Consider the following 60,948-nt stretch of genomic DNA (forward strand, 5'->3'; position numbering starts at 1 on the left):
TCCATCTGCCCAGGAAAGGTGTCTGGGGTCCTAAGTCTCCGTTTTGCAGACGGGGAAAACCCAAGGCCCAGAGAAGTCACAGATATCCGGGGAGGCAAGCGGCCTAGTCGATAATGACAGCGATGGCGGTGGTAATTAAGAGACTGTATTTAGCACTTGCCGGGCTAACCGGGCATTAGTTCACCAACTTCTTTGGGGCCTGTTCTCCACATGGCAGCAAGAGTGATCCTAACAGAATCCCAGTTGGCCGGGCCTTCGGGGGGTCGCGGCCTCCTGCCTCCGCGAGCCTCCCTTGGAGTAAAACCTCCCACCGCCCCCAAGGCCCTGCACCATCTGTCATGCCGCTGGCCCGGTTACAGAATTCACACGGCCCAGTGCAGGACAAAATTGTGGGACCCTGGGGCAGCCCCTGTGGCGCAGCGGTTTAGCGCGGCCTGCAGCCCGGGGTGTGATCTTAGAGTCCCGGGATGGACTCTGACGCCGTAGGGCTCCCTGCATGGAGCCTGCTTCTCCTTCTGCCTGTGACTCTGCCTCTCTCTCTCTCTCTCTCTGAATAAATAAAAAATAAAATCTTTTTTTTTTTAACAGAATCAAACTTTTATTTATTTATGATAGTCAGAGAGAGAGAGAGAGAGACGGAGACATAGGCAGAGGGAGAGGGAGAAGCAGGCTCCATGCACTGGGAGCCCGACGTGGGATTCGATCCCGGGTCTCCAGGATCGCGCCCTGGGCCAAAGGCAGGTGCTAAACCGCTGCGCCACCCAGGGATCCCCTAAAAAATAAAATCTTAAAAAAAAAATTGTGGGACCCCTTGTTGGAAAACTATTAGGAATTTGCAGAGCAGTGCAGCAGGCCGTGAAGCCGGCACAGGCCCTTCAGAGCGCAGGCCTCCAGTGGGAACCGAGGTGTGAAGCTGCTGGGCCTGCCTCCCTGCGCGGGCCCCAGTGCTAGGCTGGGCCTGCCTCAGGGCCCTTGCACTTGCTACTCCTGCCTCCCGTCCCCCCCACCAGGGCTGTGTCTCACTTTCAGGTCCTCTGCGGTTGAGGAGGCCTCTCTGACCTTCCTCTGTTTCAAATGGCACTTTCCTGGCCCTCCCCGCTGGCTCATTTGCCCCCTAGCTGGGGGTTCGGTCTGTGTCCTGCCATCTCCACCGGCCGCCGGGATTTTGCACACGCGCGCGCACACACGCACACGCCCCCCCGCCCCCCCAGCAGGGCCCGCACACAGTAGGCGCCGTGCGCGCGGGTGGGGGCGGCGGGGTCGGCGCGGCCTCCCCGCACAGCAGCCGGCCCGCGGGCCAAGGTTACGAGCACGTCCCTGGCACGCGTCCAGGTCGCGCCATGACGGCGCCGGCGGTGTAGACGCGGGCGGGGGCCCTCCTCGGCCGCGCGGGGACACCGAGGCCCGCGGCCCGCGCCCCCCGCCGGGAGGGGCCGTGGCGGGGCGGGGCGGGGCGCGCCGAGCCCAAGGTCACCGCGCCGGCCGGCGGGAGGCGGGCTGGGTGGGGATCCGCAGGCCTCCCCGGGCGCGCGCCCCCCTCGGCGGCGCGCACGGGGCCCGGGAAGCAGCAGCGGCGGCGGCGGCGGCGGCAGCAGGTGGAGCCGGAGCCTCCGCGAGCCGAGGCCGCGGCCAGTGCCGGCGCCGCCGCCATTAGACAATAGGAGCGGCGGCCGGGCGTGCGGGAGGCGGGCGGCGGGGAGGGGCGGGGAGGGGCGCCGGGCGCGCAGGAAGCGGGGCCCGGGGCGCGCCGGGGCCGGGCGCGCGGGGAGGGGGCGCAGGAAGCGGGCGAGGCCGGGCGCGGGAGGCGGCGGCGGCGGCCCCGGGAGCTGCCGATCGGCGCCGGGACAAAGGCGCGGCCGCCCGGCGCCCCGAGCCGCCCGAGCCGCCCGAGCCGGGGCGCACAACCGGGGCGCAGCCCGCGCCCCCCGCCGCGACTGACATGATGTTTCCACAAAGCAGGCATTCGGTAAGCGGGGCCCGCCGGCCCGGCGCCCCCCCCGGTCGGGGCCCCGCGCCCCGCATCCCCGCGCCCGCGCCCCCCGCCCGGGCCGGCGCCCTCCCCGCTCCCCGCTCCCCGCTCCCGGCACCCGCGTCCCGGCCTGGCCGGCGCCCTCCCCGCTCCCGGCCGCGCCGCCCCCCATCCCCAGCTCCGCGCTCGGCGCCTCCCCCGACTCCGGCGCGGGGCCCAGCGCTGCTCCCCGCCCCCACCGCCCGGGCCCCCCGGCCCCCGCAGGTCCCGGTCGCTCCCCCGCGCCCGGCGCGGACCCCCCCGAGTTCCCAGGCCCGCTCCCCCCCGGCTCCCGGCCCGGATTCCCCCTCCCCCGGCCCCCGGGGCAGCCCCCCCCCGGCCAGGCCGGGCCTCGGGCGGCCTTGGCCTCGGGCCTGGGGCACCCCAGGAGCCCCGCCGGGCCCCGCGAGCTCCGGGGCTGGTCTGGAGGCCTGGGGTGAGGGGGGGTCCGAGGCGCGCCCCTCCCGGAAGAACGCGGAGGACCCCGGGTGATGTCGGGCGCCCCCGCCAACTTGGGGGGGGCCCTCCAGGACGCCGGCCCCCTCCCGCAGAGGCACTGGGGGCCCTGGGGTGCACCCCCCTCCGGCGCTGCCGAGGGGCGGTAGAGGGCGCGCGCCGCCCCCCGCCGAGGGCGGACCTGCTGAGGCGCCCCCACAGCCCGGGGGTGGCGGGGAGCGCGGCGGCCCGGGCGCACCCACCCCCTCGCCTTCCCCCGGGAGAGGCGGGGGCAGGAAGCGAGGGCGGGGGCCGCGCCAGGGGCTGTAAACACGGGCCCGGGAAGCGGGGCGAGGGGGGGGCGCTGCAGCTGCGCCTGCCCCGGGGGTCACCCCGCCCCGCGGGGCCCTGACCCGGCCGCCCCCTCCCCGCAGGGCTCCTCTCACCTACCCCAACAACTCAAATTCACCACCTCGGACTCCTGCGACCGCATCAAAGACGAGTTTCAGCTGCTGCAGGCTCAGTACCACAGGTGAGCTGGGGGCCAGAGGCCCGGGCAGTGGGGGGGGAGGCCCCCCAGGCCTGGGGGGTGGTTACTGCTTTATACACCTATTTGAAGAAATGGAGGCCGAGAGCCTCCTGGTACGGGGTAGGCCCTGTCCTGAGCACTTTCCGGATATTAGACTCGTAGACTTCAAGACAACCCATTTCACTGGTAAGAAGCCTGAGGCACAGAAAGTTAAATTATTTGTCCAGAGACTGGGGCTGTGTGGCTTCAGAGCCGTCTCCCCACCCCCACCCCAATCCCCCGTGGATAAAAGACCTCCCAAGGAGCGGGTGGAGGATGGACCCCCCACCCCGGAAAGAAAACATTCCCCAGAATTTAACGTTCTGGCGCCGTAAAGGGCTTGCCCAGTGCAGCATGGGGGCGGGGGGGGGGGTGGGGGGGGGCGGTCGGTGCTGTCTTTGTCTCCTGCTTTAAGAGCGTCAAGCCCAGAGAGGGCAGAGATTTCCTGGGGATGCACAGCACGGAGACCAGGTCGAGATGTGCCCGTAGTCTCTGGGTTGGGGAACGCAGATTCTCAAGGCTGTTGGGGGGCGGGGGGCTTTGCCTGGGAATCGGGCCGGAGTCCTCAGTCACGGTCGCAGACCCCAGCAGCTCTCTAGGCCTGTTGGCCTGCGCAGACAGGTTCCAAGACAGATTCTGGGTTTTAAGAAAGAAAAATAGCGAGATCCAGATCTTTAGATAGATTTTTTTAAAAAAATCTCACCTTTCAGGGCGACTATCCTCACTCCCCATGTGCTAGATGCTGAACCAATGTCCTCTTGTAGCATTTCCCCGCTGTGGGCCTCTTAACTTTACCCATTTCTCAGACAAGGAAACTGAGGCACTGGCAGTTGAAGGCAGGCCCCAGGAACTTTGTTTGTGGTCCCTGATGTGGAGCATTTAGGGCCTGGGCTGGGCAGGCCTGGGTTCTCGGAGCCCCTCCAGAGCGCCCCCCGCTTCATAGTGAGTCCTGGGGCCCGACAACCCCAGAGCCAGGGGTCAGAGGACCGTCACAGGGCTGTGTGTCCTCAGCTAAGCCCGACCCCCTCTCTGAACCTTGGGGTCTGCACCCGGTGGACCTGGGCTTTTCTCTGGACTGTGAGGGGTCCTCCCATGGGGTGGGTACACACAGGAGTTGCCAGACCCTCAAACAGGGCCAGAAATTCAGAGTTTGGCATGAAATTGCCTGATTGTTTTTTTCTCCCCCCCAATGGTATTCGCAAATAACGTTTTTTAAGGAAAGGGGGAGAAAAAACACGTGGGGCCCATAGCCACATGCACAGTGGCAGACCCGTCGTAAGCACTTTGGTGGAGCAAAGACGCCAGGCCCCTGGGATGACTGACCAGAAGGTCAAGCACGTATCAGGTGCTTCCTGTATACCAGGCGCTGTTCTAGAAGCTTCTCTGGTCTTCATCCACTTCCTTTTCTCAGCACCCCCACCCTGGGAGGTCGGTCCCTACAGATGCAGACACAAGGCCCAGAGAGGTAGAGGGGTTTGCCTAGAGCCACACAGCAGCGAGGTGGCGGGCCTGAACCCCGAAGCCACCGCATGTAGCTGGGGTCTGTGCCCACAGCTTTCTAGGTCTCTCTCTGCCCGCCCCCTTGGGGTGGGCAGGGGGGCTTTGGGAGGTGCCCGGAGCCCGTCCCCGCAGCCGGGGCCTGAGAGAGGCCAGCGGCTCGCCATCTGTTACCCAACAGTGGACTCTTCCCCGCTAGTGAAATCAAGGCCGGGCCCCCTCGGATACCCCTCGGTGAGCCGGGCCCAGGGCCCCGCCAGCCCGCCCTCCGCCCTCCCCCCTCCGCCCTCTCCCCTCCGCCCTCTCCGGCCGCTGTGGCTTCTGGTCCTTCGTCCCTGGCTGGATAGTTTTCCCCAGTGGCTCCGACTGTGGCCTCTGAAGCCAGCTTTCCGGGGCTGTGTGACCTTGAGCCGGTTACTCAACCTCTCTGGGCATCCGTTGCATCATCTGTGAAACGAGGATGACGCTGGTATCTCTGATCTCATCGAGCGTCTGGAGCGCAGAGAAGTTTCTCGGAGTCCCCGGCTGACCCGGAGTGTTTGCTCGACTCTGCTTATCTGTGTTATTCCCGTTACTCTCTCCGCCACCAGAGCCACAAGGCTGATTGCAGGATCCCCGGTTTACACTTAGGGAGCCTGAGGGCACACACGTCCCCTCCCCTCCCCTCCCCTCTTCACAGAGGGGGACATGGCCTTCTCCCCGCACAACAGGGGGCTCAGTCCACCCCCCCCCCCCATCTTGTTCTTTTCCAGCCTGAAGCTCGAATGTGACAAGCTGGCCAGCGAGAAGTCCGAGATGCAGCGTCATTATGTGATGGTGAGTAAGCTGGCCCTGGGCAGTGGGCAGGGCAGGGGGGCGCGGGGTGACCCTGGACCCTCCTCCACCCGCCCTGGCAGCTGCCTGCACCCTGGCCACCTCCTTGGGATGGACGAGGATCGGGGTCCGCGCTCCATTCAGCCGGCCCTGGGGCCTGGCCCAGGCCGCCTCGCTGGCCTGGCCGCCCGCCCAGCCAGTGGCCCAGGTGCCAAACCACCGGGTTGCAGCCCGGGCCTGCCAGGTCCCCCGGCTGTCCTTGGCAGCAGAGGAGGCCGCTGCTGTGGAAGCCAAAGCCAGGAACTGACTGGGGGAGCGGCCGGATCCCTCCCTGCCCCCACAGGCCGGAGGTTAACCCCTCCCTGCCCGAGCTTCAGCAGGAGGACTGGGGGTGGGGGGGCAGCCAGGCAGGAAGCTGACATCCTGGGAGGGGGAGGGAAGGGGTGACACCACATTCTTTGCCTGACATTTGAGATCCTGCCTGGATCCATCCCCGCCAGGTGGCAGTCCCTACATCTAAAAGCCCCACTCCTTGGCCCAGCCCAGAGCCCAGCTCTCCCAGAGTTGGCTGGGCACTGACCCTCCTGGCCCTAGAGGGATAGGGAGGGGGTGAAAGAGAGCCGCGGGGGACTGGGGGATTCCCGAGGGGGGGCTCACTGCCCCAAGCGGGGGCACTGCAGCTCGGGTCTTGAAGAATGAGTAGGAGCTTGCTGGACAGAGAAGAAGAAACCACGAAAGTCCTGGGGATGAACTTGGCTGCCCCTGCCCCACCCCCAGGGATGATGGGGAGCCACGAGGGGGTTTAGAGGAGGGGAGGAGGCAGGGTCAGATCTGGGGCGTGAGGGGGGTGCTGCTGACCCCAGAGTCAGACCCAGCAGGCTTTGTTTATCCTGGTTATTTATACCCAGGAAGGCCAACTTCCCTGGAGTCTGGGGCCACCCGCAGACAAGACACATAAAGATAAAAGATTAGGCGCCCTGGAATGTATGTGTGCTGGAGAGGGGGCTGGGTAATTACTCCAGAAGCCAGGGGAGCCCGGCCAGGCTGGGGCCAGGCTGGGGCCCTGACGCTTCCCCAGATCCCCGCAAGTGGCCCCATGAGGGGCCAAGACCCTGCTCCCGCATGTGCGCCCCACCTGCCCTCCTCCTCCCCTGCTGTGCGTCCCATCCTTGGCCCACCCCGTTTCTCTCTCTGTCTCCCCACCACGCAGTACTACGAGATGTCCTACGGCTTGAACATCGAGATGCACAAGCAGGTAGGCCACCACCCCAGGCAGGTGGGCCCGCCCCTTGGTGACCCCCAGGTCTACCCCCCTATCCTGTTACCTTCCACACCCCTCTCCCTGTTCTTTCTCCGGCCTCCCCCAAACTACCACCCCCACCCGGCTGACTCCTGTGGGAGGGGGTGCCATGCCAGCACACTGAGAACCCCCAGACTGCCCCTCGCCCTCCGGCCCCCTGAGGTCGGCCAATATCAGGGATGTCCTAAGAACTGTGCTGTGGGCCACCCTCTCCCCCATGCTGGGTGGCATCTTCCCAGGGCCACCCAGTCCCCGAGCCTGGACTCCCGGTTGGCCCCAGAGCCCACCTTTGCCGCCGACTGGGTGCCCATAGGCTTGAGGTGCTGATGCGACCCGGGGCCCAGTTGGGCTCCTCTCAGCCGGAACCCCGCCGGCTACTGGGGCTGGTCTGCACCTGCCCCTGCCGCCTCCCCGCCGCCTCCCCTGCACTGAAGCCTCTGTGTGTTGCAGGCCGAGATCGTCAAGAGGCTGAATGGGATTTGTGCCCAGGTCCTACCCTACCTTTCCCAAGAGGTGAGTGGCACCCCCGGGGCTGAAGGGAGGAGGAGGTGGTTGGGCCATGAACTTGCCCGGGCCTCCCCCCACCCCGACCCCCGCCCACGGCCCTCTGGGGCAGCAGCTGCTGGGTGCCCAGGGCACACGCCTCCCCTCTCTGGACCTCCCAGACACAGAAGATCCGCAGATCGGAGGAACCCCAGGGGCACAGGGCAGTACAGGGAGGGGCCTCACCCTGCTGTGGAATTCCCAGCCTGAGTGAGTCATTTCGTGGGTGAAGACGTCAGATATGCCAAAGGCTGCACCAAGGATTTTTTTTTCCCTTTCTTGCTTCTGCCTTTTTCCCTCCTGAGATCTGTGTGCCAGGCCCCTGGGGGCCGCCTCAGGCCAGAAACCAGGGCCACATGTTCGGGGAGGGCACTTGCACACACACGTGCACACAGAGGCAGGAGTGCACGGGCGCAACACAGATAGTGAGGCTCGCACGTGCACCTGCAGACTCTGCACGCACATGAACGCAGGGACGTGTGGACACGCACCCCGGGGAACCACGCACTGACCTCTTGCTTTGGCTTTTTGTTTTTTGTTTTTTAAGATTTTATTTATTTATTCCTGAGAGACACAGGCAGAGGGAAAAGCAGGCTCCCTGCAGGGAGCCCAATGTGGGACTCGACCCTGGGACCCCAGGGTCACCACCTGAGCCGATGGCAGATGCTCAACCATTGAGCCAGCCAGGCATCCCGGCTTTTTGGGGTTTTAAGACTGTTGGTGTGAGGCCCATTCCATTACCAGAGCCATTCCTGCCCTCTGCCAGGCTTCCTGTCCATAATTTATCATTTCCTCTTGAATTCCTGACCATGTCTTGGGGCCCTTTGGGTAACCTGCTTGGCCAGAGACAATTCTAGAAGGATACTATGAAAACCCTAGAGAAGGGGATTCTTGGGGCTCTGATAGACCTAGACTTGTGCTTTCCTTTCATGACAGGAGCTTCTTGGTAGGAAAGGCAAAAAGGGAAACTGATGGATTCTAGCATTGGATGGCGGGAGAGACAGACTTTCAGGGAGTGCTCAGGTGTGGGAGGGATTGCCCTGAACCCAGAATCCACTGGGCCTTCCCCAGTTGTACAAGGAGAGGATCTTGAATTAGCAGATCTCAGAGGCACAGGCTGCAGGCTCTTAGGATCAGGACTTCTCTGTATGGTTGGCCAGGTTGTGCACTGTTCATTAACTCCTTTGCACATGGCATTGAATAGGTCATGGTCCGGGGTTTTTCTCAGACTCCCCTAATGGCATTTTCTTCAGTATCTGGCACCAATCCCCTTGGGTCTTCTTGAATCTGTCATTTGTCCCCATTTTCCAGAGGAAGAGACTGGGGCTTGGTGAACAGAAGCGGCTGGAGGGAAGGGTATTTCGGGGGCAGGGAGGGTGGCTCCTCTTGGGCTCTGTGCCCCAAACCAGCACAGAGATCGGGGCACAGCACCTGGCTCCTCTGTCTCTACCCCATCCCCCTTCCAGCACCAGCAGCAAGTCTTGGGAGCCATCGAGAGGGCTAAGCAGGTCACTGCTCCCGAGCTGAACTCCATCATCCGAGTACGTCTGGGCCTTGGGTGGGCCTTGGGTGGGCCTTGGGTGGGCCTTGGGTGGGCAGGGGCCCCAGGCAGCTAATGCTTCCCTCCGTCTGCCCTGCAGCAGCAGCTCCAAGCCCATCAGCTGTCCCAGCTGCAGGCCCTGGCCCTGCCCCTGACCCCACTGCCCGTGGGGCTGCAGCCGCCCTCGCTGCCCGCCGTCAGCGCCGGCACCGGCCTCCTCTCGCTGTCTGCGCTGGGCTCCCAGGCCCATCTCTCCAAGGAAGACAAGAACGGGCACGACGGTGACACCCACCAGGAGGATGACGGCGAGAAGTCGGATTAGCGGGTGGCGGGGTGGGGAGGGTGGGGGGGCGAGGGGACACAGACACGGAGAGAGAGGAACATGTAGCGCAAGACACAGTGTAGCTCGGGATTGGCTGAACTCGGTAGTATTTATGGTAGCCGCCTGCTGGGGTCCTAGCCCTGCCTGTGTGCCGCCCCTAGCTTCTCACACCCCCGGCTCCAGCCTCCCTCCTCCTCCTCCCTCTCCCCTCCTCCCCACTCTCCCTGCAGCCGGAGTGGGCCCAATACCTGCCCATTCCACCCGGGAGGTAAGCTGAGGCCTGGAGGCGCACAGGGGAGGCCAGGCCCGAAGACAGCAGAGCCTCCAGAAGCCCAGCACCCCCCGCACCTCCCCGCCCGCGCCCGCCGGGCCCCTCAGGGCGCGCCCCCAGCCTCCCACCCTGGCACTGCATGCAAACACCACGCTAGCTGCCCCTTCCCGCCCTGGGCACCCCGCATCCCTCCCCCCTCACTCCCCTCCTCCGCGAGGCTAGTTCCAGAGCCCACGCCCACCGGTCCTCTCCCCTGCCCGCAGGAGAGGGGGCGGAGAGAGGGAGCCTAGCCAGGCGCAGGGGTGGGGGCGGGCGGGCGTCCCAGAATTCCCTTTCTCCCCTTCCCCAATAAAGATGAGGGTACTCAAGTTGTCTTGGTTTTTATTTTATTTTTTTCCTTTTTCCAGTACACTAGCTTGTCTTTTAAGAAAAGGGATATTTAAAAAAAAAAAAAAGAAAAAAAGGACAGAAAAATGTTTTAAAAAAACAAGCAACACCCACACCTGTGTCTGTATATAGCCTTTTAGACTTGTCAGCTTTTGTTGTGTAGAGTCGTTTGATCGCTGCGGAGAGAAGGGAGACTGCTGTACCGAGGGTGGGCTTAGCTGTGCCTTTCAAATAAAGATGTGAGAAGGTTGGTTGCCTTGTTCCTGCCTCTGTGTTGTGGGCTGCCGCGGTGCCCCCCTTCCCAGGGGAGGAGGGGGCTTCCCTCGTGTCTGAGCTGGGGTGGGGGGTCTGGCCTGTCCCTGTAGTCTGTCTCCCGAACTGATGCCCAGACCGGAGGGGCAGCTGGAGGCTCCGGGTCACACAGCCCGGCCCAGGGGCCTGAAGCGGAGCAGACCCGGCTTCCCATCCCCAGGCCACAGGGCTCCTCGGTGCCGTTCTTTTCCCTTAGAGACCAGACTGAGCCCGCAGGACCCACGCCCACTGCATCCCCACGCTGCCCGTTTGGCCAGATCAGAGAACACACAGTGCCCCCCCCAGCTGAACCGGACCCTCCGAGGACCTGTCCAAGGCGTCCCTGCCACGCCCCAGCTGGACCACCCAGGGGAACCCCGAGGGAAGGCTATCAAGAGGCCTCCGGCTGCCCACCCAGGGAACGGGGCAAGGCTGAGGATGAGGCAGGGCGGGCAGTGTAGAATGCAGACCCTAAGGGACCCGGGCACCCAGGGGACTTCTGGACTCTGAGAAACTCCCACCTGCCCCCAATCCAGTGGGTTCCCAGGTTGGACCACGGGCACAGGGAGGGTGGTTGGGGTGGACTGCTTACCTCTGGGGAAGTGGCTCAGGTCCCCGAGGAAAGAGAGGCCGAGGGGGGCGTGTGACCCGGTGGTCCCACCAGCCGCCTGCTGTGCCCCAGCCGTCCACCACCGCAGCGAGAGCACCTCCAGAAATGCCAGCGTGCTGGGGTCCCTCCCTGCCTACCAGTCATCCTTGTGCCGAAAGCCCAAACTCACCCAGGACACTGGGAGAGCGTAAACCCTTTGCAGCGCCAGTTGTCACAGCTACTTGGAAGGCTACCTGGGCCCCACCTCACGATTCCCCTGCTCCTGGATCTGTGTCCCGGCAGACTGGCCACCACCGCCGGGCCACTGGCCCCACAAAGACACAAACCAGGGCATTCAGAGCTGCTGTCCCCAGTCACCGCTTCCCTGGACTGGAAACCACAGCAGAACAGATGAGCCGTGACCGAATCGTGCCTGGAACACGATGCAGCCGCGAAGAAGAGCGAGGCCTGGCTCCACCGACACCGCCCACGGCATCTTGCGCACCTTTTAACAAGGCAAGAGGGGGACAAACGCCTAAATACTGAACGTCCCATTTCTACCAAGAACAAAGTCAAGGGATCCCTGGGTGGCTCAGCGGTGGAGCGTCTGCCTTGGGCCCCGGGATCGAGTCCCGCATCGGGCTCCCCGCAGGGAGCCTGCTTCTCCCTCTGCCTGGGTCTCTGCCTTTCTCTGTGTGTCTCTCATGAATAAATAAAATATTAAAAAAAAAAAAAAGAACAAAGTCAAGCCCAGGTGACCTACAGTAGCAGGTGTCATGGGGTTACCCTTGGCAGGGGGATGGGCCACAGGGGGACTTCTAACGGGGCTGCCCATGTTTCATTTCTTAACTGGGGGGCTCAGGACACGAGTGTGCGCTTTGTAATCATCAACTTGTTCGCTTACAATCTGCGCTCTTTTGTGTGTTACAATTCACGATTAAAAAAAAATGCTGAAAAATAGGTTTTGGGGGCCTCCATGGCAGCTGGTCCTGCTACCGAGCCTCCCAGTTATCCCTCTTCAGCAGGCTGCAGCCAGACTGCAGCATCTTGCTGTTCCTTTGCCTAGAGGCCTTTGCACATGCTGTTCCCTCTGTCTGGAACCTTGTTCTTTATTCCCCCTCCTCCCCAGGGTTGTAATCCTCCGAGACTTCCAGATGTCCCTTTTGTCCCCTGACCCTCCCCCAAAGCAGGACTCTGGGGCCCCTCCACCCGGGTCCCGCACAGACAACATATTAATATGTCACATGATGTCACATGATGTCATACGATGTCACATGATGGTTCCAGGAAGATGGTTAGTCTCCAGCCTCGATTTATTTATTTGTTTGTTTGTTTGTTTATTTATTTATTTATTTATTTTATTTTTTTTTTCCAGCCTCGATTTAAATCCCGGCTCTTGCTCTCATGGCTGGAGAGTGTAGACGAGCAGCTCCACCCCCGTGGATCCTGGATCCCCCATCTGTAAAATGGGTAGGATCTCAGAACAAACCTTGTTATGAAGATCATATTATTTAATTGGCGGAAATGCTTATGGCTCTGGGCACATTCATTCATTCATCTATTGAGACCTCCAAGCCCCCCGGGGCCCCGAAGACGTAAATCCCTGCCCTCTGGCTGGAAAAGACAGATAACCAGGAAAATAGAGAGTGTGTCAGCACGTGGTGTGGATAGGGAGCGAGGCCCGGCCGGGATGGAGGGTTGGTGGCAGGATTTTTCTTTTTTTTTCTTTCTTAATTGGCTCATAGGAGCAACTTAATAAATGTTAGCACATTCACTGAGGGCCGACCTGGGTTGCCACCGTCTCAGACCCTAACGGGGAGATTTGAGGCAAGTGAAGTCACTTGTCTGATGTCACTTTCTGGGAAATCGGTGGGAGAATTAGCAGGGAGCCTGCGAGGGCCCGAGCTGTCAGCGGATGCTGTGATCCCTGATGCTGCTGGCAGATGACGGGCGCCGTGGGAGGGGGGTCACGACCCGACACCCCCAAGCCAGGGGGCTCCTCCGGAGACGGGGCGCCCTGCGCAGCCACGGGGGTGGGCTCTGCGCCCTCGGGGTCTCCCTCTGGGGCTCGGGCCCCCAGCCCCGCTGCAGGGCTGGTTCCCCCCACCTGGGGAGGGCCCAGGAGCCCCTCCGGCGGGGGGGCGGGGCGGGGTGCCGGGCGGCCCCGGGGGTGGCGACCGCGGCCGCGGAGCCGGGCGGGCGCAGGGACGGCCTCCGGAGCCCCCTCCCCGCCGCGGCCTCCCGCGCTTAACGACCGCGCCGCCGGCGACCTCGGCTAATTGATCCGCTAATGGGCCCCGCGCCGCGGCCGCGCCTAATGAGGCGGGAGGAGGGGGCGGGGGCGGCGGGAGGGCGCAGGGGGGCCCCGGAGAGCCGCGCGGAGAGGGGGAGGGGGCGCGGGAGGGGAGGGGGAGGGGGAGCGCGAGGAGGAAGCCCAGGGGGTGGAAGGAGGGGGGAGGAGGGCGGAGATGGAGGGAGGGGGCGGGAGCGGAGGGGGAGGGGCGACGCCCCGGGACGTGAGGACGGGGAGCGGCGGGGTGCCGCCCCCATCTGACCACCCGACCCCCTCTCAGACAGCATCCCTGCAGGGGAGCCCCCTGCGCCCTCTCCCAAGGCCCCCCCTTCCCCTGCCACTCCCCTTTCACGCACAGGCTTCTCAGCTGGGGGATCTGCGAGCATCAGGGGTGTGCGCCCCCCACACACCCTGCACCTCGATTTCCTGTCCCTACAATGGTCCTAATGTCCTCCGTGTTGGAGAATCCCGCCGCCCCTGTCCCCCTAGGCCCCTCCACCTCCGGGGACTCCTAGGTCTGGGAGCCCCCAGCCCCAGAGAGCCAACCCTCCTCCCCCGGGGGGAGCTGGAACTCCAGGCCTGACACAGGAGGTGGCCACCGTCCAGCGGGGCCCGGTACACCCGCGGTTCAGTCTTGGGGGGGAACAGAAAGAGGCCCTGCTGCCAGGGCTGGTGGAGCCTGGGACCTGGAAATGCTGTCACGGGCCCATTCTGCAGACAGCAAAACTGCAGCACGTTGTTGGGGCCACAGAAGAGGCAGGTGGGTCCCCTGCACTGCGGTAAAGGGGTTCACAGCCCCACAAGGAGCCACCGGAAATAATCAGGAAGGCCAAGCAAGTCACAAGGGTGACAAATCAACAGCCACGATGTGAACATCTGTCACAGCCCCAGCCTTGGCCAAGGGTTTGGACTAGTCTAATTCATTAAAAAAAATATATATATATATTCATTTTTATTATTATGTTTATTCATTTTTACCCCCAGTGTGGGGCTCGAACCCCCTCCTCCCAGAGGTCAAGAGTCACGTGCTCTTTGGACTGAGCCAGCCAGGCACCTCATCTCTGTTACTTCTTGAAAATACCTGTGAAGGGAGGACCATTTTGCAGATAAACTGAGGCTCAGGACAGGTAGTGACTTGCCCAAGAGCTTCACAGCTGGGAACCTGGATCCTGAGGCAGGGAGGTCCCATCCACAGGGTCCAGGATCCTCGCCATTGTGTCTAAGAGAAAGAGAGAGCTTCTGGGAGCCAGTGCTGGGGGGGGGGGCTTCAAGGATGGGGTGGCCAGCAGGTCAGGGGCCAGCAGGAGGGGCTGGGCTGAGGAGGGTGGGGGGGCGGCGAGGGTGCTCCTTGAGGCCCCCCTTCCCGTGGAGGCCTCCATCCCAACAGTTCTTGGCCTCTTCCCCGTGCCTGGGGGGGGGTGAGCAACCCTGATGCCACCTCGGGGCCTTTGCCTCTGCCTGGAACATGCTGTCCCCAGAGCTGGGCACTCGCTGCCATCACGGCCATCAACACCCCCTCTCCCGCTTTATCTTCGCGGCATCAATCACTGCTCACAACTTAAGTCCACAGATATTCCCTTGTTCTCCTTCTCCCCTCACTCTGAGCTCCCTCCCGGACAAAAGGGATGGGGTCTGAGGCGGTGGTGGCCGAGGCCCCAGGCGGAGAGGGTGCCGGCACGCAGTAGGCGGGCAGGGGAGGCTCCGGGAGCCTCGGGCAGCGGCAGAGAAGGTGGCCCGGAGCCAGCCCCCCGGAGCCCCGGCAGGTGTTGGTGCAGAGGAGGGGCTCAGGGGGCGCCTGGCCTTCCCATTTAGATGCTGCTGGACGTTGGGAACTGCAGGAGGGGCCCATGAGCCCAACCCGCCCACCCGCCAGGGACACCTCCCCCCCCCCCAGGGTCCCTCCCAGTATCCTAGCATTTCCCTGTGTCTCCACCCTTGGCTCTGGATGTCCCAGAGTCTCTCTCTCTCTCTCTCTCTCTCTCTGCAGCCCCACCCCCCACCATCCTTCGAGGGCTTTCTAGATCTCTCCTCCCTTTCTATCTCTCCCTCCTACTCTCCCCATGTGTCCCCCACTCTGTGCACCCCTCCCTGCCATCGGAGCCTCCCCTTGCAGCCGCCCCCACCCTCCATCCCCCTCCACCTCCCCCGCACAGGCCTCTCCCACCCACCCGGGCCCCTGGGCCAAGTTGCTGGGCGCCAGCCAGGCCTGGAAGCCGCCCCTCCCCCGCCCTTGACCCTCCGCCCCCTCCCACCCCCTCTCTCCTCGCCTGCGCTCCTTCCTCCTCCACCCCCTTCGCCCTCCCCCTCCTCCCCCTTCTCCCCCTCCTCCCCATCCCCAGCCCTGCCTCCTCCCCACACCCCCCTCCCCTTCACCCCTCCTCTTTCCCCGGCCTGGGGGAGAGGCGGGGCCGCTCCCGGTGCCCTGCTGGGCCTGATCGGGCCTGTTGGGTAAGGGCTGACCCGCCCCCGCGGGGAATGGTGGGTTTCCCCGCCCTGGCGGCGGGTGGCCTGGCACTTGGTCTGCCCACCTGAGCGGCGGGGAGGGGGTGGCCCGGGGCCCTGAACAGGGCTAGCCCACCCCAAGCCCTGGGGCTGTGTGACCTTGGGCAGGTCCTTAGGCGTCTCTAGACTTGGCCGCCTCCACTCCACTCCACGGCTCCCAAGCCAGATGGACTGGCTGCAGGCATTTATTGGACGCCTGCTGTGTACTGGGCTCTGGGGTGGGTGCCCAGGGACCCAGGACAGAGCACTTCTTGACCCTCATGGAGCCCACAGCATCCAGGGAAGACAGATAACAAATAAACTAGCAAATAAGATAATTTCAGAGAACAGTCAAAGGCTACAAAGAAATCCAACAGGGGCAGGAGACAGAGAATGACAAGGGGCCTCTCTCCGTGGAGGTGACATCTGAGCTAAGACCTGGATGACAGGAGCCTTCCAGGGAAGATGGCTAAGGGGAGGGGGGCGCTGCAGGCAGAAGCCCAGACAGAGGCAGCACCGCCTGTTCTGGGCAGGTTCTCATCCCAGGCTTTGCAGGCCTGTTGTGAGCATCAAAGGCAAGGTGGGGGGAATGGGGGGAGGGAATAAGGGGGGCAGCACTCAGGGCAGCGGGAGGGAGCATTGTCAGGGCAGCTCAGCCCCTTTGTCGGATGAGCAGACTAAGGCCCAGACAGAGTAAGAGGTCTCACAGCAAACCAGAGGCCAATGGGGCCACATGGTCTTTTCCACACACATCTGTGCCCCACCCCCTGGGGACGCTGAATCGGGGGTCCAGCAAGGAGCACCCCAAGAGTAGGGATGGAGGCAGGGTTCACAGGGATCCGGCACGTGGCAGCCGCAGCGTAGAGGTGAGGCCCAGACTCAGGGTGGAGGGGGTGTGTGTGGTATGGGGTCTGGGATATGGGCAATGACCAGGGGGCTCCCCAAATCGAGGCTGCCTTCCTGTGCCTGCTCCTGCCGGCCGGGCTGCCCCCTGCACACACCGGCACAGTAGTGATGGGCAAAGCCGGTTTGCCTGAGCCCCTGTTGGATCCTGTGACGATAGGAGGAAGTTCCTACCTCTCCTTTCACAGAATCACGGGGACACCGCAGCAAGGTAGGATCTGAACCCAGGCCTTCAAGGGAAGTGTGACCTCAGGTGGCCCCTGATCCCCGCAAGCTAGGTTAGCAACGGGCAGGCAGTCAGGGGCTCCGGGGCCCTGCCCCAAGTCCTGGGTGACCTGGGATGGGCTCTGTCCCTCCCTAGGCTTGCCTCTTTATCCTCCCAACAAATACATGGAGCAGACTCTGTGTTGGGCCTGGGCGGACCGTAAAATCCTCAGTAAGTGCTCAGAGATGAGTGTTCAAATGAGGGCGGCTGACCAAGTAGGAGGGTTGAGGGCCCCCCTAGGCCGGCTGGCCGGAGCAGGCCTCACTAGCATGTGATGCTCCATCCAAGACTGGAAGGGGAGAAGAGTCAGCCGTGGTCCAGGCAAAGGAAACAGCCTATACAAAGGTCCGGGGGCAGGACCTTGCCTGGTACATTAGAGGAACAACCAAGAGGCCTGAGAGGGGAGGGAGGGAGAGGGAGAAGGAGATGAGGACAAGGAGAGGACAGGGGTTGGATCATGTAGACAAAGGGGGGAGTTTGGATTTCATTCTGAGGGTGATGGGGACCTCTGGAAGATTCTTGAGCAGAGGAAAGGATGGGGTCTGATCATACGCATATATAGACAGATAAATATTTTTTTTAAGTAAATATCCATGTCCAACATGGGGCTTGAACTCAAGACCCGGAGATTAAGAGTTGCATGCTCTATGGACTGAGCCATTTTATTTGATTTTATTATTATTATTTTTAAAGATTTTATTTTTTTATTAGAGACAGAGAAGCAGAGACACAGGCAGAGGGAGAAGCAGGCCCCATGCAGGGAGACATGGGACTCGATCCCCGGTCTCCAGGATCAGGCCCTGGGCTAAAGGCGGCACTAAACTGCTGAGCCATCAGGGGTGCCCCAGACTGAGCCATTTTAATGGGTACACAGGTGGGGGTAAGGGAGGGTGCATGCAGAGACCCCTGTGAAGCAGGAGGCCAGGGAGAGAAGGCCTTTGGGCCACAATGGCCGGACAGTGGCTTCCCAACATGGACCATTTACTAGGAGTTATTTTAAAATACCTGATTGGCCTTCACCTCCTGGAAGATTCTGTCCTCAACCTCAGTTTCCAGGTGGGGAGCCCCGTGGAGCGGAGCAGAGGCCATCCAGGACTCCCTGTGGCCCCTTCTTTTCTCTTTTGCACCTGCAGGGGCCGGTATTGGGAGCCTTCAGCCAATCCTAGTGCCTCCTTCCTGCCCCTGGCTGCCCAGTCCCTGACTCCCACCGTCAGAGCCCATCGCGCCTTTGCAGGCCCTCGTGAAAGTAGTAGCTGGGGCCTTTCACCCCATGGGGCCTGACCATGTCCCCCGCCCCCCAACCCGCAACTTCACAGCGTGGGCCTGGCCAGAGGCGAGCCCTGCAAGGTGAGGCGTCAGAGCCCATGACTCCTCAATCCCAGGGGAAGACTTTACACTGTCCCAGCTTTCCTCTATGAGGCAGCTCCTATGCACTCTGCGGAACCCCAGCTTCAACACCCCCTCTGACATCTAGGAAGCCTTCCCAACTTCCCAAGCAGGGACCTTGCTCCGGCTCATCTCTGCTCCCACCAGTCCCGGTCCCTGCACCTCAGCCCTGACTACAGGGGGCTGAGAGGGTCTTCTGCTTGGTCTCCCCCTTGCTGTCCCCCACTTGGGAGCCCCTCCCTGAATCCCCAGCATGGCCTAGCCTGGCTGCTCACCCTGGGGACAGCAGAGAGCACTGGTTTCTCCAACAAGTCGCTTCCAACCATCTCACTGTACAAGTGAGTAAACTGAGGCCCAGAGAGAGGCCCGCGAGCGTCTTAAGGTCACGGTGGGGGGCGCCAGCAGCCCGGGCAGGGCTCCCACGTTCCCAGGTGGAGGGCGACGTGTGAGTGACTCTTCTGGGGGGGCTCCGCGCCAACCTTGGCAGGAACAGAGGCTCAGAGGTCACCTGAGAGCCCTGGCCGGCAGGAGGGGACCGGCTTGGCTGGTGGCCCAGCAGCTCGGCTGGGGGCGGGGGGGCGGGGGGGCGGGAGGCAGAGGTTGGCGAAGTCGGAAGCCAAAGGCTTGGCCTCCCCGAGGGAGCCGCTTTCCCGGCCCGGGTCGGATCAATGGGCTGTAATTATACCGCGCCGGGCCCGGAGCCGGCGGGGAGGGAGCGGGAGCTGGCAGGAGCGAGGCGGCGGGCGGGGGAGCGCGGCCCGAGAGGGACCCACGTTACTTTGATTGACAGCCCAGGCGGGCGCCGCGCAACGCCTTCTGGGGATCGTAGTCTTTCCGAGAGGCCCGCTCCCGCCTCCTCTCGCGTTTGCGCTCGGGGAAACCGAGGCACGGGACTCCCGCACCTCCCTCCCCTCCGCCTCCACGTCGGCTTATCCCTCCCCTCATCTGGCCTGGGGGCAAAAACTGACGCGGGCTAGCGAGCTTCCAGCCCCGGGCGAGATCTCGGCTCTTCCCGGGGGTGGGGGGTGGGAAGGGGCCTTCTACCTCAGTTTACCTATCTGTGAAATAGGGCGAGAGGCGCCCCGTGGGGCGCCAGCTGGCCGGGCTTGTGCAGGGCAGGGTGTTGGGCGAGGGGCTCTGGCATTTGAGGAGGGGCCCGCCGGGCTGGGGGTGGCTCCCTACCCCGGGTTTCGGAGCCTGACGGCACCGGATCGCCCACCCCCAGCCCCGGCACCACCGAGGCCGGGCGTCCACGAGGCTCTCCGCGTCTGGCGGGGGCGGGGGGAGCCACACGCTCCTACCCCGCTGGCAGCCCTCTGATTGGCCCAGCCCGTCCCAGTGCCTCCTACCATTGGCTGCAGGCTCCTCGATCGCCATTGGCCGACGCCCATTGTGACGTCACGGACCCATGTGGGAGCGCCGCGAGGCGATTGGCTGGCTCGCGCAGCCAACCACCGCGGAGAGAGGAATTTCCACAGTAGCCGAGGCGGAGAGGCTGATTTAAGGTGGTCCGAGCAATCCGGGGTCCCAGCGCTGCTTCTCGGCTTTTTCCTTTAAAAAAAAAATAAAAAATAAAAAACCCACCTCATAAAAACCCAGGCAGGGACTGGGGCTGAGCCGTTCCGTACGGCGGGAGGAGGGGGATCAGAAGTGAAGTCCCTTCCCCCATTTTGCAGCTTCTTGCCCGGTTCTGCAGGTGGGGCGTGCAGCCCCGGCGGGCGGGGGCGGGGGCGGGGGCGGGCGAGTTCGCGGGGCGCAGGCTTCTGGGGTAACCAGAGGGTCATGCTAGACTGTCCAGCCCGGAACCCACCGCGGCGGTCCTAGCCCGGCCCGGCCTGCCCCGGCCGCGTGTGCATTTCAGCGAGGTGCGGTGGGTCCCCCATTTCACCGCTCCCAGCTGAGCCCCCCAAATTCTCAAAGCTGCCCCCAAAGCCGAGCTCACAGCAAACGGTCTCCTACCTCCTGGGGGATCACGTACATGATCCTGTGTGTGTATGTGTGTGTGTGTGTGGTCTTGTGGCTTCTGGGCAATCCACAAATCTGTATTTACCCTCCCCTGCGGAGTGTGCCTGGTAGAAATGTCTAAAGCCTGTTGCCTCAAGGTCCCCTCCTCCAGGAAGCCTCTCTGGCTTCACCAGGCAGAGGCCCTGTCTGTCCGGTCTGCAGGCGCTCACTCCATGCGTGACCCAGGAGTCAGTGCCTAACTCTGTCCACCCCCCACTTCCCTATCCTGGGCCAGGGGTCTCTAGGAGCCCCAGGGCCTTCCAGCATGAGGGTGGGTTGTAGAATAAATACCCACCTGAACAGCCTGTGCTCACTGTGTGGAGGGGGAAGGTACCTTCCGGAGGAGAGGATGCCTGCAGGAGATGCTTTGGGGCTGGGCCTTGAAAAAATGGATTTTCTCCAGGCTGAGAAGGAGCAGTAGGGAATTCCAGGAAGAGGTAACCACACAAGCAAAAGCCCGGAGGTGGGAGAGAACGCAGAGTAGGTAATGTGACTGGCGTGGGCTGGAGCAGAGGGAGTAGGTGAAGGGGTGGAGGGAGGTGAAGCCAGGCCGGGCCAGGTGCTGCAGGACATCTGAGGCCAGCCTGAGGATCTGGGGTTTGTCCTGAGGAAGTTTGCCATAGGAAGCCATGGGAAGGGTTTTGTTTGTTTGTTTTTTAAAGTTTTTATTTATTAATGAGAGACACACAGAGAGGCAGAGACACAGGCAGAGGGAGAAGCAGGCTCCCTGTGAGGAGCCCGATGTGGGACTCGATCCCAGGACCCTAGGGTCATAGCCTGAGCAGAAGGCAGACGCCCAACCGCTGAGCCACCCAGGTGTCCCCATGGGAAGCTTTTATGTGGGAGGGCCAGGCCCAAAAATGATGGTGAGAGTTAAAGCTGCTGGGGCTGGAGCTCAGAGGGGGGAGGATGAAGAGCTGGCTCAGGCCGAGGGGGGCGCTATGTGGATAGGGAGCACGATTGAGGGGGCAGGTGCAGGGGAGGGAAGGGGCTAGGTCTAGGCCAATGCTCTGTCTTGGGGGAGCAGGACCAGGGCCCAGGTCTGGGGGAAGGTGCTACACCTAGTGACATGGCGCTTCCTGGAAAGGTTTTGGAATTAGGACTTCACAGACCCCCACCCCAGAACCGGGGATTCCTGGCGTTGTAGAAAGGTGGAACTCCGGTCTTAGCCCTTCCCAGCAGGAGTGCGGCCACTGACTTCTGGCTTGAGCTGATCAGCTGCTTCTTCTCCCCAGCTCCTCTGCCCATCCGTTTATTGAGCACTTGCTGTGTGCCAGGCTCTGCAAGAAACGGCTCTGTCCCCACACGGCCTAGTGAGGGAGACAAATGCCGAATAGAACAACCCGCAGGGAAATGTGGTGTTGGGGAAACAAAACCCACTCTGGCGGGACCTCGACAAAACCCACTCTGGCGGGACCTCGAAGGAGGGAGAACGGGATACAGGATTTGGGAATAACCAGGTGGGATGAGTGAATGACCGTATAAATGGGTGGCCTCAGAGGTGACCTCTGAGCTGAGACTTGAATGACCCAAAGCAAGGGAACAGCATTTCAGGCAGAGGGAACAGTAAATGCAAAAGCCCTGAGGCAGGCCCCTATCTGGTGGGTTAGGAAAAGAGTGGAGAGGCCAGAGTGTCGGAAGCAGAGGGGATGAGGGTGAAGATGAAGGCAGTTGGGTCCAGGGAGGGAAGGGCAGAGATGAGGTTTGTGCAGGGCCTTGTGGGAAAAGAGAAGAGTTTGGATTTTATTTTGATGACAATAGGGAGCCATTGAACACTCTAGTACACACACACACACACACACACACGCATCTTTGTCCTCAGGATCTCTTTCTCCCCTGCGCTCCCATCCTGGGTAGGTCGCATGTCTCTCAGGCACCCCAGATAAGTAGGTTCCCTCTTGTCTCCACCACTGCTCCCCAAAGTCTTTCTCTGTACACACAAATAGTTCCCCAATCGCCAAGCTGTGATCGTGCCTTGTCCGCAGAGCTCGGAGAGGGCCAGAATCGCTTCCCCTTCGGTCACCCTCATGTTCCTGGCACCTGGAAGGATACCTGGCACCTAATAGATGCTCAATAAATTATGTGTTGGCCGGAAGGCGGTGCTGCTCCGCTCAGGAGGGCTTCGTCTACTTTGGCTCCCCCGCCTCCAACACAGGGGCAGGCATCACCGCGAGGCAGGGGTTTCTCTCTATTTTGCGTCCGCTGCTTCTCGGTGCCTAGAGCTGTGTCTGGTCCGCAGGAGGTGCTCCAGGCATGCTTGTTGACCGACTTAACAAACTTTGAGGTTTTTCCTACGCAAGATGGGAGCAAGGAGGTGCGATGTCCCAGGTGAGTGTGGGGGATGCTCCCAGGCTGGCTGCGGTCTGTGCCCGGAGTGGAGCGCCTGCCCCCAGCGACCTGGGTCTGGTGGCAGGGATTGGGCTGCCCTTCTCAGGGCCTGCTCCGCCCTCTAGGAGCTCGCAGTCTGCTGCTGGTGGCAGGGGGAGTCCGAGTCCCACCTGCGGGAGTTTGCTCGTGCAGGGCCAGGCTGGGGGCTGTTCAGGCCCCATCTCATTAAAGGACAGCTGCAGCCTCTGCCATTTTACAGATGCGAATACTGAGGCCGAGGGGGTGAGCGGGGTCTGCCCTCCTCGGGGCAGGTTCCCGGCCTCCTCCAGAGCCTGTCTCAGCCCTCTCCTCGGGAGGGCGCCTTCCCCCCAACCGCCCCCTCCCCAGCACGCTGCCCCCCACCCGCCGAGGTGTCTCTGGCTTCCCCGCTCGTCTCTCCAGGGAGGGAGCGGGCGGCGTCGGCGGGGGACTGGGCGCGGGCCTCAGTTTCCCCACGGGGCCCGGCCGGGGGCGGGGTCCCGGGGCGCGGGCCCGAGGCGCGGGGGCGCGGCGGGCGGGTGGGCGGGCCGGGGGGCGGCGGCGCCACCTTAAGGCGGCTCTGCCCGCGGCTCCCGGCCGAGCCCCGCCGGAGGGAGGCGGCTCCGCGCGGGGCCCGCCGCCCGCGCCTCCGCCGACACCGGCCGCGGCTCGCGCGACCTTCCGCGCCCGCCCCGCGCCCCGCGCCCCCGCCCCGCCCCCGCCCCGCGCGCTCGGGGGGGCGCGGGCGCTCCGGGTCCCGGCCCCGCGCCGCCGCGCCCCTCCTGCTGCCTCCGGGCGCCCCGGCCCCGCCGCCGCCCCCCCTCCCCGGGATTTCGGGCTCCGGCGGCGCGGGGGCCTCCGCCTCGCCAGGATGTACCCCCAGGGCAGGCACCCGGTGAGTGGGCGCCCGGGCCGCGCGGGGGCGGGGGCGGGCGCGGGGGCGGGGTGGGGGCGGGCGCCCGGAGCTCAGCCCCGCGCCCCCCGCAGACCCCGCTGCAGTCGGGCCAGCCCTTCAAGTTCTCGATCTTGGAGATCTGCGACCGCATCAAAGAGGAATTCCAGTTTCTTCAGGCTCAGTACCACAGGTGAGGGGGGCGGGGGCGCCGCGCCCCGGGGGAGCCGCGAGCTCACCTGGGAGCTCACCTGGGAGCTCACCTGGGAGCCCCCGGGGGGCCCCCGGGCGCAGCCAGGCGGGGGCGGGGCCTCCAGGGTGCCGGGAGGAGGGAGCCCCCCTGCAGGGCCGAGGGAGGGCTTCCAGGTGGAAGCGCAGGTGAGGTGGCTGGGGACGCTCAGCACTGGGGCGCTTGGAGCCTGAGAAGGGGCGGGAAGGGACTGGACGGGAGGTGGGGCGGCGAGCAGGAAGTGGGGACAGGGGACTGAGCCAAAGCCATCACTTTGGAAACTGGCCCAGACCGGGTATCTCTGCGTCCTGTGCCTGCGCCGGGTGGGGCGCAGGGTGGGATCCCCATGCCCCTCTCCTTCCCAGCCTCAAGCTGGAATGCGAGAAGCTGGCCAGTGAGAAGACAGAAATGCAACGACATTATGTCATGGTGAGGGGCTTCGGGTGCCAGGAGCTGCGGGCGGTGGGGAGGGGGCTCCGCTGTGACTGAAAGCGCTGGGGGTTTGGCTCCCCGCTCACCCTGCCCCTCGGGGCCTCATTTTCCCTGTCTTGTAAACGGGGCTGGTTGGGATTCCTGGCCATCCTACAAACAATGAGGCAAGGATGTCCCCTCTCCCGATGGGCATCTCCGAGGGGCCAAGGTCTCTGGGCACCTCCTCCTGCCGCCCTCCCTGCTTGCTCCTCTGGTCTTCCCCTCTGGGCTTGGGGGGAGGCTCTGTGCCCTGCTGTGATTCCCCCAGCCTGGGGGCTCCCCGGAAGCCCCAGCATCACCCAGCTCAGGGCTGGGCACCAACTGGCACAGTAGACATTCCCAACTGGCTCTTCCTTTGCAGTATTATGAGATGTCCTACGGGCTCAACATCGAAATGCATAAACAGGTAACTTTTGGGGCTCAGGGGGTGTTCAGGAGGAAGGGTGAGGGTCTGGAAGCTGTGAGAGAGACCCAGCGCTCAGGCAGTCCAGGTCTTATCCTGAAATCTCTGGGACCAGGGGGCCAGATTTCAGCCTCACAGAAGGAAAACAGTTCTGAACTTCTGGAGACAGGGTCCAGCAGAGGTGAGAAGTGGGCAGGAGCCAGGTGTCCCCGTCAAGGAGGGCTTGCAGCAGAGGCTGGCAGCCAGGTCGGGCAGGCAGTGGAGGTGACTTCCGGCCCAGGGAGGTCCCTTTCAGCCCAGAGAGTCTCATGTTTGGAGGATGGATCCTGATGATCTGAGCTGGACCCCAAGCTGCTGTTGATGCTTTAAAGGATGTAAGATTGGCCCTAGTGCCCTGAGGGTCCGAGACTCTCATCAGCTTCTGAGTGTGATGCAAGGTTCTCAGACCAGAAGGGTCTCAAATGGACTCCAGTTGTTCAAGATTAACCCCGAGACGGGGCACCCAGGTGGCTCAGTCGGTTAAGCATCCGACTCTTGATCTCAGCTCAGGTCTCGATCTCAGAGGCGTGAGTTCAAGCCCCGTCTGTGTTGGGTTCCACGCTGGGTACCGAGCCTACTTTAAAAAACAAAAAGAAATGAACCCCAAGAACCTGACACTGACCTCAAGGTTCTCCGATAGATGAGGGACCCTGAAAGATTATGAGGTTGATGGGGTCTTAGGTTCTGTCCCTGAGACTATCAGAACAGGGTAGGGGTGGGGGGTGGAGCCTAAAACAACACTCCTTCCGGGTGGGTGGGAAGAGGAGGGGGAGTGGGCTGAGAGTGTGGGCTGCCTCAGGGTGCCCGCCCTGGTGTGCTTTTCTGGGTATGCGTGGGCTCTGCTGGCTCTGGTGTGGGCCGTGGCGGGGGGCTGACCTGCCTGGAGTAGGGCGTGGTCCTGGGGGTGCACAAAATAGACCATCTTACAGGGTGGGAGGGGGCAGGCAGGTGCTAGGGCCCGGCCCCCACCCTCCCAGTGGGAACTCAAGCCCCGTCCAGATGCACGAGGCACACAGCACCCCTCTAATCCTGGCAGAGGCAAAGCATAGCCTGACCCTGCACACACCTGGATATGCCATACCTGCCCCTCTCCCCGGCCCCCACGCAGCAGCTTTCACTCTGTTCAGCCTCTCGGGGCTCCCCTGGCTCAGATCCTGTCCCCGAAGACACCCGCTTGTAAAGCCACAGCCTCCCCCCCACTCCCTGTACTTCTGTGCCCAAACGTGTGGGCTTCCCCGCATACCAGCCGATTCTCCAGCTCCGACACCAGCAGATGTCCTGCGATTCAGCTTGATTCTGACACTGTCTGCCTGGAATTAGCTCAGACCTCACAGGTGCGGGGCTCGGCCCCACCGGCTGCCCCTGTAGCAGATGCCAAGCAAAAGTCTGGGTCTCTGGCCCAAGCGTCTGACCGTTGAGCTATATATAAATTGAGGGTTCCCGTAATCCCCACCTCAGGTTCAATAATTTGCCCAAACAGTCCCCAGAACTCAGGGAAACAGTTGGCTTGTTAGATTACCCGCTTATCCTATAGGATCGGATTCAGGAACAGCCAGATGGAAGAGAGGCGCGGGGCGAGGCATGGGGCGGGGGCGCAGAGCTTCCATGCCCTGCCCGGGTGCGCCACCCTCCCAGCACCTCCATACGGTCACCCACCCGGTCACCCACCCGAGGCTCCCCACCAACTCCGTTAGGGATTTTTAGGGAGGTTTCATTGCACAGACCCAATTGGTTACATCATCGCCGTTGCTGATTAACTCGACCGCCATCCCTCTAACATACTCAGGTGTTGAGAACAGCAAGATGCTCCCCGCCCCCATCACTGGGAAATTCTGAGAGTTTTAGGGGCTCCTCTGTACCAGGATGTGGGACAAAGACAAGATATATGTTTCTTTTTATTAGCCCAACACCACAAAGCCCTTCCCCTGAGCGTGGTGCACTGGGATCTCGGCCTGGCAGTGGCCCAGGTCGCAGAGGGAGCCTGTGCCCCCCAGAGACGGCCTGGGAGGGCCACTGCTTTGTTTGCGATGACCCCACGGCCCCTCGGTGCCCATCTGAGTTGGGCGTCTGGGTGGCTGCTTCCTGGGAATCTGTTGATTGTGTCTGTATCCGTCCCGGCCTTCCGGCTCCCGGCTGCCCTGGGCATCAGCTCCGCAGGCCGCGTCCTCCGCAGCCCGCCGTCCGCCCCCGAGCCTTGCCTCTCTGGCTTCAGCGTCGCCCCCTTTGCACCTGCTGGTGACGGCCCCCTACCTCCCGGGCTTTGCCAAGGCTTATTACATCTGGAGTGAGGGTCCCCCCCCCAAGCCTCCTCCCTGTTGTTTCCTGCCAGGCCGAGATTGTGAAGCGCCTCAGTGGTATCTGTGCTCAGATTATCCCCTTCCTGACCCAGGAGGTGAGTGGGCCTGTGGGGGCAGACGGGGAGCTGGATGACTGGGAGAGGGGGGACTGGTTCCGCCGGGGGGCCGGGGAGGGGGGACCGGGCAGGGGCTTCAGGGATGGACGGAGGTGGAGGCCGAGGGCGAGGAGTGGGGGCTCCGGCCCGGCCACCAGGCCGCCTGGGTCCGAGTCGTGGCCCTGTGCCCTTGGCTGCTTGCCTTGTCTGTGCCTTTGTGGTCATGTTTAGACAAGCTGATACACGCCAGGGCGATACTGGGTGCTAAGCAAGCACCCAGGAAGAGTTGGCCCTATGTGTGCTCAGTGCAGCTGGCTAGTCACGAAAGGGCAAATACCGTCCAGCTCCATTCCCGGGAGGTCCCTAGAGGAGTCTCGTCGTGCACAGAGACAGAGACGAGATGGTGGTGGGAGCCAGGGGCTGAGGGAGGAGATGGGGAGTCTCCGTGTGGGGAGATGGAAGGTTCTAGAGATGGAATGTGGGGGTGGGTGCACGACGATGTGAGTGTGCTTCGTGCCGCTGAGCTGTGCACTTAGAGACTGTTAAGATGGTGACTCGTACGTATCTGTAACCACAATAATAATTTTAAAAAGGTAGAACCGGGGCAGATGACATAATAAGCAGTGTGAGCACCTCACTGAAACTTAAAAAAAAGCGGGGGTGGGGTGCCTGGGTGGCTCAGGTAGCAGTTAGGCGTCTGCTTTTGGCTTGGGTCATGATGCCAGGGCCCTGCGATCAAGCGCCACATCAGGCTCCCGGCTCAGTGGGGTGTCTGCTTTTCCTCCCTCTAAATATTTTTTAAAATATTTTATTTATTTATTAATGAGGGACACACACACACACACACACACACAGAGACAGAGAGAGAGAAAGAGGCAGAGACACAGGCAGAGGGAGAGGGAGAAGCAGGCTCCATGCAGGGAGCCCGACGTGGGACTCGATCCCGGGACTCCAGGATCACGTCCTGGGCCAAAGGCAGACGCTCCACCACTGAGCCACCCAGGGATCCTCCTCCCTCTAAAAATTTAAATAAAATCTTTAAAAGGAAAAAAAAAGTTAGCCCTTGTAAGAATTCTCCAAGGGCCTGCCAGCCTGAGGACCTTTGCAGCAGCTGTCCCTGCTTCCTGTCTGGAACATTCCATCCACAAGAGACACCAGGGCAGGTCCCCCTGCAGGGTGGGTAAATGGAGCCCCCCCTAGTTGTGACAGCGAACAAAAACAGGGGGAGATGCTCATCTCGGATGGGACCTCGCCAAATCTGAGATTTTCTGGAAGCTCGGGAAGGAGGGATATCCTGGCTGGCGTGAGACTGTAGAGATGGTGTCTGGAGCAGAGGGTGGGGACCGAGTGGCCGCGGTGACAAGAGCAACACGGGAAGAAAGATGGTAAACGGACCAGGAAGTGAACAGTGACACACACAGGTGCCCCAGCGAGTCCATTCTAGCCCAGGGGTCGGGACGGTGTGGTCGGGGTCCACACCCCACCTTATAAATAAGGTTTTATGGGGACACCGGCAGGCCCGTTCAGGCACATGGTCTGCATGGCAGGATACGGAGAGAGAAGGTGCCGCAGAGAACCAAAAATATTTACTCTGTGACCCTTTACAGAAAAAGTGGTTAGGCCAACCCTCGGCCTAGACACGCTTACACGCGGGCGTGTGGATCCACAGCCGTGCGGGCACTCACACGTACATTCATCTGTTTCTATTTGAACGTATTACATTACGTTTCTACTTAAATTTGTATTAAATGAGATTAAGTGAAACGGTTCCTTCGTCACTTGCACGGCCGCATCTCAAGTGCTCAGTAGCCACCTGCGGCCGGTGGCTTCCCGACAGTGGGGACAGAGGACGTGTTGTCATTGCTTGAGGCAAGGAGAGGCAGGAAGAAGGGTGGCAGGGCAGAGGCCCCCGGGCTACTAGGGACAACAATTTCTACTTTGTGACCTGCTGCTGTTTTCCCCGGGTGCTGATTTAGACGGGACATTTGTGTTGTCACACTGGGGGTGCTCCTGGCACCGAGGGGGTGGGGGCCAGGAATGCTGGAAATAGCGAGCGCTGGGGACAAGGATGGACGGGAGCTGGGGCCTCGGAGGACACTGTGGGGGTGGATGGGGGCTGCCGGAGACAGGGAGCCCGAGCACCCCCTCCCGGTACCCCCGCCTCCCAGCATCAACAACAGGTGCTACAGGCCGTGGAGCGGGCCAAGCAGGTGACCGTGGGGGAGCTGAACAGCCTCATCGGGGTGAGTCCTCCCCGCCCCTACCCTGTCCTGGGGAGACCCCACTCCCGGTCCTGGGCACCCTGGAGGTGCTAAGGCTGGGGGTTCCAGGTGGGCGGCTGGAGGGGGCTCTGGCCTCTCCGGAGCCTCGGGGCGCCCCCCTATGCCCACACCCGGTGCCGGTCTCTGCTGCCTCTCGGGCCAGGGGCACTGCTGGGCTGCGGCCTGGCCCTGGCCCACCCGTCCTCTCTCCAGCAGCAGCAGCTCCAGCCGCTGTCCCACCATGCCCCCCCTGTACCCCTCACCCCTCGCCCTGCTGGCCTGGTGGGCAGCAGTGCCACGGGGCTGCTGGCCCTGTCCGGAGCTCTGGCCGCGCAGGCTCAGCTGGCTGCGGCTGCCAAGGAAGACCGGGCAGGTGGGGAGGCCGAGGGACCCAGAGGTGAGTGGGCCCCACAGGGTGGCGCTGGCCAGGGGAGCCCGGGTGCGGAGGGGGACTGGCAGGCCAGGCTGTCCAGAGCACCAGACTCCCCGAAGCGCCAGGGAGCGAGTGACCGGGCCCGCCCGGCCTGGGGTCAGCTTTCCTCCCAGCCGCTGTGTGTTCTTGGGCGAGCTACTGCCCGTCTCTGGACACCTGTCTGAATGTTCAGGGGAGGACGGGGGTGTAGGAAGGAGGAGGGGGGTTCTGAGCTGGGAAGGGGGCCCTATAAACTCCAGAGGGGTGCGCCCCTGGCACCACGAGCTACGAAACCCTCACCTTGTCTCCCCTCTCTCTTCGCCTCCCCTGCGTCCTGCCAGTGGACAGAGCCCCAAGCAGGGTAAGTTGCAGGACGCCCAGGAACTCGTGTGACATTCGCTCTGTATTCGTGGGTGGCTGGAGCCGGGGGTTCTGAGCTGATGGGGTCCTCAGAGCAAGACCCCCAGCAGCTGTCTGGCTGCGTCGCCTGGAGCCTTTTGCTGTGGGAGGTGCCCCTAGACTTCTTTTTATCAAAAGTTTGGCACCTTGAGCTTCTTTCTGCAAATGAATAAGTGAACGTGCGGGGAGTAGCCTCCACCCCCCCTTCCGTTCATCAACGCGTCCGTCATCCAGCTGATGTTGTCTCTCAGAGCTGCCCCGTAGCCCTGTGTGTAATTTTTATTATTTCTAAATTGTTTTTCTTTTTTAAAAGACTTTATGTATTCACGAGAGACACAGAGAGAGGCAGAGACACAGGCAGCGGGAAAAGCAGGCTCCCTGCGGGGAGCCCGATGTGGGACTTGATCCTAGGACCCCAGGGTCATACAGATGGGGAGACTGAGTCCCAGGGAAGGAGCCGACTGCCTGAGGCCCACAGGCAGGTTGATGCTGGGGGACGGGGATGCAGCTGACCCAGGCTTTGACCTTCGAAGGCCAGACTGTTGGCGCCTGTGGGCTGGCTTTGAGTCCTGTGTCAGCCCCTCCTTCACGGCACAGCCCTGCCTTCCCTTGGGCTCAGTTTCCCTGTCTGTATAATGGGATTAACCATCACCTCCCCTCACAAGCTTGCTGTGGGGCGTCAAGAACTGAGCATTGACTCTGCCCTCGGAAGGTCCCATTTCCCAGATGGGAAACTTGAGGCCCAGATCCCAATAACAGTGTTGGGGACCCTCGGGCTTGGCTATGCCAGGATGGGGTCTGGGGCCTTGGGGCTCTGACCCTCTGTCCCACCTGGCCCTGTCTCTCTGCAGAGCGCATCCCCCTCACCCCCTGAGAGTGTGGTGGAAGAGGAGCGGCCCGGTGGCCCGGCCGGCAGCGGGAAGCAGCGCGCTGAGGACAAAGATCTGTCGGGACCTTATGTAAGTGGGGGGCAAGCAGAAGACTGGGGCGGGCCCCCAGCCCTGCTGCTCAGAGCTGACCAGAGCCGAGCTCTGGCCGTGACTCTCTCACTCCAGGGCCCTCCATAGCTCCCCTTTGCCCACGGAGCGCGGGGCAATCAGAAGACCCCTGCGGGCCGAGCCCAGCTCTAGTTGCTCTTGTGTCTGAAGCCCCTGGACCAGGCAGCCGATGCCCCCCCTCCTGGATTTTGTTCCGGCCCGTGCAGCCCTCTGTGACTCCCCTTCCCCTGCCTCTCTAGGAGGCCCAGAATGTTCTGTCCTGCAGGAGGCTGGCCCTGGCCCCCCGCCCCCTCCAGGGCTGGGACCCCTCCCTCACTGTATGAGCCCGAGCCCCGCACCTGTAGTCTCTACCTCAGGCCCCCCCCAGGGCAGGGCCGCAGTGGAGGCTGGGGCTGGGGCTGGGGCTGCAGGGGGAGCACTTGTCACGTCCACGGGGCCAGCCTCACCCTGGTCCCACCTGCCTGGCAGCCCCAGAGCCCGCAGGTCCTCCTCTGTTTCTCACAGATGCCTTTGCTCCTTAAGAATCTAAACAGCTGTTCTATACACGTCAGGAACTCCTTTGGTTTTTAAAGAAGATAATTGGGGGTCGGTGGGAGGGGGTCAGAGAAGCCCCTCCTGCTGGGAAGACGTGGGCTTCAGGCTGTACCTTCGGTCTTCCTGGCCTTTCTGCTTGACACGGGGCAGCCCTGGACAACACTGTTTCCCCCAAGGGCCGTGGGGAGCCGCACAAGGAGGGAGAACTGATGTAGGGGCAGGCGTCAGGAGAAAATCCCTCTCGGGCAAGCTTGGAGGGCTGCCTGGAGGGGGCAAGCTGAAGGCCAGGAGCCTGAGGAAGGGCCGAGGCCATGGCTCTCCCCACACTGCACAGAGTGGGGAAACTGAGACCCGGGGAGGGCCCCACAGCACGTCGTGGGCATGCAGCTCCACCCCCCTCACTTTTCTCCACGAGGGACTCATGCCCCCTCCCCAGCGCCCCCCTGGACCCGAGCAAATGGCAGTCTTCTTTCCGAACCAAGTACAGGGGCCTCTGGAGCCCCCAGAGCCCTGATCAGACCTGTGTCCGCCCCCACTCCTGGGGACGAATAAGGGGACGTGGCAGGGGCACGGCCACAGTAAGCTCTCTTCCTCTCCTCTGTCCCCCCCCCCCCCAGGAGAGTGACGAAGACAAGAGTGACTACAACCTGGTGGTGGACGAGGTGAGTCGGGGTCCAGCGTCTGACGGCAGGGCCCAGAGGTCTGGGCACAGCGAGTGGCAGGTTTGGCAGAGTGTTGGATGTGGAGGGAAGGGGGCGTCCTGGCCCCCTCTCGGTTCAGGGTGTCTGGGATGAGGGGACAGCTCGGGACAACCTGCCCTCCATAGCACAGGCCCCAAGAACCCTGGGGGGCGGGCAGCGGCTTCAAGCGCCCTCGCTGTGTGACGGGGCGCTGTGCCCCCTTCCCGGCCTCACTGGCTCCCCAGTCAGGGGGGGACACCAAAAGCGAGCCCTGACGTAGACGTTGCCATGTGTGCTTATGGTGCAGGTACCCTCAATCCCATCGGATGGGGTGGATTGCAGGGGCCCAGCCTGGAGGGTGGGATGGGGTCTGGGGGGGGTACAGGGATGGGCTCGCCCTCTTTACCTGCTTCCTCTCCACTTAACCTCACCTCCTCAAACCCAGGACCAGCCGTCGGAGCCCCCCAGCCCTGCCAGCACCCCGTGTGGAAAGGCCCCCATCTGCGTCCCTGCCCGTCGGGACCTCGTGGACAGTCCGGCCTCCTTGGCCTCGAGCCTCGGCTCGCCACTCCCCCGAGCCAAGGAGCTTGTCCTGGTAAGGAGTGGGGGAGGCCTGGAAACTCACTTCGTGCATCCTGGGGACCTGGAAACAGATGCCGACACCTGAGATGTGGAGGGGGGTGGAAACCGGCCCGGCCGGGGTGTCCAGAGGCTTGTCCTTCGTGCTTATTTGTCACCCTCCTAAAATCCGCCTCGACTTTGCCCAAGTCCTTCTCCCGAGCGGGCTGGCTCCGTCGGGCCTAAACACACACCAAATACATACACGTTCTCCATCTTCTGGGGAGACGGTTGCTTGCTTAAGTAGGGAGCCCCGGAAATAAGCCCAGTGACCATCGAATCGGGGCCCAGGGCTGACTCCCGCCCTGCAAGTGTCCCGGCCCCTGCCCCTGAGAGGCGCTGGAGGCGCAGCAGCCCCACCTGAGGTCCGGGCAGGAGGATTACTATGGGAACAACTTTCTCCGCGTAGGAAGCGCCCCGGCACCTGGCACCCACGCGGGGCTCCATCTGTCCCGCCCCCTCCCCCAAATCTTCCCCAGGCCCGGCCAGCACTTACCCACTTACCCGGAGAGGGAGAGGGAGAGGGAGAGGGAGAGGCGGAGAGGGAGAGGGAGAGGCGCCGGTTTCTAGGCCTCCCCTCCCAGCAGGTTGCTATGGCGACGCAGAGGCTGGGGCTCACGTGGCATCTTCTGTGACCTCCTCCACTCCAGGAGGCCGAGGGGGAGGGGCGCCCGCGGCCTCCCTGTCCACGTGGTCCCCACCCACGGCCCTCGTGGGCGCCCGGGCGGCTGGCACGGAAGGCGGGCTTGGGGAGGCGAGGACGGAGCGAGGTCGCCAGGTTCCTGGCGGTGGGGGACGCTCAGCAGGAGGACAGGCGAGGAGCTCCTCCCCGAGGTCGCTTCCCCCCTGCTCAGGTGTCCACCCCTCCCCGAGAGACACCGCTCCCCAGAAGCAGGGCGGGCGGGCCCCTACTGGGTGCCAGTCCCTCGTCCTGGGTCCCTGTCCTCCTCCCCGTGCCTGTCCTCCTCCCCCGGTGCGGGTCTTCTGTCCTGGGTCCCTGTCCTCCATCCAGGAGCACACCCTGTGCTCTCCCGCCCCACACCCTGCCCCCTTCTCTCGCAGTGCGCCCTCTCCCTGCAGGTGTGCCCCTTGCTCAAGGCCAGTCTACACCCGCACTCGTGACCCTGTAACCCCTAGCCGTGTAACGCACTGCATGCCTTATCATACGCGTGCACGGTTCTGGCAGCAGGTGTGAGTGCCCCTCCCTGCGCCCGCTGTACCCCTGTGGGCAGGTGCTGTGCCCCTTCCTGCCCAGGCGCCCGCCTGCCACTCTCAGTGTGCGGACCCTCACGTGTCCCTGACACGGCAGAGGGGCACTAGCGGGGAGCTCCGTGGCGCGCAGGCACGTCCTGTGAGCCCGGGCCTAGCTCGCATACACCTGCTCCTTCCTCCCACCTGGTTTCTCACCAGAGCGTGGGCAGCAAGGTGCGGGGCACAGGGGTGTTCAGTCCTGACCTTTCTCCCCAGAACGACCTTCCTGCCAGCACCCCCGCCCCCAAGTCCTGCGACTCCTCCCCGCCCCAGGATGCGTCCACCCCCGGGCCCAGCTCAGCCAGTCACCTCCGCCAGCTTGCTGCCAAGCCAGCGCCTTGCACCGACAGTGTTGGTGAGCGTGGGCTGGGGCCCGCCAGACCAGGTCTCTTCTCTGGGGGGTTCTAGAAGATGCCAGGGGTGGGGCAGGGGCGGGAGGCCAGAATCTGTCCCTGGCCTGGCCTTGGCCCTTTCTGGGACTCAGAGCCCAGTGCTGCCTCTCTCTGGGCCTCGGTCTCCTCAGGGTCTTGGCTTGACAGGTGGGGAGGCCGAGGCCCAGAGAGGCACTGGTTTACTCAGGAGCTTTAGCCCTAGTGCACGGGCCGAGAGGCCTTGGGGTCAGACGGCCTGGGGTTTGAGGCCAGCCTCGGGTACTCATCAGCCCGACTTTGGGCGGGCGAGTCAAACTTCCTGAGCCTCAGATTCCCCATCGTTGACGTGGGGGTGCCGGTGTTCTCCGTTTCTGTCCTGTGGCCTGGCCCTGGCTGGTTCTGGGACCCCAGAAAGAATCAGCCCTGGGACCTGCCCTGAGGAGCTCCCAGGCGTGTGTGACCCGCGCTAGCATAGACAGAGGGAAGCAAAATGGGCCGGGGGTGGGGGTGGGGAGGCTTGATGATGTTGCTGGACATCGGCCCGGGGTTTTGAAGGGTGAGTAGGAGCTCAGCAACTGAGGAAGGAAAGCCAGAGGGAAAGATTCTCAAACATCTGGAAATATGACACGGTGTGGTGGAGCCTGGACCAGGGCACAGCCACCCCCAGTGAGCGGTCAAGGCCGTGGAAGGCCGGGTCTGGGTCCGGGGGGTCTGAAGACCTGTCTTTGTCTCTTCGTACTCAGCCCTGAGGAGCCCCCTGACACTGTCCAGTCCGTTCACCACATCCTTCAGCCTGAGCTCCCACAGCGCCCTTAACGGGGACCTCTCTGTGCCCAGCTCCTACGTCAGCCTCCACCTGTCCCCCCAGGTCAGCGGCTCTGTAGTGTATGGACGGTCCCCCATGGTGAGTGCTCGGTGTGGGGGCACCAGGTGCTATCGGCAGGATGCAGGGGGCGGCAGGATGCGGGGGGCGGCAGGATACGGGGGGCGGGGGTGCCGGAAGGAGAAACCAATCACATAAGGAGAGACAAGGGAATAGGGAAAGGGACGGGAAGCCCCACTTGGCAAGTGCATATGCATGTGGGAGGGTGATCCGAGGGTCCCAGTGGCCCACAAGCTGAATACAAAGAAACAACAGTGAGTGTGCTGCACTGTCGGGAGCAGAGACCCCCCGCCCCAGGGCTGAGGGTCCCCTTTAGGCCCCTGGCAGAGGACGTGCCATTGCTAGTCCTGTTTTCAGGGACTGTAATGATTCCAGCAGACTGCGGACGAAAGACTAGACCGGGGAGAGGACGAGAAGTGGGGTCTCAGGAGGAGTGGGAGGAATGGGGCATGAGACCTGTGAGCTGGGGTGCAGGGGGCAGACCCCTGTGGGCCCCAGAGGGCAGTACGGGGACAGATGGCTGAAGTGGACCAGGATGCCTCCAGAGAGAAGAAAATGCCGTCGTTGGGGACATCCCGGCCCCCAGGCTGGGTGGCACCTGGGAGGGATGTTGTAGAGCGGAGCTCAGCAAGTATTTTCCGCAAGAGGCCAGACAATAGTTTTGACTTTGGAGACCGGGTGGTCTGTGTCACAGGTCGCAGCTCCTCGTTTCTGCCTTCACAGCTCAGAGCCTCCTCAGAAAACATATAAATGAGTGGGTGCGGCTGTGTGCTAATAAAACTTTATTTACAAAAAGAAGCAGGGGGCCAGAGGTTGCCAACTGTGGGGTTCTAGGTTCCCTGGGCAGGGAGACTTTGGCGGGAGCCTCTGCTCTCCTGTCTGCAGTATGGCTGGAGGACGGGACTCCTCCTGGGGAGGGGTTGGTGAGCGGTGAGGGATCCTCTGATAAACAGAAACACGGCAGGTGAGCCTGGGGGAGGGCAGAGGTGGCCTTCAGTCCCCTGCCCTGTGACACCCCCTCTGGCATTTTGGCAGATGGCATTTGAGTGTCACCCGCATCTCCGAGGGTCATCCATCTCCTCCTCCCTGCCCACTATCCCTGGCGGAAAGCCGTGAGTATTGGCTCGGGGCTCCTGTCAGGTGCTTACCTCGTGGGGTGGGGGGCTGGGGTTCCCAGCTGCCTTTCCAGAAGGTCTCTTTGAGGGGCTCTGGAGAGAGGGGTTATGTAACAAGCAAGATGTAGACCATTGCTTCTCAATGGGGGGGCGCTGGGAGGGGGGTTTTGCCTCCCTCACCCCCACCCCAGGACGTTTGGCCTGTCTGGTGATATATTGGGTTGCCACGCCCACATCCGGCCTCTCGTGGGTTGGGGCCAGCCATCCTGCTGCAGGCCCTGCAGCGCACAGACTGGCCCCGGCCCCAAGTACCCAGGAACTTCCTGCCGTGGCGGAACGTTCTGTACCTACAGCTGTCCAGGCTGATTGCCATCAGCCACCTGTGGCTTTGGCCACTGAGGAACCGGAGTTGTAAATGTATTTAAGCTGAACTGGCCGCCCGCGGCTGGTGGCACCCCTGGGCCCCGTTCTCGGGAGCCCTCCAGGCATCTCCCAGGGCTCGCGCACCGGGCACCGGGCTAGGCCTTTAGCACCCCGCTGACTGTTGGGTCACCTGTGATCACGGGGTTCCTTCCCCGAGGGCGTGGGGGCACCCGGGGCGGGGGGACGAGGGTGCCACCTCCAGGGCTGACCCTCCCCGCGGTCACGGTCCTCCTCCTGTCCAGGGCCTACTCCTTCCACGTATCTGCCGACGGGCAGATGCAGCCGGTGCCCTTCCCCTCGGACGCGCTGGTGGGCGCGGGCATCCCGCGGCACGCGCGGCAGCTGCACACGCTGGCGCACGGCGAGGTGGTCTGCGCGGTCACCATCAGCGGCTCCACGCAGCACGTGTACACGGGCGGCAAGGGCTGCGTCAAAGTGTGGGACGTGGGGCAGCCGGGCGCCAAGACCCCCGTGGCGCAGCTGGACTGCCTGGTGAGGGCGGGGCCCGCCGCCGCGCGGGGCGGGGCTTGTTCGGCAGGGTGGAGCTTTGGGGCCGTGGGGGCGGGGCCTGTCCGGCAAGGCGGGGCTCGCAGCCTATGGAGACTGGACCTGGTGCCCTGGGGGCGGGGTTTGCCGGGCAGGGCGGGGCTTGGAGAGTATGGGCGGGGCTTGTCCGGCAGGGCGGGGCTCGCAGTCTATAGAGACTGGACTTGGTGTCCTGGGGGCGGGGCTTGCCCTGTGGGGCGGGGCTTGGAGGTATGGGCGGGGCTTGTCCGGCAGGGCGAGGCTCGCAGCCTATGGAGACTGGACCTGGCGCCCTGGGGGCGGGATATGTCGGGCAGGGCGGGGCTTGGAGATTGTGGGCGGGGCTTGTCTGGCGGGGGCGGGGCTCGCAGCCTACCGTGATCTGATCCGTGCTCTGGGGGCGCTCTGGGGGCGCTGGGAGGCCGGGGCAGGAGGGCCAGCCCCACGCCCTCGCTTCTCTTCTGTCCCAGAACCGGGACAACTACATTCGCTCCTGCAAGCTGCTGCCGGATGGCCGGAGCCTGATCGTGGGCGGCGAGGCCAGCACCCTGTCCATCTGGGACCTGGCGGCGCCCACCCCGCGCATCAAGGCCGAGCTGACCTCCTCCGCCCCCGCCTGCTACGCCCTGGCGGTCAGCCCCGACGCCAAGGTCTGCTTTTCCTGCTGCAGCGACGGCAACATCGTGGTCTGGGACCTGCAGAACCAGACCATGGTCAGGTGGGTGGTCCTGCCCCCTCTGCTTGGGTGCCGTGGGGGCCCGGGGTGGCCTGGGAGGGCACTGGAGCGGAAGCAGCTCCGGAGTGACGCCCGGGCCCTTCTCCCCGCAGGCAGTTCCAGGGCCACACCGACGGCGCCAGCTGCATCGACATCTCCGACTACGGCACTCGGCTCTGGACCGGGGGCCTGGACAACACTGTGCGCTGCTGGGACCTGCGGGAGGGCCGCCAGCTGCAGCAGCACGACTTCAGCTCCCAGGTGCTGCAGCGGGTCTGCTGGGAGGGCCGTAGAAGTTTCTGGAACCCGGAGTCCCCTCTCCACCCAAGGCACTCACTTCCAGAGGCCAAGTGGTTCAAATACCCGATGTCTGTCCATCTGTTTGTCCTTAAGACAAATCCACAGGCCTCTCCCCTTAATTCTCCCAGGACAGCTACAGGGAAGCACAGAGGAGCTGATTCCTAGGAAGCTGTGAGCCCACTAAGACCCTCAGATCGCTTTCCCAGATGCTTGTGCCATGCCACCCCCTTATTCCTTTGTTCCCCCTCCCCCTGGCCTTCAATCTCCTGACCACCCCCTACCCCCCACCGCCTTCACCCCCCTCTGGGACTCAGCATAGTGGAGCCACTGATCTGGAGAGACAGGCAGAGGTCGACACAGAAGTTGCACAGAGGTCTGTCGAGGGCGCTGTGGGAGTCTGGGCTGAAGGATGTAGCGACAGGGCTGGACAGAATCGGGGGGCTCCTCAGGGCTGGGCAGTCACCCAGGTCCTCTCTCCCACTGCCTCGGGACAGGGTGGGAGCTCCGTGGCCTGACATCTAAGACCCCCAAACTCTGGTCTCACACACACCATGCCCGGCCACACCTCTAGACTGCTCCACTTACTGTGCCCTCCAGCTGACACGCTTTCCCCTTCCTTTCACCAATTGGTGAGCTCCTGCTCATCCTTCAGAACCCACCTCCGTTTTGCCCTCTTCCTGGAAGCTTGGGGGTAGCTGACTCCCAAACCCTTTTCTGTTCTACCTTCCCTTCTCTTTAGTTTAAAAGTCTCTTTGATAAGGAAGGCAGGGTGCAGGTGGATGTGGTGGCCGGTCCCTTGCCCCCGAGACTTAGATGGGTTGTTCTCTGGGGACACCGTGGTGAGTATCTCCCATCCCACTGGGCCACCTGTCTTTATTATACAGGGACGTTTCTGTGCGGCCAGGAGAGAACACGTAAAACCTTGTCTCCTCTCTGCTGTCAACTTAGGGTTCTTGCCACATGTGTCCCGTCAGTTAGATTGTGAGAAGTTTAGGGCAGAGCAAGACCTCATTCTGCTCTGGGCCTGCTCCGGCTGGGGCGCGGGGTGATGAGGCTCCCGAGCCCCTGCAGATCCAAATAAAAGGAGGTGTTGGCAAGTGGGGCGCGTTCCAAGCTGGGAGTCCGAGGACCTGATCCTTTGCGGCTGCGTGACCTTGAGCGAGCGGGGGGCCTCAGCTTGCCTTCCACCATCTGCTCAAGGGGGGCGGCTGTCCTCGGCCGGCTTCACGCCCGCCCACCCGCCTCCCAGAGCTGTTGTGCGTTCGGAGCGGATAATGGATGTGAGGCCCCAGGGTTCCGTGTAATTCTGATTAATATTAATGATTTGACATGCAGTTGCCTGCTGTGTTCCAGGCCCTGGGCCAGCTGCCTCTCCATGCGGGGCTGCGGCGGGAGGGCGCCGGACCTCCCCCCTCCGCCCCCTCTGGGCATCCTCCAATATCTGCAGCGGGTTCTGATGCCCCCTCTTCCCTCTGCACCCCCAGATCTTCTCTCTGGGCCACTGCCCCAACCAGGACTGGCTGGCGGTGGGCATGGAGAGCAGCAACGTGGAGGTCCTGCACGTCCGCAAGCCAGAGAAGTATCAGTTGCACCTTCACGAGAGCTGTGTGCTCGCCCTCAAATTCGCCTCCTGCGGTGGGTGCTCGGGCTGGGCGGGGTGCTGGGGCGCTGGGGCGGGCTTTGCCAACACACAGCACAGCACTAGCAACCCACAAGGCAGGACACAGGTGCCCGGTGGAATTCGAATTTTAGCAGATCACTCGTTAGTGTGAGATTTTCCCAAGTATTGCACGGGACAGACTTACACGGAAAGGCCACTGCTGTGTAAATGCCTACGTGTTCAGGAGATAGACTTACACTAAAAAATAAGCCAAGTGATTTTTAGTGTAAGTGTATCCCAAGCACGTAGACTACAAAGAATAAATGACGATGCTCGAGGCGCCTCTGTACTAAAAGTGATTTGTGATTTTCCCGAGACTCGAATGTAACTGGACATCCCAGATTTTATCCGGCAGCCCTCTCCTGGGGGCTCCCCCTTCTCGAAGCCAGACCGAGCCCCTTGGGGGGTGCCCCCCTCGTGAGAGCAGGGGCGTCCGAGAGAAAGGGAGAGGCCGGCCCTGGGTTGTCTTTGCTTCCTCCCTCCTGGAACTCCCCCGGCCCTCCCCTCCCCAGGGCGCTGGTTCGTGAGCACCGGGAAGGACAACCTGCTCAACGCCTGGAGGACGCCGTACGGAGCCAGCATTTTCCAGGTACTCGGCAGTCTGCAGCCCCCAGGGCAGGGCAGGGTGTCCCAGAGCCCCCAGGTGGTTGGTGGGTACACCATGTCCCCCGAGTCCCCCCACCCCAGCCAGGAAGCTGCAAAAGCAGGATCTGCAAACTGGCCACACGCCACATCTGCATGCACCCTGGGTTCTTTTTTTAATTTGTGTTCTTAACTTTTAAAATACGTATAAAATTCACCATTGTAACCAACTCTAAGTGCGCAGCTCAGGGCACGAAGCACACTCACCCCGCCCTGCACCCACCCCCACCACCGCCTCCAGAACCTTCCATCTCCCCACACGGACCCCCCCCCACCGCTCCGGCTCCCACCACCTCCTCTCGGTCTCTGTGGACAGGCCTCCTCTGGGGACCTCCTGGGAGTGGGGTCCTGCGGGAGGTGTCCTCAGGGTCCGTCCATGTGGGGGCAGGTGTTGGGCCCCTTCCTTCCTGGGGCTGGATCGTGTCCTGGGTGTGGATGGGCCTCCTCTGGGGACCTCCTGGGAGTGGGGTCCTGCAGGAGGTGTCCTTCTGGGTCTGGGTCCCCGCCCTGAGCCCGGTGTCCTCAGGGTCCGTCCATGTGGGGGCAGGGGTCGGGGCCCCTTCCTCCCTGGGGCTGGGTGGGATTCTAGAGTATAGATGGGCTGCATGGTGCTTATCCACTCACCATTTGACGGGCACCTGGTTTGCTTCCACGTTTGGGCGACTGAATCATGCTGCCGTGGGCACGTTTTCATGTCTGGGGCAGCTGTCTTGGAGTGGAATTGCTGACAACTGTGTAACCTCTAGACAAACTCTCCACCCCCCCAGCAGTGCACGTGGGTTCAGAGTCTCTGCATCCTCACTGACACTTGTTATTGTGTCCTTTTTGTTCGTAGCCATCCTAGTGCGTGTGGGGCGATTTTTTTTTTTTTTTTTTTTTTTTTTTTTTTTTTTTTACATTTGTAAAGGGCAGTACAGCAGAGGGAGAATACTGTGACGCAGGTTATTTTGGCCTCTGGACTTGTTGGCTAGAGATGTATCTGGACCTTTGGCAGAGCCTGAAAACTCCTCGTTGGGCCCTTTACGGGTGTAGGTCGTCGTGGTGAGCCTTAGCGAGCCACCACCCTCGCTGTGCCGTGTGGCCTCGTGCCTGGCGCACACGCTCTGAGCGTCCAAGAGGGCAGGGCCTCAGATCTCTCTTGGTGTCAAGAGAACAGAGGTCCTGCCCTTCCCAGGAGCGCCGTCACCTGTCCTGAGGCCCAGTTTCGGTGGATGTTCCCCCTGGAACAATGTGTCACCCTGCTTCCCCTGTCATCGCCCCCCACCCCCTGGCCTGGGAGAGTCCCGAACCCCCTGCCAGCTGCCCCATCCCGCATCCCATCCTGGCCCCAGCCTCGACTGCAGGGTGGAGACGGCAGGGTCCCTGGGTGAAACAAGGCTCATTCTTGGGGGCAGGGACCCCCCCACCTCTGCAGGCACCTGCCTCTTCCCACCTGCCCCGCCTCACCTCCCCCTTCTCTCCCTCCCCTCATCCCTGTCCCTAGTCCAAGGAATCATCCTCCGTGCTGAGCTGTGACATCTCCGGGAATAACAAGTACATTGTGACAGGCTCAGGTGACAAGAAGGCCACCGTGTATGAGGTGGTCTACTGAGACCCCCCCATGCCTGCAGCCCTGGCCTGGCTCCTGGGGGAGGGGCGTCCCGGACAGAGACCCCAAAGGCCCCCCTCTGCTCCTACCTTCCAGTGCTATGTCCCGTCCGCCCTCTGGCTGCCTCCCTCACACCTGCCCTCGCTGGACCCATGGGGGGCTGGATGGGCAGGTGGACTTTGGGGAAATAAATGTATTTATCACAACTGCCTTTCTGTCCTGGGCTGGAGGATGGGGGTCGGGGGAGGCATCGCTTTCCCCCGGCCGTGACCGGGGGCAGGCTGGGTGGGAGACAGGTGTGCTGTGGGGCCGCACGGCGCAGGTGATGCCCAGGACCGGGGCCCGGCCCCCACGATCTGCGCGTGCCATCTGGGAGACGGCAGGGCTCCAGGACGGTGGAGATTCGCCGTCACGACGCGTGGCTTCAGCACCCGGCGCAGCAGCGGAGGGAGTCCCACGCGGCCTTGCGTGCTCGGGCCCAGGGCTGCTGTGCACCTCACTCCCGGCCCAGGGGACAGGATCATCCCAGGGTGCCGCCCGCGTACACAGAGGACTTACTGCATGCAGCACGTGGCTCTTTGGGGTGCTTCCCTCCGACCCCCACAGGTGATGCTGACAGGCTGGTGCACAAGGACGCCTGGCCCACCCCGAGGTGCTAGTAAGCAAGCAGTCCCAGAGGAGGTGACGGTAGAGCGTAAACCGAGAGCTAACGAGGAGAAGCAGCCGCTGCACCCGAGTGTGCAGGTCCAGAGGGAACCGCGTGTGCACAGGCTCGGAGGGAAGGAGCTCGGCCGGTGGAAACCAGGCCGGCGGGGGCTGCAGCCCAGGCTGCAGCAGAGGGAGCCTATGGACGTGGGCCAGCCCGGGCGGGGCCGGCCTCAGGTCTAGGTTCTGGAAGCTCCTGTGGAGGGAGCTGCCCGTGGGGGGGGCCGTGGTGAAGCAGGGACACTGCTGGGGACCTCCTGGGTGGAGATGGCAGGGTCCCTGGGGGAAGCCAGTCACACTCCGGGGAGTTTCGGAGAGGAGAGTTTCTCTGGGCAAGGAAAGCAGACCTGTTGGCACCATCGGGGACGCTTATCCCGGAGGGACAGGGCCAGCAAAGGCTGTGAGAGCCCCCGAGGGAGTGGGGGAGGAGAAGCCAGCCGGCAAGCGACTGCTGTCAACTACTCTCTCCCCACTCACTCGATGCCAGGCACGCCACCCCCCCCCAAAGTCACAATGACGGCTCCAGTTCACAGATGTTGCCATGTGCCCCCCCCGGGGTTAGGTCCACTCCGAGGTGAGATGCACCCACCTACTGCAGCGGGGCTCTCGGGAGGGTGGAGGACCCCATCCGTCCCTGGGTGGGAACCCCCCTCCGGGAGGGGTGAGGGGGATCAGCTCACCGGGACAGGAAGGAGTGGTCCATACCCACCCCTACTCCCAACAGCAGGGAGGTCAGCGGCTTTGAGGGGGTGCTCAGGGAATGTGGACTCGAGGCTGAGACCCAGCTGGCCAAGTCCTTCCAGACCTCTCTACATGGCAGGGCCCGGCCAGGGCTGCACGACAGACCCCTCTGCGTTTTCCAGTTGCTTTATTACAGGCGACAAAGATCGCAGGCCCAGTCGTGCAAAGGGAAAGACACCCGGCCCACCCACCACGACGCCTCCACCTTGTTAGGGAAAAAAGACAAAAAGACAAAAAGACAAAAAAAAAAAAAAAAAAAAAAAGGAAAAAAGGATCCAGGGTGCAGACGCCAGCGCCGGGGCCCTCAGTAGGTGAGCTGGTACACCGAGGCGTGGGCCTTGGACCCCGTGACAATCAGGCGGTTGTTGAGGGACACATCGCAGCACAAGATGGAGGTGGCCTCGGGCACCTGGGAAGGTGGGAGGCCGGGATGTGCTGAGGGGGCTCCCCGCCCCAACCTCCCCATCAGTTCACGCCTGGGCCCCCCGCCCCGGGGCCTTTGCTTCAGGACCCTGCACTCAGCACAGGAGCCGAGCACGGCCCCCTGCGGCCCCTGCCATACCTGGAACACCAGGGTCCCCGCGGGCATGCCGTAGATGCCGAGCAGGTCGTCGGTGCCAACGCTCACCCACCACTGGCCTGGAAGGGGGGAGGGGACACCTGGCGGCTGAGGGCAGGGCCCCGCCCCCCTCACGGCCTGGGGGGAGCATCGCTGGGTGGCTTCTGCTGATGAGGGGTGCTGGGGGTGGGGGGGCCGGGAGGACTCCCCCGCCCGATCCTGGCCGCTCACCGAGTGGGGAGAACTTGAGACCCAGGATGATGCCGTCCTTACACCCCACCATGTGCTTCTGGCCGCCTCGGGTGGGCTGCAGCCACTGCTGGCCGTTGGCTGTGCCCACCAGCACCCAGTCCTCCTGGGGGCTGGGGGACAGGCTCATGATCTGGGGAGCGGGCGGCAGGGAAGAGGCCCGTCAGGTCCTGGACTGGGAGGTGGACAGGGGCACAGGGACCCTGCGTGGGGGCGGACCGCCTGCCAGCTTCCTGGCTTCCGAGGCCCTGACAGGCAACTTTGTACCTCTCAGCCTCAGTCTGCCCATCTGCAAAGTGGTTTGGTGCTCTCTACCTCAGGGATTATTAGCTATGGGCGCCCGATACAGAGTATAGAAGTGTCCCATGTCATTGGGGGCCCCGGGCAGCTGGGGGGTGGGGTGGGGATGACATTTCTCACCACCCTAGGACTCCCAACACCAGAGACCTGGGGTCCCGCTACCCCATTCCTGCAACATCCACCTCCTGCTTTAGTGCACGGCCCATCCCAGCTGCATACCTGAGACTCGAACTGGTATTCGAAGGGCTCTCTGGTGGTCCTCAGGTCCCAGCACCGCAGACAGGTGTCCAGACCCCCTGTCCAGATGTTCTGCTCTTTGACAGCAATGCTCTTGGCTCCAGGCGGGTGGCCCGGCAGGTCCCTGGCCAGAAGGGGTGTCGGGAGGGCATCAGGGCTCAGAATGAGCCGTGGGAATACCACGTGCTCCATCACACCCAGGTGACAGATGGAGAAACAGAGGCAGACCATAAGAGCCACTACTGGGCTTGGAAAAAACCCCGCCAGAACCTGAAGTCTGGCCTTCAGCTCCCTGGGGTGCAAACGTAAGCAGGCAGGGGCTTTCAGGATGAGCCCGCCCGCCCCGGGCCTCACCTGACAACGCTCTGGTCCCGCAGGTCCCAGATCCTGACCGTGCCGTCAGTGAAGCCGGCGAAGGCCAGGCTGTCCCTGGGGCTGGAGGCCAGGGCCTGGCAGGTGAGCCCCACGCAGGGCAGCTCCCGGCTCACGTGCAGGGAGGGTGCGGTCAGGTCCCACACGCTCACGCTGGCCAGGTTGTGGCCGCCCGTCAGCAGGGTCGTGCTGTCTGAGGACAGCAGGCAGGTGCGCAGGTAGGCCCGGTGGGTCTGTGGAGGCCGAGGGCGGAGGCCGGTGAACTTCCTCCGCCGCGGGAGCCCCTCCTGCTCCCATGAGCCAGCCCCTCCCTCACCTGAACACCCAGGTGGCTCTCAGGACACCTGTCCTCCAGCCCCTGGCCCACCAGGCTCCACACTTTGACGCCGCCCCGGCCGCAGGTGAAGGCGTGGCGCATGAAGCTGCTGACGGCCGTGGCCAGCACCGGCTCCCCGTGCCCGAGCGTCCGCATCTTCTGGGCTCGGTGGGGGAGGGCTGACTTCTTGGACTGCCAGGGCAAGGCGTCCGGTCTCCTCCACGTGTCCTCGAAGTCCTCAGGGTCCCAGAGTCTTGGGAGGGGAGGCCGTGGGGTCACCAGCTTACATGCGAGCCTCTCTGCCCAGAGGGGGGCACCCCCTGAGCCTGAAGAGCTTCATCTTTCAGATTTGGGGTTCCTTCTCAGGCCTTGTTTCCCCGACTACACCAGGCTTCCCCCAGGGGGCACCCGTGCCCCTTCAAGTATTCTCCCTCCCATATAACCAAACATCACTCCCACTGGGAACGTGTTGCCTCATCCTAGCAAACTCCTACTGATCCGGCAAGATCCTAACCGTCATGCCCCTTCCCTCCAGGAAGCCTCCCTGTCCTTGTCGGGGCTCCCCCAGCCTCAGACCACAAGGTTGGGACTTCCACATGCAGCTCTAACACCGTCTTTCCACGGGAGTTCTTTCCCCAGATCCCTGGGACCCAGAGCCGGTTATGTGGGGAGGGACAGCCTGAGCTCTGGGGACAGAGCACTGCCCACAGTGGTGGGGAAGGAGGAGACACCCGCACGTCCGGTGCCCTCTCCGCCTGGGATGGGGTACAGAGGAGAGGGGACAGCACAGAGACTCACATGGGCTTCAGGAACGGACAGGCTCTCCCAGCAGGCTCCTGTGGGGTCCAGGGCCCGCTGAGCCATGCCAGTTCCCCGCGCCCCTGTCCTCAGCCCTCGGGGAGCCTGCCACGTGGGATGGGGCCTCACCTGGGCCACGCGGGAGAACACGCCCTCGGCTCCGGTGCCCGGCTCTGCGCTCCCTTCCCGGGAGCCCTCGGGGGAGCTGGGGGGGCTGGGGGAGGCCGTGGGGGGGCTGGCAGCTGGGCAGAGATGAGGGGTGAGTGGCAGGTGTGGAGTCCCCGGGGCCGGCTGCCCCCGGCACCCCCCACGCTGGGATTACCCAGAGGGTCTTCGGTACGTGGTTCCAGTCCCGGGGGGTGTGGCCCTGGGTCCTGACTCTCCTGCCACGGGCATTGGGGGCGATCAGTTCCGACCAAAGGACCTGCCCCGGGTCAGTCGTGGACCCAGAAGGCCTTGCGGAGGCCAAGGCGGCGTAGACGAGATGCGTGAACAGGCCCCAAGTCCTGTACAGGTGGAGCTGCAGGCTCGGGGCACAGTCCCGGGTCCTCTAAGGGCGTCCAGGGCTCGGGACCAGAGCCGTGGACCTGGATCCCAGCAGCCAGGAACCCCCCTCCGGGGACCGCGGGGTCACTCACCGGGCCCAGCGCCGGTCCTGTCCCTGTGCCGACGGAGGGGAAGCCGGTAGGAGGTTCAGTGGTGCTGCCCCCCAAGCAGCCCTAGGTCGCCCCAGGCCTCCCACTCCCGGGGACACTCACGCCAGTGCCGTGGCTGGTCCCCCTCCTCGTGGGTCCCTGCAAAGACCTGCCACAGCTGCTCGGTCAGAACATCCTGCCAGAAGCGGGGCTCGGAGTCCCAGGAGGGCCGCCTGGGCCAGTGCGGTGACCCTGTGGCCGTGGCGTCTGACAAGCGCGGCCGCGGGGGCCCGGGGGATGGAGCAGCAGGGGCCCCGGGGTGCGGGGAAGCCTTGGGGCTCGCCGGCCCCCAGGAGCCCCGCTCGGCCTGCACACCCGAGGGGCCCTGGCTCACCTGGTGGCACAAGCACACGGTGGTGAGGGCCGGGAGGACGTGCCCCGTGCTCCCAGCTGGTCCCCTCCCTCCCGAGGGCCCAGGCACCCACCTCCCCTGGCTGCAAGCCCTGAGGCCCGCTCCAGATCTCCATGGTCCGCAGGAAGCTTTCTGCCTGGGGGGGGTGGGGGTGGGGTGGGGGTGGAGATGACACATGACACAGCCCAGCTAGGCCTTCCTTGGGTGGGGACGGCCTGGGCACAGATCTCGTCCTGCACGTGAAATGGGGACACGCTGCCTGCCTTGAGCGTGTTTTGGGTGGATTCGTGGATTCGTGAGCCCTGCCCCCTACACAGAGTGCGAAGCAACTTCCCAGCACCCAGGACTCAGCAGCTAACCCTAACCCTAACCCTAACCGCCGGTCATCATTCGCAGGGGGGTACCGAGTACCGTCAGGTCTGGGTTCCTGTTCCAGCTGCTTTTCTTAGGTTGCTTGAAAACTAAAGCCTCAGGGACACCTGGGGGGCCCAGTGGTTGAGCATCTGCCTTGGGCTCAGGGCGGATGAGTCCTGCATTGGGCTCTCTCAGAGACCTGCGTCTCTGCCTCTCTCTCTGTATCTCTTACAAATAAATAAAATCTTAAAAAAAGAAAAGAAAAAAAAAAAAGTAAAGCCTCCACACCACCCTGCTTACAATGGCTTCGAGGAGCCGATTCCGTTTGCCCGTCTGTCCCTCTGTGCGGGGACACGCAAACTTGCCAGGTGTTGGAAGGATACGAAGAAACCAGTGATTACCTCTTAGGGAGGGGGGCGGGCAACGGGACAAGAGGGGGCCCTGTGAAGGGTCACGTAACGTCACTCTGTGCTTAAATGTCAGGCCACGGGACTACCAGGAATTCCAAATTTAAGTGAACAGGTTCCCTGGGCCTGAAAGGGGCTGCGGGATCCAGGTTCCCTCCTCCCACTACCAGCAGGCTCCCACCTGCCCATCCTTTTAGGATACGGGCTCCCTCCTCTGCCACAGCTACGAGCTGTGCCCGGAGCCCCTCCTGCCCTGCACGCAGCTACCAGCCACAGAAAGTTAAGTCCCACTAAATTTGGAGGCGGCGGGGGGGGGGGGGGGGGGGGGGGCAGTGGCTCAGCCTGGGAAGTGTCTGCCTTCAGCTCAGGTCATGACCCCCAGGGTCCTGGGATCGAGCCCCACGTCGGGCTCCCTGCTTCTCCCTCTGCTCATGCTCTTTCTTTCTCAAATAAATAAGAAAGAAAATCTTAAATAAGATAAAAACGCAGTTTCTCCAGCCTCACTCAAGTGCTCAACAGCCACGTGGGGCTGGTGGCTGCGGATGTGGGTGGCCCAGGTACCCAGAGGAGCGGTCCCTGGCAGGTGCCCGGCGAGGCTGGAGCCTCTTGGCCAGTGCTCCTAAGAATTCAGAGCGGGGACACCCATCTCCTTGGCCTGATAAAGAGCTCCCTGGGAACGTGCGTGTGCAGCTATATTTAGCGATCGCCGCGTCCTGGCCCTGACTGATGCAGTAGCTGCTGGCTTCACGCGGCTGCCGAGCCCCGGAAACGTGGCTGGGGCCACTTGTTTACGGTCAACGTCAGTTTAAACAACCACACGTGCCCCGTGGCTACCGGAGAAGCCAGCGCAGGTCTGGTCTTGGCCTACGGCACCCCAAAAAAGTGGCGTCCCTGGGCCTCGTCGATGCACACCCCTCCGTGGCAGACACCTAGAGGCTCCCCACACTTGCCTGGCCCCGGGCGAACTCCCCGATCCTGGGAAAACATGTGCTTCACCAAGAAAGAATGACCAGGGCGACGCGGTCGGTCCTGTCTCATGGCAGCTCCGGGCATTCCCAGTTTGCAGACAAGAAAACAGAGGCCCCGGGAAGCAAAGCCAATTTCCCAAGTCGGGAGGAATGGGGGGGAAGGGGGGCCGGGCGGTGTCAACCTGCTTCCACGGGCAGCCTGGGCTGGTGCGGGCGGGCGGGCAGGCAGGACGGCGAGGGGGGGCTGGGCAGGCAGCAGGGACCCCTCTCTGAGCCCCCGTCCCTGGCTGGTCCCCGGCTGCCTCCAGGGCGGCGGACGGTGGTGATGGTTCCCCAGCGGGGCCTCCCTCCCGCGCACAGGCCCAGGGGAGCCTTCCCCCTTTCGCCCTGGCTCGTTAATGCGCAATTTACTGGCACTTGAATGCACTCAGCGTGAAAAGCGCTGCTCCCCCCTGCCGGCTGGGCCCTCCCTGGGGAGCAGGGGGGGGCTGCGGGGACACAGGGGCCTCTCTGGGCTCCTGGCTTCAACAGCAGCTACTTGGGGTCCTGTCCCCTCACATCCTGACGCTCAGCAAGTGCTGTCGGGATCATCCACATCCTGATCCCTTACCGCCAAAGCCTCTCAGCGACCAGCAGCTCACCCATCCTCCAGGGCCCGTGAGCCCGAGTCAGGTGCCCCCCCTCTGCCCACAGCCCTGTGGGGCTCTCATCATGCTCCTGAGCACCTGCCCTGCCCCCTCCTCGTCCTCCTCTCCTCACGCTGCTCCAGCCACAGGGCCTCCTCTGTTCTCCAACACACTGGGCGGCAGTGGGGCTGTCTTACCCCAGGACCTTTGCATGGGCCGTGCCCTCTATTCCACTCCTCCCATCCCAGACCTCTCTGGTCGCCTTCAAGTTTGCTCAGATGTCACCTCCTCAGCAAGACTTCCCACCCCTGCCCCCTCCCCCTCGAGTCCCCTAGGGCCGCTCTAATCCGTCCTGCACCTTGTCCAGCCTTCACCATCTGACACTCCTGTTTACCAAGCTCCCGCCACCCCAAGGGCAGAAGTTGGTCTGTGTCCTTCTCTGCAATTTCCCTGGCGCCTACAACAGCACTTGGCAAGAAGGTGATGGATAAATATCTGTTGAATGAATAACCGTGTTCTGGTTGCTTCCTGCCCCCCCCCCCGGCCCCCGTCACTCTGGATCCGTCCCTCCCTGCTCCCTGCACTGCCCACCCCAGGCCCTGCTAAGTTGCAGACACGGTCCTGGCCTCCTGCCAGTCACATCTGGCACAGGCGGAAAGTCCTGCCAGCACCCAGGAGACAGGGGCCAGGTGGCGGGAGGACGGGCGGGAGTGGAGGACGTGCTTCAGCTTGGGCCGGCGCCCTGTGCGGGGAGCTGGGCCCACCCCCGCCCCCGCTCACGTGTGATCCAGGCCCTCGAGAACTCGCAGACACACGGAAGACCGTAATCCGGGTGTGCCTGGCACGGAGCAGGCCCTTCAGAGCGGAAGCAGCTGACCTGCAACATGCTGGGAAGGCCCCTGGCCTCATGGGAGCCACGCAGGGACCCGGGAAGCAGGCCAGGAGGGAAGAGCCTCGAGGACGAGGATGAGGATGGATGGACGGACGGAGATGCACCAGGAAGGGGTAGGGGTGGGTGTGTGTGCGCGCGCGTGCATGTGCACGTGCGCATGGCAGGGAGAGATCCATCCACCGATCCCTGCTCCCTCTCTGCCCACAGCCCGCCAGGGCGCCCACCTCTTTTGCGGAAAACCCCAAACCTTCCCTGCAGTCCTGACAACTATCACCGCGCTCCCCCCTCCCCCCTACCTTTCAGGGAGGACCAGCCATACCCCCAGCTCCTGGTTACTCACTCACCTGCCGGTGATGTTCCTGGAGATCCTGCCGCACCTTCTGGAGCTGCAAGGAACAGCAAGGATTGCACCCGGAGGTGGCTGTCGCAAGTGGACGAGAGCAAGGAGTCGAATGGCGAACATGCTTCTCCCTAACTGTGCGACTCCGCAAAGCTGCTCTACCTCTCTGGTCACTACACTCATCAAAAAGGAGGTGACCTACCACACGGAGTAGAAGCGAATCAAGGAGACCCTCGGATTTCACTCTCCACGTGAAGTACAAAGACCCCACAGCCACAAGGCCCTGCACACCTGCTCCCAGCCCCTCCCCTCCACCTTCTGCTCCAGCCACACTGGCCTCCTTGCCCATTCCTCCAACAGACCAAGGCCAGTCCTGCCCCAGGGCCTTTGCACAGGCTGTGCCTCTGTTCGGAATCCCCTTCCCCACTCTCTCTGGGATGGCAGGACCTCCTTATCTTCCACATCTCCCTGTGAACACCACTTCTTCCAAGAAGCCCTTCCTGACTAGCTTAGCTCAGTATCTGTACCACTCCATCCCATTATCTTCTGTCTCCTCTCTAGAGGTTACAATTTGTGAAGCCCGTTTCTCTACTTTCTTATCTCTCTCCTCGCCCTGGGGGTGCCCTGTCCGTGGAGCTAGCCACTAGTCAAGTGTGGCTATTTAAATTTAATCAAATTAAAAATTCAGTTCCTGGGGCACCTGGGGAGCTTAGTCAGTTAAGCATCTGCCTTCGGCTCAGGTCATGATCTCAGGGTCTGCTTCTCCCTCTCACCTCTGCTTGTGCTCTCTTTCCCTTGCTCTCTCTTGAATAAATAAGTAAAATCTTAAAAAAAAAAAAAAAATCGGTTCTTTACAAGTTCTCAACAGCCACAAGCAGCCAGTGGATGTCATATTGGGTACTGTTGGTATAGAACATTCCCATCGTTGCGGAAGGTTCTAGAAGACCAGCACCACACCAGCGCATATACTCCTCATGAGCAGGGGCTCCCGTTACCTATCCCTCGATGATGAGTGGTCAGCCAAAGAAACCCTTCCTTTAAATATGGAATGTCTAACTTTGGCAGCGAGGTGTGCACACATGAGGAAAAACGCTCCTGGAGAAGTTGGCCTGCACGGGTGACCTTGCTTGCCCCAAGGAAGCAGAAGCAAGTGGAGGAGACTGTGTCCCCAAGCCCGGCTCCTGGGGGCTGCCCGGGGTGGCTCACCGTGTGGTACATGCTGTCCACCTGCGCTGCCAGGTGAGGGGATAACCTGTGGGGGCGGGGGGGTGGGGGAAGCAACCGAAGAAGAGCCCTCAAGACCCCTCCCCAGAACCAGAGCCAGAACTACCCCACCTAGGCCTGGCCCCTGCGCACCCCTCCACGGAGCCACCCCAAGGCGGCATCAGAGATGCCGTTTCCCTGCAATGTTTTTAAACCTATAATCGGTGCAAAAAAATTCATGCTAAACAACACAAGGACAACTGGAAAATTCAAATGAAGGCCCGGATTGGTAATGGTGCTTCTTTCCTTTTGCTTCAGGCTCCAATAATGCTCTTTGTTACTAAGTTCCGTCATTTGGACCAGGGGCTGCTGGGCCACCCAGAGACCAGGTGGGAGTCTCTCCCCCTCCACGCGGGTCCCTGAGAGCCACCCTCACCTGGGGAACTGCTCTCGGAGCTGACCCAGGACACCGTGGTAGTTCAGTTCAGGAGCCTGGGAAGGTCAGAAGAGGCTGTAGATGAACCCCCGCCTCCCTCTCTCCCACCCTCAGGCCACATTTCCAATCAGCCCCCCAGAGGGTGGGCTGGGACCCGCCTAAAACCTGCAGGGAGGGGCACCTGGGGGGGCTCAGTCAGGAGAGCATCGTGATCTCAGGATCCAGCCCCACGTGGGCTCCCTGCTCAGCGGGGAGTCAGCTTCTCCCTCTGCCCCTCCTCCCACTCCTGCTCTCTGTTTCTCGCTCTCTTTCAAATAAATAAAATCGTAAAAAGCAAAAACCCAAACCTGAAGGGAATTTGCTTTCTCTGGTTACTTAAGTCCCCACGGAGTTTCTCCCGTTTTGCCTCTTGGCCTAAAGTCTCAAATACAGACTCTCTGGAGAGTCCTCGAGAGAGAAAGGTCGCCCACCCTGGCCTCAACTACTGTAAAGGGTCCTCTCTGGAGGAGGAGGGGCTTCTGTTCCTAAAGTATTAACCGGAGACGTAGGCATGTGTTTGATCACCTGCGTGATGAGAAGCAGGTTCAATTTAAAAAGAAAGTGGCCTGGCACCTGTCAGTAGGTATGATGGGCCAGCGGCCCCAGCCAAAGGCCTGGCCACCCGCCCGTGTCCCTCCCTCAGGAGCAGGAGGGCGAGGTCTGAGCTGAGCCCCCTTCCCCCGCAGTTAATACTCTCCTCACCAAAGTTCCCGGGGGCCTCCTCATCCTTGGAGGGTGCTGCTGGCGGCTGAGACGGTCCCAAGAGGTCATCTTAGGGCAGTAGCCAAAGGACTTTAGCCTGGAACTCCCAAGGAGAGATGGCAGGTCCCTGAGGGCAGAAGGCCGGGCAGCCAGGGGCAGAACTGACCCCACCCCACCCCTGGCCTCCCCTGCAGGCCCCAGGCCTGGATCCCAAGCCCTCTCCCTGATTTCCGGCACCCCACTGCATGCCCTATACCCTTTGTTCATTTGTCAAACTCTGCTGCCTCCACCAGCCCCAACTCATAGGAGCGTCATTCCAGGAGGTGGACCTTGACGGTGCCAAACACTTACACTCCCTGCCAGGAGCTGTCACCGCTGGGGACCCCGGGGAAGGACGTTAAAACTCAGCCTTAGTGTTGAGACAACTTCCCAGAGCCTGGGTAAACATCATTGGGAAAGGGTTTTGAGGGATGAGTAAGAGTCGGCCAGGTGAATTAGGAGGGATTTCTCAGGCAGGAGGAAAGAGACCTCTCTCCACCCCAGGCACTCCTCCGGCCCTAAGCCCCTTCTACGCTTGGCTTCTGGCCCTCAGGGGCCTCCCGGGCCCAGGGCGCGGAGGTCCTCCCGGAGGCCCGCCCTCCTACTCCTCCCCGCCCCCCCAGGATAGAGGCCCAGTACCGGGGGACGAAGCTGCGGGGGTCAACCAAGTTCAGGCCCGGAGAGAACACCCCTCCACGTCTCCCCTCCTCCCGGGGCCCTTTGACCCGGCCCGCCCCGCCCCGGCCCCGCCCCGGCCCGCCCAGGCCCCGCCCCCGCCCGCCCCGGCCCCGCCCCGCCCGCCGCCACCTGCACCACGAGGACGATCAATGAAGGAGCAGCCGCTGCACGTGGGCTCGGACTCCGCGGGCGGCCGCTGCAGGCTCTGGCCAATCGCGAGGCCGCCTGCCCACGTGGGCCGCGGCCGCTCGCGCTGATTGGTCGGCTCCCCCCAGCCGCCGGCCCGGCTGTCAATCAGCGCTCCCGGCGCCTCGGCTTAACCCTTGTGCTACCGCTGTGGGGAAGGGCGGCGTGCAGAGCCGCGGGCGGTTTGGGGTCCCGGCAGGGGCGAGGGTATTTAAGGAGGGCGTGGGGCTTGGGGTCACAGGGCGCAACCCCGGAAGGGGCTGGGCGGTGTGAGGTTGCATTGTTTGGTGAAAAGCCGGATCAGTTTTGGCGGCGCCCCGGAGTGGTTTAGGGTGAGAGGTGGTGCTGGGAGAGGGGACCCGAATCCTTCCCCTTCACCCCAATCCCCGGATAGGGGCTGATAACATTTTCCTCGATATGAATGACGGGCAGTGCAAGCGAAGCTTCAAGCCCCCTTAATGGGGAAAACAGCTCCCCTTCATCCAGCACCCAGTCCTGGGCTCTGAATTTTTGTCGTGAATTTTTCCCAACTGCTCCCCAAGCCCAGGATCTGAGAATCCAAAGCAGGGGGCTGCAGAGGCCTTGAAACTGGTACAACTTTTCCAGCTTCAAGGCCAGGGTAGGAAGGGGTGGTGGTGGGCATTCCAGGCCTGGGATGATAGAAAGATAAGGGATGGGGGTGATAGGGGGGTGTCCAGGGATTCTAGAGTTGTTCTCTGGCCCGGTTTGCAATGCTTACTGGAGGTGTGCTGTGGTCCGCCCACCCCAGGACCTTTGCACTAACCATTTCCTCCTCCACGGGGACTAGTCTCCCCCTGACAGTCACCACCGTGCTCCCTCCTTGAGCAGTCTACCCCGAGGTCACCACCTCCCCAGGTCTCCCCTCACATCTCTTTTAAAAATGAACTTCCAACACCACCCCCACCCTCCCTTTCTTATTTCATTTTTCTCCAAACGTGGTTTGAATTGGCACTAATCTCGTGGTAATCTCAGTGGCTGTAAGTCCTGCTGTGTTCAAAATTCAGGTAACTGCTGATGGGATTCTCAGACATTCTCGCACGGGCCACGGGGCGCCCGCCTGCCCCTGCCCGGGTGGGTATGCTGGCTTGGGATCCAGGGGAGTGCGAGAACACTCCGCTGGCCCCTCTTCTGTGCTTTGTCTGGGGTAGGGGCACCCTGGGGTTCAGATCTTGGGATGCACAGTCCCCCCTGGAGGTTGTAATGTAAACACACAACTTGGGTTTTGTGGCTGGTGTATGGAGGGGAAGTGAGGGCTGCCATGTGTGAGCCGCAAAAAAGGTTTTCGCCCATGATCCCTCCGCTGGCCCTTAATTGAAGTGTATTTTATTTATGGGCCAGCCTGCTAATTGCCTCCTTCTGTGCACTTGGCTCTCCTCCTCTCGCGGTTGCTGGGCACACCAGTTTATCCGAGGCTGTCTGTCTCACACGGGATCCACTGGGTACCTGTGGCTATTTAAATTAAAACAAATTAAAATTAAATAGAATTAAAAACTCAGTTCCTTAGGCTCACTGTCCGCATGTCAATCGCTCAGTAGCCACACAAGGCTGGGGATGACCATCCACCCCAGGGCAGTGAGAATCTACAACATTCCCAGCCTGGCTGAAAGTTCCAGTGGACGGCACAGATCTGAGGCCTGTGAAGAGGAAATATCCCTAGGTCCACGTCGAGGTCAGAGAGGTCAGAAGCGTCTTCCCCCTCCCCCCCCCCAGGTTGTTTTACTTTCTTCTGCTGAAGCCCCACCTGCAGGTGGGGTGGCAGCTGGTCGGCTGGCCTGCGCTCACCCCTTCCTGCCTCCCACTGGCCCCCACGTAACCCGGGCTGGCCCCCAGGGATGCAGCCTGCCTCCAGCCCTCTGGAAGAGCCGAGGGCACCGTAGAGAGGAGGGCAGGCAGCAAAGATGTGCTTCTTGGCTTTTGAGTTGTTGCCGTCGGTAGACTTGGAAGCCCAAGGTCTGGAAGAAAGATTGACAGAGCAGGGGTTTGCATTTCCAAAGCTCTGCAATTCCTGGCTTGCCCTGGCTGACCCAGGCTCCCAGAGGCTCAGGGTTACTGGGGTTGGGCGTAGGCCCAGACGGAAGGCTCGAGGGAAAGCCCAGGCTGCAGAGGGGGGCTATGGAGTGACCACAGGGAGGTGGTGGCAGGTTCTGGTCCCCCCCCCCCCCCAGGACGTCCCAGTAGCCCCTGTGGGCAAGTGACTATAGCCAAGTGACCCGAGGTAAAGGAGCAGCTGCAGAGCCCCCGCAGGTAGAAGGAAGGACCCTGGTGTCCGGTCAACAGATGAATTATCAAGAGGCGGAAGGACAGACACCCTCCAAAGGCGGTGGCCGGTGGCCGGGCTGGGTGAGACTCAGGGGCAGGATGCCTCTGGGCTGCCGCACCCTCCGATGCCACAGGAATGCCCTTGAACTTGGACCTAGCCCCAGGAAAAGTGAATTGATTGAATTACCCAGAATTGATTGAAGTTTGCCTTCTGCCATCTGGTGGATGCAGGCTCGAATTCACTTCCGGGGCTGCTGCAGCCAATGACGCGAACCTGGTGGCCCCGAACAACAGCAGTCTACGCTCTTCTGTTCTGGCTCCTGAAATCCAGGCGTCAGCGGGGCTGTGCACCCTCGGGAGGCTCTCAGGGGGGATCCCCGTCCTTCCTGTTTCCGCGGTGGCCACTGATCCTTGGTGTCCCTAGGCCAGTAGACACATCCCTCCAGTCTTTGTGTCCGTCCTCACATGGGGTTCTCCCTCCACGTGACTGTGTCCAAATTCTCCTCTTCTTTTTATTCATTTAAGATTTCATTTTTTAATTTATTCATGAAACACACAGAGAGAGGCAGAGACACAGGCAGAGGGAGAAGCAGGCTCCCTATGGGGAACCCGATGCAGGACTCGATCCCAGGACCCCGGGATCATGTCCTGAGCTGAAGGCAGACACTCAACCACTAAGCCACCCAGACACCCCCAAATTTCTCTCTCTCTCTTTTTTTAAATTTCTCTCTTCTTAAAGGACATCAGTCGTGGGATCTAGGGCTGCCCTGCTCCAGGATATCATCTTAACTAATCACACCTGAAATCATTCCCAGCTATTGGGAGGTTAGGACTCAAAGGGATTGTTTTGAAGGGCACCATTCTACTCCCCACGGGCTCAAAGGGGGCGTTAAGTAGCTATAACCCACCATGAATCCAGAAAGGTTAACTGACCCCTCCGGGGCCATGGAGCTAGGAAGGGGTGAGGCCCGGACTTGAATCCTGGCTGTGGGAAGTATCCTCGTAACTCTGACACCATAAGGCCTACATCTCAATTAGGCTCCTGCCATTGAACTGCCACGTAGCGGCTTTAGGCTGAACCACCCGTGGCCCCGAGCTTGGGGCAAGGTGCACCCATTCCAGGAGTGGATTTCGGGATCTCCGGGACCTGGTTCTCGCTTCTAAAGAAATCCAGGTGTATGAGCTAGCTACTGCTTCATAACAAATTGTCCCCGGAGTTAGTGACTTCAACGAGAAGCGTTTGTCATCTCATGCAGGTTCTCGTGCTCAGGAATCTGGGGGCGGCTTTGCCGGAGCACATCTGGGGGGCTGATGAGCAGCTTCTCTCCCCCCCTTCCCAGCAAACATGCTCTGCCATCCAGAAGTTCATTAAAAAATCTCAGCAAGGGGATCCCTGGGTGGCGCAGCGGTTTGGCACCTGCCTTTGGCCCAGGGTGCGTGGGCCACCTGGAGACCTGGGATGGAGTCCCACATCGGGCTTCCGGCATGGAGCCTGCTTCTCCCTCTGCCTGTGTCTCTGCCTCTCTCTCTCTCTCTCTCTCTCTCTCTCTCTCTGTGACTATCATAAATAAATAAAAATTAAAAAAAAAATATCAGCGAGGCCCCGTCACTGTCTCCCATGTCCCTGGGCCAGGGCGACTCACCACCCGGTGCTTTGTTGTTCTAAGTTCCTCTGTCGTGTGTGCACGTAGCCAGAAGGACAGCTGGGTGGGTAACACCTGCATCCACCCATGTGCCTCTTTCGTGTTTATTTTCCCCAGATGTCTGTGTCCTAGTTGTAGAGTCCCAAGTGGCTTTGCCCTCCCTGGGACCTGGCACAGTTCTGACACGCTTCCCTCTCCGTGCAGTGGGACAGGCTGTGGTCCCAGGTCATCATCTGCCCACCCCCCAGCCGTAGACCTTGTCACATGCATCCCAAAGTGTACATTCATCCCAATTTACACTTCACCCCAAAAGGAGCCTTCCTGTGGGACTTGGGGAAGACCCGGGACGTGGAGGAGGGCCTGGTACCAAGGCTTCTGTCATGTAGACACTCGCCCATCCAGCTGGCTGGTCTGCATTTAGGACCAAGAGTGACCACGGTGGGTTCAGGGTTCACGGGAGCGCTGGGCGGCTGCAGGCTTCCAGCAGGTTCCCAGGTGGCCCACGAATCCCGTGAGACCCCCAGGCAGGGAGAGGCTGCAGACCCCTCCTGAGGGTCAGGCTCACTGCCTCCCGGGTGGGAGGAGGGGAGGGTGGATCCCCAGGAGACCCACCCCGGCCTGGAGGGGTTGAACTTGTGGTCTCTGGCGCCCCGTGCTGGCCAAACGTCTTGTGACAGCGCCGTCGCAGGCCTCCCCACCGGGTCTCCACCGGGTTCAAGCTCTGCTGTTGCAGGGTCTTCAGTAAACTTGTCCGGTTGCACGACCGTCACCGCGGCCACCTCGGAAGCATCCTCCCTCACGTCCCTAGCTTTCTCGCTGGGAGGAAGTATCGCCTTTTCTGGAAACGTCATATAAATGGGCTTATAAATATGTGTCTGTTTGTGTCTGGCTTCGTTCACCGAACGTGATTTTTTTTTTTTAATGATTTACTTTTTAAAAAAATTTTTTTATTTATTTATGATAGTCACACAGAAAGAGAGAGAGAGAGAGAGAGAGGCAGAGACACAGGCAGAGGGAGAAGCAGGCTCCATGCACCGGGAGCCCGATGTGGGACTCGATCCCAGGTCTCCAGGATCGCCCACTGGGCCAAAGGCAGGCGCCAAACTGCTGCGCCACCCAGGGATCCCCCCGAACGTGATTTTTTAAGATGCATCCATGTGGGGTTTCTTGCATTTGCTGCCGACGAGTGTTTCCTTGTGTGTCCGGCCCCGGTTTGTTGCTCCAGGGCCCGCGGTGGACGTTTGGTTGTTTCCAGCTTGGGTGGCCGCGCGCGTGGCCACTGTGAGCACCCACGAACAGGTGTGAGTGTGTGTGTGTGAGTGTGTGTGTGCGCGGCAATTTGCGATCATCTCTCTCACGTGGATGCCTCTGCTTTGAACCGGGAGGTTCAGTGCGATCACGGGTCTAATTTTCCCGGAGCCTCCAGGCCTTTCCCCGGAGCGGCGGCGGCACCGGCTCGCTCTCCCACCAGCTCTGTGTGGGGCCCCGGCTGCTCCCACATCCTCGCAGTGGGAAAGCTTCTAAATGGGGGGATTCCGGGTGGCAGGCACTTCTCCCTTCTCCGAAGGGTCCTCGGAGCCTGCATGGCAGCCCCGGAGTCACATGGAGTCACATGGGTCTGGGATGGCCAAGCGCTGCGGTCCCCGTGCTGGGTGGGGACCTGTCCCTCCAGTCTGTCTCTCTGTTTATCCATCTTTCTTTCTTTCTTTCTTTCTTTCTTTCTTTCTTTCTTTCTTTCTTTCTTTCTTTGTTTCTTTCTTTCTTTGTTTCTTTCTTTCTCTTTCTTTCTTTTTTTAAAGATTTTATTTATTCATGAGAGACACACACAGAGGCAGAGACACAGGCAGAGGGAGAAGGAGGCTCCCTGTGGGGAGCCTGATGCGGGACTCGATCCCAGGACCCTGGGGTCATGCCCTGAGCCAAAGGCAGGTGCTCAACCGCTGAGCCCCCCAGGTGCCCCCCAGGCAACGGTTCTCAAACTGGTAGGGACCTAAATCCCTGGATGGGGGGGCGGTTGTTGAATCACAGATCACTGCGGCCCGACTCGGCAGGTCTGCGGAGGGGCCCAAGCAGCTCCCGGGTGACCCAGATGCAGCCGGTGCGGAGACCCTGGAGAAGCTTCTCTCCACGGCTCGGCAGTGGGGGCGCAGGGCTCAGATCCATCACTCCAAACCCCGTCTCCCCGTCCGCTTCCCTTTGTGACCGTCCTGCTGGGCTCATGGACCCCGGGCACTGCCGTTACCACGACCTGTAAATACCGCTGTCGTTTGAGCCCTGCGGTCCACGTGGCCATCGAAATGTGCTCGCAGAACCCAGTACCTGGATGTCTAATTTTCTTTGAATTAAATTAATTAAAATCTGAATTTATAAAATGGCCTTTGGTTAGGGCAACTAAAGCGTCCCGGTGTGCCTGGCAGGACGTGCGGGGCTAAAACCCGGCTGGTGCCGGGCTCACGGGGACGGGGTGGTCACCACAAACGTATAGGAAAATGTTTCTTTTTGGGACAATTTGGGTATGCAAATCTAATTGTCTGACGGTTGATTTCACGAAATCTAAATGCAGATCAAAGATTTGCAATGACAATTAAGTGTCTGAGTTGAGTGTGTAATGCACTTGGGATTTCGAAGACTTTGTACCAAAAAGAAAAAGGGTAAAATGCTCATGAATATTTTTCATACTGATTGCATTTGAAAGGATACTATTTCAGACAAATTGGGTTAAATATACTGTTAAAGTTAATTTTACTTTTTCTTCTTTTTTAAAAGACGTGTCTGGGGAAAAAAATTT

General features: G+C 62.0%; 3 protein-coding genes and 1 long non-coding RNA gene across 14 annotated transcripts; 2 read left to right on the forward strand and 2 right to left on the reverse strand.

Moving 5' to 3' along the window:
- The first annotated feature begins 1,565 nt into the window (after positions 1 to 1,565).
- Positions 1,566 to 9,935, forward strand: TLE5 (TLE family member 5, transcriptional modulator). Its single transcript, XM_072721866.1, has 7 exons — positions 1,566 to 1,966; positions 2,878 to 2,975; positions 5,261 to 5,324; positions 6,532 to 6,576; positions 7,072 to 7,134; positions 8,631 to 8,705; positions 8,805 to 9,935. The coding sequence occupies exons 1-7, from the start codon at positions 1,940 to 1,942 to the stop codon at positions 9,024 to 9,026; spliced, it is 594 nt and encodes a 197-aa protein (XP_072577967.1). The 5' UTR covers positions 1,566 to 1,939; the 3' UTR covers positions 9,027 to 9,935.
- Positions 9,936 to 22,981: 13,046 nt separating this feature from the next.
- Positions 22,982 to 42,249, forward strand: TLE2 (TLE family member 2, transcriptional corepressor). Of its 3 annotated transcripts, none has more exons than XM_072721855.1 (20): positions 22,982 to 23,137; positions 23,230 to 23,327; positions 23,729 to 23,792; positions 24,196 to 24,240; positions 26,606 to 26,668; positions 28,837 to 28,911; positions 29,143 to 29,326; positions 29,683 to 29,702; positions 30,592 to 30,699; positions 31,890 to 31,934; positions 32,398 to 32,547; positions 34,038 to 34,176; positions 34,936 to 35,096; positions 36,111 to 36,187; positions 36,856 to 37,105; positions 37,609 to 37,856; positions 37,967 to 38,114; positions 39,638 to 39,788; positions 40,326 to 40,402; positions 41,939 to 42,249. In XM_072721855.1, exons 1-20 carry the CDS (start codon positions 23,114 to 23,116, stop codon positions 42,044 to 42,046), a joined length of 2,235 nt encoding a protein of 744 aa, XP_072577956.1. In that variant the 5' UTR covers positions 22,982 to 23,113; the 3' UTR covers positions 42,047 to 42,249. The 3 variants fall into 3 exon arrangements, with proteins under 3 accessions (XP_072577956.1, XP_072577958.1, XP_072577957.1); XM_072721857.1 differs by having other exon boundaries at positions 34,936 to 35,060; XM_072721856.1 differs by having other exon boundaries at positions 29,146 to 29,326.
- Positions 30,037 to 33,386, reverse strand: LOC140593980 (uncharacterized). Its single transcript, XR_011994517.1, has 2 exons — positions 33,075 to 33,386; positions 30,037 to 32,752 (listed from the first exon to the last, which is right to left on the reverse strand). It is a non-coding gene; the product is annotated as an uncharacterized lncRNA (long non-coding RNA).
- Positions 42,250 to 43,599: 1,350 nt separating the features above from the next.
- TLE6 (TLE family member 6, subcortical maternal complex member) lies at positions 43,600 to 54,108 on the reverse strand. 9 transcript variants are annotated; one of them, XM_072721861.1, is made up of 18 exons: positions 54,013 to 54,108; positions 53,686 to 53,770; positions 53,335 to 53,431; positions 52,594 to 52,649; positions 52,161 to 52,206; positions 50,959 to 51,000; positions 47,441 to 47,503; positions 47,079 to 47,349; positions 46,959 to 46,981; positions 46,643 to 46,703; positions 46,450 to 46,562; positions 46,321 to 46,358; positions 45,523 to 45,775; positions 45,189 to 45,439; positions 44,817 to 44,958; positions 44,280 to 44,430; positions 44,052 to 44,128; positions 43,600 to 43,898 (listed from the first exon to the last, which is right to left on the reverse strand). In XM_072721861.1, exons 3-18 carry the CDS (start codon positions 53,401 to 53,403, stop codon positions 43,794 to 43,796), a joined length of 1,761 nt encoding a protein of 586 aa, XP_072577962.1. In that variant the 5' UTR covers positions 53,404 to 53,431; positions 53,686 to 53,770; positions 54,013 to 54,108; the 3' UTR covers positions 43,600 to 43,793. The 9 variants fall into 9 exon arrangements, with proteins under 9 accessions (XP_072577962.1, XP_072577963.1, XP_072577961.1 ...); XM_072721862.1 differs by having other exon boundaries at positions 53,335 to 53,437; XM_072721860.1 differs by having other exon boundaries at positions 53,335 to 53,461.
- Positions 54,109 to 60,948: the final 6,840 nt, after the last annotated feature.

The sequence above is a fragment of the Vulpes vulpes genome, chromosome 9 (assembly GCF_048418805.1).
Source record: "Vulpes vulpes isolate BD-2025 chromosome 9, VulVul3, whole genome shotgun sequence".
NCBI lineage: Eukaryota > Metazoa > Chordata > Mammalia > Carnivora > Canidae > Vulpes > Vulpes vulpes.

What these genes read in the sequence shown, in the direction of transcription:
- TLE2 (XM_072721855.1), top strand. Translation starts at nt 23,114, where the DNA reads ATGTACCCCCAGGGCAGGCACCCG. An exon ending in CAGAACCAGACCATGGTCAG is followed by an intron (nt 37,857 to 37,966) that starts GTGGGTGGTCCT and finishes TTCTCCCCGCAG; the next exon opens with GCAGTTCCAGGGCCACACCG. An exon ending in ACGGAGCCAGCATTTTCCAG is followed by an intron (nt 40,403 to 41,938) that starts GTACTCGGCAGT and finishes CCCTGTCCCTAG; the next exon opens with TCCAAGGAATCATCCTCCGT.
- TLE5 (XM_072721866.1), top strand. Translation starts at nt 1,940, where the DNA reads ATGATGTTTCCACAAAGCAGGCATTCG. An exon ending in ACATCGAGATGCACAAGCAG is followed by an intron (nt 6,577 to 7,071) that starts GTAGGCCACCAC and finishes TGTGTGTTGCAG; the next exon opens with GCCGAGATCGTCAAGAGGCT. An exon ending in TACCCTACCTTTCCCAAGAG is followed by an intron (nt 7,135 to 8,630) that starts GTGAGTGGCACC and finishes TCCCCCTTCCAG; the next exon opens with CACCAGCAGCAAGTCTTGGG.
- TLE6 (XM_072721858.1), bottom strand. Translation starts at nt 53,601, where the DNA reads ATGAACAAAGGGTATAGGGCATGCAGTGGGGTGCCGGAAATCAGGGAG. An exon ending in CTCCGAGAGCAGTTCCCCAG is followed by an intron (nt 52,207 to 52,593) that starts GTGAGGGTGGCT and finishes CCGCCCCCACAG; the next exon opens with GTTATCCCCTCACCTGGCAG. An exon ending in TGTCCGTTCCTGAAGCCCAT is followed by an intron (nt 45,776 to 46,320) that starts GTGAGTCTCTGT and finishes TCCCCTCCCAAG; the next exon opens with ACTCTGGGACCCTGAGGACT.